The 72,089-nt window shown below is 36.4% G+C and overlaps 1 protein-coding gene, 1 long non-coding RNA gene and 1 pseudogene across 2 annotated transcripts; 2 read left to right on the top strand and 1 right to left on the bottom strand.

Annotated features, from left to right (window-relative positions):
• Positions 1-37,950: 37,950 nt before the first annotated feature.
• LOC143592007 (uncharacterized) lies at positions 37,951-38,691 on the bottom strand. Its single transcript, XR_013145830.1, has 3 exons — positions 38,530-38,691; positions 38,336-38,445; positions 37,951-38,095 (listed from the first exon to the last, which is right to left on the bottom strand). It is a non-coding gene; the product is annotated as an uncharacterized LOC143592007 (long non-coding RNA).
• A 1,823-nt stretch (positions 38,692-40,514) lies between these two features.
• LOC143592005 (DExH-box ATP-dependent RNA helicase DExH16, mitochondrial-like) lies at positions 40,515-48,706 on the top strand (annotated as a pseudogene).
• A 12,926-nt stretch (positions 48,707-61,632) lies between these two features.
• Positions 61,633-62,707, top strand: LOC143592006 (uncharacterized). The gene is made up of 3 exons (XM_077072032.1): positions 61,633-62,014; positions 62,109-62,549; positions 62,686-62,707. The coding sequence occupies exons 1-3, from the start codon at positions 61,636-61,638 to the stop codon at positions 62,691-62,693; spliced, it is 828 nt and encodes a 275-aa protein (XP_076928147.1). The 5' UTR covers positions 61,633-61,635; the 3' UTR covers positions 62,694-62,707.
• The last annotated feature ends 9,382 nt before the right edge of the window (positions 62,708-72,089 follow it).

Here is a 72,089-nt window from a genome sequence, read left to right as displayed (position 1 = left end):
TTGGAGACTCAGTAGCTTACTAGAATTGATCAGAATTAACAAAGCTTGCTAGTACAACTTTAAGTACATTAAAGTGTGCTAGATAGTGTCAATTTCAAATAGCTTGTTAGAGTTAGATTCCTAAGCAAAACAAAGTATGCTAGAAAATGTAAACTATCAAAGCATGCTAGTAATACCATATTCACACATAATCACTTATCAAGCCTGCCCGAAATAAGTTAAAGTTTGAATAAAACAGTAAGTCTACCCGAAAGTTTGTAAAACTTCAAAGCATGCTCGAAAATAGCAAACTTAGATCAAAACATCTAAGTGTGCCCGAGAAGGTTGATAATTATCAAACCTTACTCGATAATGCATATTCAAGTAAAATTTAACTCTGTTTGAACTTAAACTTTAATTTAAACAATTTTCACTTCAATTTTATAGTTTAAAGAGCAAATGGTGCATTTTGATATCAAATTTCAGTCATATATTCCTTTTAAAACATTTTAATTCTTTTCTGAAAAGATCTCAGCATGGGATCATATTGGCTAAGTAGCCTCACAATATTTCATTCTCAGCATCATTATGACATAATAGACAGGTTAACAGCAGGTCTAGACTTAGCATGAATTTCATTGCATTGGTGATATGCTTAAGGTTCAGTTTATAGCATAAGACATAAATGAATAACACTTATTGTGCTATGATGCTCCATATCTCTTCTCAAAGATTATTTGGCTTTCTCCAGATCACTCCTATTTGACTCCAACCCCCTGATATTTGGTCAAAATTTTTGTGTTTATGAAAGAACTTATTTAAATATTTTTGGATTTTCTTTTCAAACTTATAGAGGTTAAACGTTAAAATTACATGCCATCCGGACTTACAAGCCTTTCTTTCGAGACATGACAGGACTTACTTGTATGCCCCCAACTCTGTAGTTCTAGTATTAAACCCTCTTTGTTTGAAAAACTATAAAACTTTATAAACTTATCAACATTTGGTTGATTTATTATTCTTTTTAACATTTTTTCTTGTATTTTTGATACTTCTCATATTAGTTCTTTGTCATAGATAAAAGATACTTCATTTTTGTTGACCAAATACCAACGGGCTTGTGTATGTCTGGATAATTACTTTTCTGCCTATCATGTGGAGAGATGTATGTTGGAACCTGCATATTCAACAATGTATCTCCACATTAAATTTAGCTTTTTCCTTATGTTTATATCACCTCAGCTTTTACATCATCGTGGAAAGCAACCACACATGCTAATGAATGTGCTAAAAGACTTTTTTAGCTTATTAAATCCATATGATTAGAATAAATAGTCAATGTACTATCATTTTCCATAAGGTTGGATCAATTTTCATTGAAACCCTTTTAAGCTTCTATAAAGCTTGAACTGAATAATCTTATCATATCTCAGCACCATATTCAACTTGCTCTGTTTTATCAAAACTGTTTTGATCAAAAATTCTCTTGAAATTTTCATTTGAGCATATCATTTTGACACAAAAGCACATTTTGACTCAAAAACAAGTAACATATTCAAATCTTAATCACACATGACATTATTAAAACAAGCAGACTTCACACAGTGCACAGTCTAACATATCCTAACGACCTCATTAGATCAGACTAAACACATAAACAGAGTGTCAGATAAGCACATAAACAAATATATCTATGCAGAACACTTATCATGACAACAAAAACATAATAAAGTATCTTTTATCCTAAGCATCAATGATACATAAGCTACATAGATAGTCAATTAAGCACATAGCAAACATCATTCAATAACAAATTCAAACACCCAATAATCACTTGGATCCTCTATCAAAATAGTAAATTAGCACATAGAGGCACACAACATTCATTGAGACATTAAAACGATATACAGTTTGCACAACAAGCACACATCATGAATCAGACTTCATTAGAGTTGATCATTCCCATGGATTTCAAGAGAAAGTTGAACCTGGTTCTATCACATGGTTTTGTGAATAGGTCAGCCAAATTATCATTTGTATCAACTCTTTTTACTTAAATTAAACCTTTTTCATTACAATACCTTATAAAATGATGTCTGATTTCAATGTGCTTGGTCTTATAATGTTGTACAGGATTCTTAACAATAAAAGATGCAGCAGTGTTATCAATGTAAATAGGGGTGTTTAAGAAATTCGAACCATAATCCAGCATCTGATTCTGAATCCAGAGGACTTGTGCACAACAGGCAGATGCAACAATGTATTCAGCTTCTGCAGTTGAGATTGACATTGTTGTCTACTTCTTGCATTGCCATGACACCAATCTGTCCCCCAAAAATTGAAAACCTCCAGATGTAGACTTCCTGCTCAAATTGCATCCATCATAGTCACTATCTGTGTATGTAGTCAGATCAAAGGACTGGTTCTTTGTGTACCAAATTCCCAGATCTGGTCTTCCTTCAAGTATGTAAAGATCCTCTTCACTGCATTCATGTGAGAAACTTTAGGATTTGATTGAAATCTTGCACAGACACACACAGCAAACATGATATCAGACCTTGAAGCTGATAGATACATCAAATATCCAATTTTGCTCTGTATTCATGTTCATCCACTGGCTCCCCCTTTTCATCTACTATCATCGTTTCTTTTGGATCCGTAGGAGTTGATGCAGTTTTAATATCATTGCACTTGAATTTGTCTAGTATGTCCTGCACATACTTAGACTGGTATATGAAAATCCCATCAGCCTTTTGTTGAACTTGCAATCCAAGGAAGAAGTTCATTTCTCCCATTGAGCTCATCCTATATTTGGATTTCATTACCTCTTCAAACTCCATACACATCTGTTCATTGGTTGACCCAAATATAATGTCATCCACATAAACATGTAGTAAGAGCAAGTCTCTTCCTTTCTTTTTGTAAAAGAGGGTTTTGTCAATAGCTCCCCTTTGGAAATCATTTTCAAGTAGATGATTTGATAACTCATCATACCAAGCTCTTGGAGCTTGATGCAGTCCATACAAGGCTTTGTTTAACTTATACACCTTGTTAGGATACACATGATCCTCAAAACCCGGTGATTGAGTTACATACACCTCCTCTTCAATTTTTCCATTAAGGAATGCAGATTTGACTTCAAGTTGAAATACCATTATATTCTTTGAGGCAGCATAAGCCAAGACAATTGTTATTGCTTCAAGTCTTTCAACTGGTGCAAAGACTTCCTCAAAGTCAATCCCTTCTTCTTGTAGGCATCACAATGCAACAAGTCTAGCTTTGTTCTTAATCGCAATACCTCTTTCATCCCTTTTATTCCTGAAAACCCATTTGGTGCCTATTGCATATCTGTTTCTTGGCCTATCTACAAGTTCCCACACTTGTAGATCTGTTGGTGCACATTTTGTGGCCGTCGCTTGGCGAATAGTTTAGAATGTTTATGTTGTATGCTGTACACCTAGGTAGTGGTTCACGCCGAAAGTGATCCATTTGAAAGAGCATTTTCAAATGGATACTCATTCGATCGAACCAGTTTCTGATTCGATCGAATGAGTCTGCCATTCGATCGAATAGGACTCATTCGATCGAATGAGTCCTGACCGAATGGCAGCGGGTATAAATACCAGCTTTCAGTCGTGAACAGGAAAGGTTTTCGAGGTTTTTGCGTGCCCGGAGCCCAGGTGCTGTCCGGATGAGGGGGGAGGCCATGCTCGACCTCCCCCTGCCATAGATCGTGATTTCTCTGTTTAAACAAGCATGTAACCGTTCGCGTTTATCAATAAAGTGTTTGTTTTTATCTTTGATCTGTGATTGAAACCTTCCGTCCCGAACCTGCTCGGATCGTCACCGGTCCTACAATTGGTATCAGAGCCACGGTTACCGCTAGAAAGGTCTAACAACCGATCTAGCAAGCCGAGCTCTTGATTTTCTGCGTTCTGGACGTTAAACTGTTGGTGTGTTCTTCGTGTTCTTCGCGTTTTCTGGGCTGGCGTTGAAGGAGTCGAATCAGTACATTCGATCGAACGAGTTCCCCATTCGATCGAATAGGCCTATTCGATTGACTGATTCGATCGAATCAGTCTTCCAGCTCAAAAGTGTCAAATTCAAACGCAAGTTTTCCCGCCCAGACAGCCTGTTCATTCGATCGAACCAGATGTCTTCATTCGATCGAATCAGTTTGTATTCGATCGAACTGGTTTTCCCGCTCAAAGTGTCAAATTCAAATAGCTGATCGAACCAGTTCTTCATCCGATCGAATCTGTGCTTCATCCGATCGAATCTGTGGTTCATTCGATCGAACCAGTTCTCATTCGATCGAACATGTTCCAGACCAAAAAAAAAAAAAAAAAAAAAAAAAAAAAAAAAAAAAAAAAAAAAAAAAGAGTCTGGAACGCCTGCTTACACGAAAATTTGCCCAAGCCATTTTTATCAGTCGGGAAGTCTTCTGAAAAAGTTTGGCGAAAATAAAATTTTTTTCGACAAAATTTCCGGGAAATTTTCGGTTAATTGTCGGGTCAGTGATGAAGATTTTTCTGGACATCCTATACATGTTGATCACATTCCAGAAAAAGTTTGGTGACAGTGAAATTTTCACTGATATTTGCCGGCAAAGTCAGAGCGTTTAAATGTTTAACGGTTAAAGCGGCAAATTTGAAGATGAACAAAGCACAATCACCTGAAGGAATTATCGTTTTCAAGTTTAATGGATAACCCCTTGTTCATTGAGCTTCTACAGTGGTGATTGTTATAAGAACACAGAAGAACAGAGAAAAGTGATTACTGATGAGGTATGATGTTATTGTGGGGTAGTCAGGAGCATCTGACTATTTATGGGCCAACCAAGTTTAATTTATTGTCCGCATTCTGAAGATTCTGCTTTGTGGAGAGAATCTGAGTTTGAGTTATTGTGGGGTAGTCAGGAGCATCTGACTATTTATGGGCCAATCATGTTAAATATTTATTTTCCGCATGTGAGAATTCCGCTTTGTGGAGGGAATTCTGTTGAAAATTGGTGATTCGCAATCACCAAGTTAATGATGTGTCTTTGTCTCCGATGATGAATCTGCATACAAACTAATCTGTTTAGGGGGAGTAGCTGTGGATTGGAAGCCTCTGTCATTTGTCCAATACATGTTGGTGAAGTAACCGTGTGGGTGAAGATTCGCCGATAGTAAGTCGCGCAGCGGAAGCGTGCATGTATTGTCATGTCTATATATTGGGATACACGTCAACGTCTGAGGGGGAATTTCTACAGTTGGTTGTTTTAAACAGATTATTTAGTCTGAAGATGTCAGCAATGGAGAACACTTTGCATCATTAACCGAGAGTTCAGTCTAAGGGGGAATCTTGCTGCAATGATGGTATTCTTCAACGTGATTATCAAGATAAAGCAGAAGATTTGACTGAAGATTGCAAGAGGTGTCTACAGCAATTCGCAAGCAACGTCCAAGGGGGAATTTGTTGGTGCACATTTTGTGGCCGTCGCTTGGCGAATAGTTTAGAATGTTTATGTTGTATGCTGTACACCTAGGTAGTGGTTCACGCCGAAAGTGATCCATTTGAAAGAGCATTTTCAAATGGATACTCATTCGATCGAACCAGTTTCTGATTCGATCGAATGAGTCTGCCATTCGATCGAATAGGACTCATTCGATCGAATGAGTCCTGACCGAATGGCAGCGGGTATAAATACCAGCTTTCAGTCGTGAACAGGAAAGGTTTTCGAGGTTTTTGCGTGCCCGGAGCCCAGGTGCTGTCCGGATGAGGGGGGAGGCCATGCTCGACCTCCCCCTGCCATAGATCGTGATTTCTCTGTTTAAACAAGCATGTAACCGTTCGCGTTTATCAATAAAGTGTTTGTTTTTATCTTTGATCTGTGATTGAAACCTTCCGTCCCGAACCTGCTCGGATCGTTGACCGAATGGCAGCGGGTATAAATACCAGCTTTCAGTCGTGAACAGGAAAGGTTTTCGAGGTTTTTGCGTGCCCGGAGCCCAGGTGCTGTCCGGATGAGGGGGGAGGCCATGCTCGACCTCCCCCTGCCATAGATCGTGATTTCTCTGTTTAAACAAGCATGTAACCGTTCGCGTTTATCAATAAAGTGTTTGTTTTTATCTTTGATCTGTGATTGAAACCTTCCGTCCCGAACCTGCTCGGATCGTCACCGGTCCTACAAGATCTCTGAATGAGCCAACTCCTCTTGCATAGCTTCTACCCAACTGTTGTCTTTCAATGCTTGAACAATGTTCTTGGGTTCAATTTGGGATAGAAAGCAGGAGTACAAACAAATGTTTGCAGATTCAGATCGACTTCTTGTAACTCTTTCATTTATATCTCCAATGATGTTCTCAGAATGATGATTTTTCTCAACAAAAGAGGACTGTGATATCACTTCAATAGACAGATTTGAATCAAGATTTGTGTCATTGAGATCAGGTTCATCAATGATCAAATCAGTAGTGGCATCATGAAACACTTGTGCTTCTTCATTGTTCACTTGTGAGGTAGATGCACCATTGTTTCCCATATTCAGACTTAGAAATAAATCCTCAAACCTTGCTACTCTCTCAGCTTGAATTCCTTCTTGGTTGCTAGTTTCTTCCTCATTCAAAACATTACCATTTTGAATGTCTTGATCACCATGTTCTTGATCAGGTGATTGGTCATTTCCTTGCACTTGATTTTGGACTTGATCTTGAACTTGTTCACTTTCAATAGTTGAGGGGTCCCTTATGAAATTACATTCACTTCTTTTTCATGCAACCTTTGACCAAAGTTTCTCTAAGTCCATCTTCTTCTGAGTATTTTCTTCAATCACACTTATTTTGTAGAAGGAATCATCAGAATCTTCAGGATAAATCTTGAAAGACTTTATCAGTTTCTCAAGATCAAATAGCCATGCAGCACCATCAACAGTTTTGAATTGATTCTCATTGAAAATCACATCAGATGATTCAATCACACTCAAATGATCTTTCACATATACCCTATAGGCTTTTAAGTGTGTTGAGTAACCAACAAAGAAGCAATCCAAGGATTTTGCTTGAAATTTATTGAGATAATCCTTGGTGTTCAAAATAGAACATTTGCATCCAGATGGCTTGAGAAACTTGATGTAGGGTTTTCTTTTAAACAAAATCTCATATGAGGTCTTTTCTTGACTTTTGTTAAGAAGTACTCTGTAATGAACATAGCAGGCTGTATTAATGGTTTCTGCCCAAAAAGTGACAGGCAGATAAGCATATGCTACCATGGTTCTTTCAGCTTCTATGAGTGTTCTATTCCTTCTTTCCGCAACACCATCTTGTTCAGGAGTTCTTGGAGCATAGAATTGTTGAAGTATTCCTTTCTCATTGCAAAATTCCTCCATTACTTCATTCTTGAACTCTGTTCTATTATCACTTCTCATCACCTTTACCCTTGTATCTAGCTGGTTCTCAATCATGGTTACACAATTATTTATCAATTTTGCAGTCTCGTCTTTTGTACTTAGAAAATTAACCCAAGTATATCTTGAGAAATCATCAATGATCACAAGACAATATCTCTTCTTTCCAATACTTGGTACACTTACTGGACCAAACAGATCCATGTGAAGCATCTCAAGTACTTGATTAATTGAATCGATGAGTTTAGTCTTGTGTGAAGACCTATGCTGCTTACCCTTTTGACATGGGACACTATTTTCATCAAACTTGAATTCTCTATTGGGTAAACCAATGGCATGTTCACCTTTGACTAGCTTGTTCATATTCTTCAAGTTGACATGGCAAAGTTTCCTATGCCACAGCGTTGACTCATTCTCAGTAGCTTTAGACACAAAGCATGTGCCACCTCTTGAAATAGCATCTTTCATATTTAGTTCATAAAGATTATCATTCCTAGGTGCCATCATCGTAATCATATTTGGTGGGATTACAAATTCAGGTCTTAAAATGAAACAGTGTGAGTCATAAAAATCAACCTTATAACCTTTATCACACATTTGAGAGATGCTCAAAAGGTTATATTGTAATCCTTACACATAACAGACATTATCCAAAGTAACCTTTCCATTGGTCAAAATTCCTTTTTCCACCATTTTCATCACTTCCAAATGCAACAGGACCTTCAAACTTCTCTTCATAGTTAACAAGTAACCTTTTGTCACAAGTCATGTGCCTGGAACATCCACTGTCCAGGTATCATACTTCACTAAGTGGAGTGGACTGTTCCTACACAAATAAAGAGAGTTGTTAGTTGAGTGATGAAGTGCAAGTTGAATCAACTTGCAACTCATTCTTTTCAATCACAATTGTTGCATTGGATGTGTTAACAGTAGGTTTAGGATCTTCATGAACAACTTCACAGTCTTCATATTTGTCAGTTTCATAACCACTCTCAGTTGGACTTTTCACACCATGAATTAAGCTTTAACCATCTTGAACTGCATAATCCTTTGTGCTTGAGTAATCTCTCACATCAAAATTCCCTTTTACCTCAATTTCACTTCTTGGTTTCCATAGAAATCCTTGAGGTTAAAACCCATTCTTCAATAAGAACTTTTCATCACCAGTTAATTCTGTTGGTTTCTTTCTAGAAAAGACATCTTTGTTTCCTTTCTTTTCTTTGTTTGGTGATTTTTGAGAATCATCAAACTTAACTGATTTTGAGTCTGGATTAGGGATAACTCTAAAGGGTTGAAAGTTCTTCTTCACTCCAGTTTCTGATCTCTTGGGAAGGAAGTTTCTTAAGACTTGGTCAGTCACATACTTCTTTGGTTTTTCTACACTCTTTTCTCCCTTCTTACTAGTGTTTTTCTCTTTCTTCTCAATGTTGCTAACAGTTCCCTTCTCATACACTTTACCTTTCCCAACTATTCATCAAACTTCTGCTTGTAAAGATAAAAGTTTTGACCAAACTTTGTTCCATTGGGAAAATGAAAAGGTTTAAAGGTTAACTTATCAATGAAGGAATCAATATGATGACCATATTCATCATATTTTTACACCATACTTTTCCCTTGAAACATTCATGAGAACTTCCTGCTCTGAATCTCTCACTTGGTCTAGGTGGTTTGATCCCAAGTGTTTTCTGAGGTTTCAAAGCATCAAAATCAATTGAAAAGGGACAAACTCTTCACTTTTGACATCTTGACTTTCGGTCTTGCTTTTCACAAAAATATTTTTCTTCAAATTCATCGGTTCTTCATCCAAATTTCCCTTGTGTCTTGACTTCCTTTTCTCATACTCTTCCATGGTCTCAACTTCGCCAATGTCAAATACTTCATGGCTAGAGAAAACTGGATAAACTGGAATGAATTGATCATTTTTCAAAGTTTCTTCACTCTTCTTTTTGTTTTGAGCTTTTGACTTCCTCAAAATAGTTCTGCTTGGAGGTCTTACTTTGTTATAGCTCATTTTGGTCTTTCACAAATACCAAACCTCACATGCTCTCTCCTCATCTGTTCGTGTCTTTGCATTCTTGGTGTAATTTTTGGTAGAGGAGGGAGCTTGCTTGGTGAACTAGATACACTTTTCTTTTCATCATTTGATTCAACTTCAACTGAATCATCTTCACTTTGGTCACTGAAATCATCAATATTAAGGCATTCTTCATCAAAATAATCTTCTGACACTTGAATACCAATAGACTTTTCATCCTTAACTTCTTATCTAACCACAAACTCACCATCTTGGTTCACCTCTACCATCTTGTAGTTGTCAATAAACTCCTTGTCTTGGAAAACATCTCTAAATTGATTAAGATAGGTTTTTTATTCTCTTTATAAACTTTAGGAGAGTATTTGTTGTTGAATGGTGGAGGAACAACCTTGTACTTATCTTCTTATTTAATTTGATTCAAGATACCACAAATGTTACCTATAGAAACCAAGTTCTTTAGAAATTCATTCTCAACTTGTAACTTGGTATTCTTCACCTTCTCTTCAACAATCATTTTCTTCAAACCATCAATCTCAGTCACATACCTTGACTGAGATCTATAACTAATCACACAGTCATCTTCAAGACTTATTATCTTTTCTTCATAGATTATGCCACTTTCTTGATACCCATTAACTATGCTTTCTTTTCGAAAGCATTCACTCTCCAACTTGCCTACTTTCACATTCAATTCATCAATTGTGTCAAGTAAAACAGTTGTAGAGTTTGAAGGTACCTGTGAAGAAGAAGATTCAGCCTGATTTTCAATATTTGCCATCAATGCAACATTGGCCTTTGTGATGTCATCTGCATGATCACTCCAATCAAAATCCCCTTCTTGTTGTACAGCAAGAGCTACATTCCCTTGATTTCTAGGTTAATATTTGATTGTTTCTACTAGGGTTATTGGGAGTAGTTTGAAGGTTTTGGCTTCTTTGGTAACTCTGGTTCATTTGAGGCTGTTGGTAGTTGTTGTTAAACATGGTGTTGTTGTAGTTGTTGTTTCTTGGTTGGTTCTGCTGATATTGGTACTGATTTCTTGGCTGTTGATTCTGGTATTGGTTGGCTTGGAAGTTTCTGGGTTGATTGCATTCTCTTGCAAAGTGTCCAGGCTGCTGACAACTGTAACAAATTCCCTTTGACTTATCAAACCCGATTCTTTCATTTGGACCCGATACAAGAGATCTCCCAGTCCTATTAAACAGCCATTTGCTTCTTAGACCCAGCATTGCAACTTTCTACTTCAGGTCCATATCTTCAAAATCATCAGCATCAATTTGTTCCAAATCATCTTGAATAATACTTGTGTGGATCATGTTTTTGGCTACAAATGCATTGTAGGACTCTGTGAACATGGAGAATAATGCTTGAGTGTCACTTGCTTGACCATTGTTTCCACCAGAAAATGGTAAATGTCCACTTTCCATGGAGGCAGATTCATCATCTATGAGTTGGACATTTAACGTTGACTAGTTTCTTTAAGAACTTGAGCTTCCACCAACAAATGCTTTTGGTGTATCAACACCATGTACATTAGGTTCTTCAGTGATGGGGATCTGTTGTTGGTTTTTGGTGGAAAATTTACCCATAGGTGCAATTAGAGCATTTGACACCTGGAAATATGGCTTTTCCTCCTTAATCATTTCGTTCTCAATCATTTCTATCTCGAAAGCTTGAAGAAAGCAAATTACATCATAAACCTCGAGTTGTTCAAAATTTGGCTTTTGAATAATGAACTTGCTAGCCGTATACCACTCTTTTGGCATTGATGATAACAGATTATTGTTCAATTGATGATCAGTCATCACATAATCAGTGGTTCTCAGTTCATTAACTATGGCTAAAAATCTTTCAAGAATAGATTTCAATCTTTCTCCATCTTTATACTTAAATCTTTCAAGTTGTTGCTTGAGTCTCTACTTTTTGATATTCTTCAGCTTAGTGTTGCCCTCAAACATCTCAAGGATTGCATCATACATAGCCTTGGTTGTTGTATGATGTGCAACCTTGGTTAAAATTTCCCAAGACAGACCCAGCTTAATCATAGCTAGAGCCCTGTCATCCACTTTCCTCATTCTCTCAGTCACAGCTTGACTAGGATTTGCACCATCAGCCACATGTCGACCTATTTTTATGGAGTTCCACATATCAACATCATTATAACACACTGCGGCTTCAAACAATACCTTTCACTTGGTGAAATTTTCCTGTTCGCACAGTCTAGGAATTTTGTTAGTTGAAACTTACTGCTCTTCAAAACCAAACATTTTTGGTATCTTGAAAAATGATTTTAATCAGAAACAGAGAAAACTTAAAACAGAGTAAAAAATTGAGTTTTTTGAAAAAACAATCCGATCTGAGAGTCAAATCTTCAGATCTGATGTATCTGGTTCGATTGTAGCAAGATTAAGTAATAAAGATGCAAACTTTAATCAAAATGAGTAAAAGAAGACACCGTAAATTTGTAGATATATAAGGAAATGAAGAACAGAGCAGCTAACGTCATACTTCAATGAAACAGTAGTCTGCTTACGTCAGTTTTCTTCTTCGGATCTGCAAATGGTAACAAATTCTTCACCCAAACAGCAACGAACAAGCTCTGATACCACTTGTCGGTCCCAGAATTGATCGCTCACACTCACAATAATGTCATAACCCACACAATAAATGTGTCGACAGGAAGTTTAATGACATTTGCTATTTTGGGTAAGAACAAAGATTTGTTAATGGCGGAATCACTAACAAATACTATGTGTTGTAACAAACACAAGCAATAACTCAAAAGATTTTCATTCATAAAAAAATTCATACAAATGTAAATCGATTAGGGTTTCTTGTAAGGAATGTATTATCCGTACTATTCTAGGACAGCCGTCACACTCAATATCAGAAATATTTCTTTAGGTCTGAAAAGTGTAAAGTGGCGAATCCGTCCGTAGGAGGCGTGCCCTAGATCATTTTATTTATAGGCCAGCCTCCTGACAGCTGTCATTCATTCTAGAAACCCTAATGATTTGTACATAATCAAATTACATATTCAAAAACATTCTAAGTGTAAAAACAGGTCTTTCGGAAGACTTTTTGTCTTTTGTATTCTACGAGAAGACCTAGTAACCCTGAAGTGTGCTGGTGAACAGTTTTCCGGGTAGACTTTACTTAGAGTATTTTCCTTAGAAAATACTCACCTAGCATACTTCAATCTTCTTGACCATAGCAAACTTTGCTCGATATGGTCATACGAGCAAACTGTTCTTCATGAATCCCTTCAATCCTTTGTTGAAAGATAACTTATTAAGAAAACTCAAGTGTGCTAGTAACACTGTTTGAACTGTGTTGGTGGTACTGTAGCTTGCTCGGGGTTGAACCTTTCTAGAGAAAGTCCTTAGGATATTTCTTGATCACCTTTCTACAAGCTTGCTCGGACTACTGTTTAATTATGAAACCTTGCTAGATCCTCCAATTACTTGGCTTTAAAAGCTTGGTTTAGCCAAGAGTTTTCTAGTATCCAAACTATGCTTGGCTTGAAGTTTACCTTTGCTAGACAAAGTGAACCCTGCTCGGCTTTACACTTAAGAAGACTTCAAGAAGATTACTTTGCCCTATAGGCAAAATACCTTGCTGGGGCAAGTAAAACCCTGCTCGGATGTCCAAGTGTGCCCGATATTCATACTTAGCCATTTCTTAGGAGTGTTGAGAAGATTCCAATCTCTCTTAATTTTCCTTAAGTCATTTCAAGTCAAATCTTTGACTCAACACTTGTGTTGAAAGAAAACAGATTCTTTAAGAATGATGATCTTACTATATTAGAATTTATGCAAAAGATTGAGGAGAGGGAGTATGATTTAGGATACCAAAATTCTTTAACAGATAACCAAGATCCTACTCTTTATGGTGGTTCATTCCCGATGAGTAGCAATTCGGTTCCTATTTCTGCTTACTACTCACAGAATTCTCAAAAAATCCCACAAGTTGCTGGTAATTCTATGCCAAATTTTTGCTTCATGTCATCTGGTTCCAACAATTCTGATGGGTCAAGCACTCCATATGCTGGTGCTAGTTTCTTCTCCTTCTCAACCACAAGTCAACATGAAATAAGCAGAACAACATTTTTCTTTCTTATGTGCATTTATGAGTTCTTATGAACAACTGGTGGGGGGTGGTTAAGATTGGCACTAGTTAATTCACTAATGAAGATTATGACCAAATTGACCCTGATAATTTGGAAATGATGGATCTTAAATGGAATATGGCGATGACTATGAGTAATGTCAAAAGATTCATGTAGAAGACTGGGAAAGATCTGCCTACTCTAAACAAAAGAGTTGGTTTTGATAAATTAGAGGTTCATTACTATACTTTTTGAGACTTTGGACATCTTGCTAAAGAATGTGATAACCCAAAGAATGAGTACTCAGGACACCGTTGTCAAGATAGAAGTGATGGAAAAGAAGAATTCTGATTCCAAGGAAAAGACTTCAAGGTGAGTTAGTGAAACCGGGTGGATCACAAGCTTTATTAACTTATAAGGGTATCGACTGGAACCAAATTCTTCAAATGGTAACCAGGTGAACCTTGCAATGTTCGAGTATGTTAAAAATTTCAAGATGCTTGGGTGATGGATTAACTGCTGATAATAATGCTTCAGAAACTGAGGTTGATTCTGATGTATCTAGCCACGAGCCTCAAAGTTCTTTTGCTTTCATGGCTAAGATCGAAGAGGTTAGTCCTAACCCTACCTGTGTTGAAAATTTTAATGTAAAAAATGAAAATATGATTGAAACTGAAAGATCATCATGTTCTCATTGTGATGAATTTAAGTCAATTTTTGACTTAATTTGTATTCACAATGAGTGTATGTATGTATGTATGTATGTATGTATGTATGTATGTATGTGTGTGTGTGTGTGTGTGTGTGTGTGTGTGTGTGTGTATGTATGTATGTATGTATGTATGTATGTATGTATGTATGTATGTATGTATGTATGTATGTATGTATGTTTGCATGTATGTACCAGTAAGCTTTGTTCCTTGCTTTCTTTGAGGAATTTGCTAGCTGTGTACCATTCACCTGACAAGGAAGAAAGCAACTTCTTGTTCTGGTTAAAATCAGTGATAGAAAGGTCAGCTATTCTGATTTCATTTACTATTGCTACAAACCTTTGCAACACATATTTCAATCTTTCACCTTCTCTGAACTTGAATCTGTCAAGTTGTTGCTTCAATATGTCTTTCCTGATATCCTTCAACTCAGTGTTTCTTTCAAACATCTCTACCACAACATCATACATTGCTTTTGCAGCAGTTGATGATTCACACTTGTCAAGAGTTCCAATGACAGACCCAACTTTAACATAGAAAGTGCCTTTTCATCCTTTTTCCTCATCTGTCTCTCAACAGCTTGGTTGTTATTTGCACCATCAGTTGGAACATATGGACCATTGTTGGCGGAGTTCTACATTTCAGTATCATTCTAACAAGCAGCAGCTTTAAAAAGAACTTTCCACTTGATGTAGTTTTCTTGATCTAACAGTCTTAATATCTTTTATATAGACACCTCTTGGTCTCCATTTTTTTTAGAAATGTTTTCGGTATTTTTGAATAAATTTTGAAAAGAAGATTACTTAAAAAATTCCAACAAACTTTGAAAAATGACCATATCTGAGGATAAAATCTTTAAATTTGATAATAACAGATGGATAATACCAACATCTAGACTCAAAACAAACAATAATTAAAGTAGATCTGAGATTAGAATACTTTTAAACCTTAGATGATTTTAGATATGAAAAATTAAGAACAGAGCGGTTGACGTCACTGCTCAAGGAAATAGTGCTCAGTTGGCGTCATCATCTTCTTCTTCAAAATTGTTAGTGCACGGTTTTGGTGTCCGTAGCGATCGAATAAGTTATAGATAGTCTAGGTTGTTTATTTAATGTAAAATGGCCCATTCGCTACGGTTTGTATAGAGAATGAGGTTCATTCGTTATTACCTAGACTAGTTCGTTAAGTTATAGGCCTCATTCGTTATGAAGGCATAACGAATGATGGCTAGTTCGTTAAGTTATTACCATTCGTTATGGTATCATAATGAATGGAGTCTCATTCGTTATAAATACATAACGAATGAGGCTAACTTAATGAATTGTGTCTAATTCGTTATGGAGGCATAACAAATTAGGCTTAAGTTAACGAATGGGATTGTGCAACCTATATAAAGGCTGCTCCCGTTCATAATTAAGTGAGATCACACATATGAGAGATGTGAGAGATCCTAAATCTAAGTTAATTTCTCTCCATAAGTTATTATTATTCCACACCGTAATGTATTCATCCATTATCTATCAATAAAGTATGTATTTAACGTAAAGTAACGATCTCGTGTTTATCGTAAGATCGATGTATCGACGCGGCTAGATCCTTATAAGGTTTTAACAAAAATCAGCTAATATTCTGTATAAAGCTTTACAATGAGTTTTCTCAGCAACAAATAGGTCTTCACAAGAGCAAAAAGTAGCTCTTATACCACTTGTCAGTATTGATTAATCACTATTTAACCTTGTAACCAACAACTATATGTTAACAAGACGGTTACAAAAATGCTAGTGTGAAAACCCAATGAACACTAAAGGCGAAATCAATAGTATTTAGGTTTTTGCTTAAAGAACACAAATGACAAAACACACAAGACACTCAAAAGAATTCCATTATAATAATTGAAATACAAGGAAAATCTCTAGGGTTTCTAGGTGGAATGTCAGGTGGAAGACTACTTTCCGTACTAGGATATTCTATTTGCTAAGAATGTGTAATCAGTCGTCAAATCACTCACTTATAAATGCGACCTAAACTTTCCTTAATGTCACACCCTCAAAATCCACTAACGGAGTTTTACCGTCAGAGGGTGTGAACTAACAGGATCGGAAGCATTAGTTATAATCAAACCATAAAAACGTTTAAATGAAATTAAGTGCGGAAGCGTAAAAACCACAAGACAAAAGTTGCGTCACGCAGGACGACTTAAAAACCCAAGTAATAATAGTTAAAAACATGTTTGCATATCAGAATGTTCAAAAACCATGCATGATCCTATACCGCGCGCCCGCCTCGGCTACCTGAGAATAACATACTAAAATTGTCAACACGAGGTTGGTGAGTTCACAAGTTTATATAAAATAAAGTGTTTAGCGTTTTGCGTTCAGCGTTTTGCGTTCAGCGTTTTGCGTTACCAGATTGTGTTAAATCAATTATATATCGATAGGTAGCTAGCCTATACAACAAGTATTACTAAGTGTTCGACATCGAAGCTGACTGTTTATCAAGTGCCTTGCCACCAGGTCATCCAGACCATGGTACGTGTTAGCCAAAATTACACCTGCTCGACCTCCAGTCGAGTTTAGCGTTGGGTGGGGTTTGTCAAACCCAGTAGTACTACTCAACAGTGACTCGCTATTATCCAAATATTAACCGGTTCGATGTGTAGGACTTCAATTGTTTCGTTTGCCACTTAGCCTTTACAAGTGATATATAATTTACTAACAAAATCTTAAATGCGTTTTTCGGAGTATGTTATCTCCCCCAAGTGAAAAGCGTTTAAAACAGTTTAAAGGGGTAAGTGAAACTCACTGTTTGCGAAGAATTCCCAAAATAAATCACCAAGTGATGCGCGTCACAGAAAAACTCTCTCTAGCGTTCTAAAACAATAAAGAGATTTTTTTCTAAGTGTCGGAACTATTATCGAGTCTCTAGACTCGGCACATAATACCTATGGACACAATATGTTTCGTGTTTCGTTTGTGAATCGTGCGTGACTTAACAAGTACAATTGTGATACGATACATGTGTGAACAATTATTTACGTGTCATGTATTAATAATGTACATCACTAGCAACTATTCCCCGCAGGGGCAATTTGGTCAAAACACAACAATTATATAGCAAGTATTCCCCGCAGGGGCAATTTGGTCAAAACATAACAATTATATAGCAAGTATTCCCCGCAGGGGCAATTTGGTCAAAACATAACAATTAACTAGCAATTATCATGTTTCATACATTTTCACAAAATTCAGCAGCTAGTTTCACCGAGACAGAAATTCTACTTGAAAGATTGTACTATTCCACCGATCATAGCATCTCAATTAATTTACCAAAAATCATCACAAAAGCATGAATGTATTAGGTTTCCAGAACATATTTTGTTTTAATTTTATTCCACATAGGTTTCTCACAATGATCAAAACATTACAGCAAACTCATAACAGTCAAATTCATGCGCAACAGAATGTTATTTGAAATTCCCGTTAAATGAAAAATCCAAAAAATGCAAGACCAATTGGGTTAGGTTCTTAACTCAACAAGTTAACTTCCAGAAGTGGAACCAACCCATTTGGCCTTGTAGTTCACGAGATATAATATTTACAAAACAACCTAACAGCAGGTCTAACAACTCAGCTTTGCACAATGTTTTTGTAAAATCATAAAGGTTAACTTTTACACGTCCAAAAATTGCAAATTTATATTCTTTAGAAACTAGACTCAACCTAGTTTACTGTAGTATCAATATTCTCAACCAATTTTCACATTTATACCCCGATACAGTCAATTGAACATCAACAACACAATCTGTCCAGAAACTGTTTGCAACAAAATTCAACATATTAATCATCTATAGACCATAATCCGTTCATATGACACTCTAGACACCATAACCACTATCCATGCACATCAATTACACCATATATACATGGTTAGGGTTTTATTTGATCTCAAAATCAAAGACACAACAATTAACATGTAACAATATCAATCCTAGTTATCAAATCATCATCAATACATCATCAACTCAAACAAAAATCATATGAACACAATATATGAAATTTTCGGAATCTAGGGTTTGTAATTAACCCATTAAAAATTGAAATTAAGTATAAAGGATGCATAGGATAGTCGTTTATACCTTCCTAGCACCTTAATCTTCAATCAAACTTGAACAATCTTGATTGTATGTGTGTGTATGAGGGCCGATCGCAAGGGAGAAACAAGGGGGGGGGGGGCTGCCGTCGACTTATGTGAGGGAAAGAGGGAGGAGAGTTAGGGTTTTATAATATTATTAATAATAATCATGTTACATCTAGGTCCCTCCACTTTCAAATGTTATTTTTCTAGCTTAATTAACTAGTTCTAGCACATTGAGTTAACGTTTATAACAATGTTATCACATAACACATAAGTCTAACACATAATTATCACATAATTATTGTTTTGACGTTTTTCGTTTATTCATCAATTGTTTGCGTCAATTCGTTTGCGTTTCGGTGCAATTCCCGAAAGGCTACACATGTAGTAAGTGTTAAGCGTCATTTAAACCCTAGTTTAAATGTAATGAGGTGTGTGTTATAGATTCAATGATCTTAAGTTTGAATTGACGGAGTTGAGTTAACGGAGTTAACCTGAAATTGACGATTGTCACACTTAAATTGGCACACTTAGAAGAACTCCATAGGATAACCTTGCTCAATGTAAGATACCTTGCTTGAATAAGTTCTAGGCTTGCTTGATGCACCAAGTTTGCTCGTATTCCATACTTAGCCATTTCTTGAGGAGGTTGAGAAGATTCCAGTATTCTTTAATCAATTCTTGATCCGAATATATCATACACACATTCTTTCTTTAGCAATTGAGGTAACATTCATAAATTCTTCCACTTTCATTTAACATGCATATCCATATATTTCTATATATTTACATGAACTTAATCACGAACCATACCGTTACAGAGCCTGCTTGAGCGACACATGACTTTCTTGAGCTGACATCTTCTTTCTTTTCTTATTAAGTCTCATTCTCTGTTTGATTTTAAGCATGTAGGATGCTTATTTCTCTCGAACTTATACTCTAATACCAACTTGTAAGGCCCCCATCCCGGTACCCTACATTGGCGTTGGATTTACTCATAAATACAGTTCTATATATCATAGTGAATTTAAACTTTTCACGAAATATAAAAAACTTCAAACATTCATTAAAAAATATTTGAATCTTGTCTTTAAACTTTCAAATTATCTTAACATAAAACATCATCACTTTTCTTCATTAGATGCCAGTCAGCTCAGTCCATGCCAAGTGTCCCACTCGAGCCAGCTCCTTCATCCTATTTGCATGCATGGATACAAAAATTCAGTTACGCTGAGTGAGTTTTAGTTAATTAGGCAACATACATTACACTCACATACTTACTTATACATATCCGTAGATATATATTACATACTTAACTTGCTTATTTCATACATACATACATACATACATACATACATACATACGTACATTCATACATACATACATACATACATACATATATACATTCACACTTGCATTCTTTCGTACTTCCATACTTTCTTGTTTTAACTTACTTATACATACATAATTATCTCTACTATTTAAATAGTCTTTTGCCCTATAATCTTCACGGATATTATTAGGGCCTGCAACCCTTAAACCTTCGCAGAATTTAGAAGAGTTTGCAACCCTTCAACCTTCGCAGATATTATTAGGGTCAGAAACCCTTTAAGCATACAACCATACAACCATACATACATTACCATACAATCATGCATACCATAAATACTTTTAGTTATATATATATATATATATATTCATATACATCTATGTACATACTCTTAACCTTTTCTATATCATTTATAAACATTCATATAGCATACACTTACCAATAAAGATAAGCGTATTAAATAAACACATAGGAGTATGCACACAGCCACGAAAACATAACAAGAAAATGGGGCTAGAAACACACATGTGTCCTACTTCTATCGGAATTGATGGTAACGCCTCTCTTCAAATGAGCACGGCTAACTGTGCAACACATACGAGTTAACCACTACTTTTGTATTCTTACGTGTCTGTTCTAGCCTCTATCTTTCTTTGTAATTCGTTCTCAGTTTAATCATTACCTTTATGTATTAATTTATCATTTATTCTTTTCATATACACCGTAGAAGTTAATACACGTTGTATACGTACTTAACAACCGTATATCTTTCTTTTATCCGAAAATCCACTTATCCAGCATATATGTATCCAGCACATAAGTAAATATACGTCGAAAACCTAGGTACATCTATGCCCACATGCTTCCATACATATACGCCCGTATATGCATAATATATATCCACCGTATAAGTGTGGAACTTATGCGCCCGCATATGCATAACACATATCCGTCGTATATGTGACATATGCTCCCATCATTTATAAGCCTGGCACATATCCGCCGGATATGTGCAAGTCAACTCCTCTTTAACCCGTTTTTAGGGTTTTCAGCCATTCTGGCACTGTTAGCCGCCGTTAACCACCACGGTTGGCCGAATTTTGATTTTTTATGCCCTAGGTAGCTTCGGGTGGTCCAAATCCAAGCAAAGGTGTAACACCCCGTAACCGCAGCGGAAACGTAAACGGGATGCAACAGACACGTCTGATATCAACAGCATTGCTTATAAAGAAAACACCACTACATTAATTTACATCATTTTACATTGTTCCGAGTTTAGTTCCCGTCTAGGCGATAGCACATAAGTTTTACCAACATTACATTATCATATTTAATACGAAATGATCACTAAACTTCCACAATAGCACGCATCATCAAGCATGTAGCACTTATTCCAGTTTGGGAGTACCTAGAAAGCATGTAAAGAAAACGGGTCAACTACGAATAGTTGGTGAGTTTCACTAATTTAAATAAACATTGACAATCATTGTGATAAATCATATATTAGCGATGTAATTATGCTGAGCCCACAAGCGAAACCTCTGTCTGGGGACACTGTTAACCAAGTACAGTACCCATTCCGGGGGCAATGTTAACCCAGAAACACGTCTAGGGACATCTGGGGACACTGTATAATACTCATTCCGGGGGCAATGTTAACCCAGAAACACTTCTAGGGACACCCGGGGACACTGTTAACCCAGTATTATACTCATTCCGTACGATTCCCATACAATCAGATATTCATAAATACACGCAAATCCATGTGTTCATTATGTATTTAAACATTTCAATAATAACATGCTTTCCGCCACGGGAAAATATTTAAAAACAATTCAGAAAAAGGGGCTCGTGAAACTCACCTTATCGTAGGCAATTAGGTATCACAGTACACCAGCTATTAGTCCGGATATGTAATACGATCCCTAAGTTCGTTACTATACAATCACTATTAACATAACTTTAACCGTGTTAACCGGTACATCTGGGAACACCGTTAACCCAGTACTATAACCGTTCCGGGGGCAATGTTAACCCAGAAACACTTCTCTGGACTCAGATTGTGATATCGTTTAGAGCTAACTGGTCAAAATTACTATTAGTTATTTTTCCCGTTTTGCGTGCCTAGCACGGTTATCCGTTTTTACGTTTCAAAAATGAGTTTGATCACACACGACCAGAAAATAGTTGTTGATTGATAATTTAGTTAAAGTTGTGAAATTAGAGCTCGGTTTAGACGCCCCGATTGGCCGCGGGACCCGTTTCCGTCTTTAATGCACCCGAAACTATTAAATCGGGTAAAAATTACTCAAATCATCCGAATTATTTTCGGATGATTCATGTTTACTTATTTAACTCAATTATATGAAAATAGTTCATTTTTAGGGTTGTTGTACACCAGTCAGCTCGCTTATGCGAACTTTACCGGTTTACGCGTTTTAAGCTTTACAAGTTTGTTTTTATTTTCTTTTTAGCACAAATAATTATCCGTTTAGACTCGGATCTTGAAATTTTGCACAAATCACTTTTTGACAGTGGGGAATTTTATAAAAATATTTCCAGAATTAATTTTTATATTTAAAATTTATTTATCTATTTTTAACACCATTTAAACACTAAATATGTCGTAAATACCAAACGATCTTAGAAAAATCCCAAATTTTTCCTGGATGACCCCTGCCATCTCCATAGTCCCCTGTAATTTTTCCAGAACCAAAATCTCATTTTACATGCCATTTTCACTAAAACCGAGCTAGAAAACCCTAGAACTCGATTAACCGAAAAGCCTACTTAGACTTCTCCAACTGACCTCAAATTTTGTGTGTGACTTTTACATGTTATAAAAAGCTTATCTGGAATTTTCCAGAATTTTTCATGATATTTAACTATTTTTCACCATTTTTGGCCAAAACCAAGCATTAAATTCACCAAATATTCATCATTTGTCCAAAAATTACCAAAACTTCACAGAACTCATATTTTCAAATATCTAACACCTCTGTAAAATTTCATGACCTAACTCACACGTATCACAATCTGTCCCAAAACACAACAACATACAAAAACCGAACTACCTTGAGTTTCTAGCTTCAAATCGCAAGAATCTCGCTTTCTAGCCTTTTCTATCAACTAGATATAACACCTACAAGCACAATAACACCACACCAAGCAAGTTACACCCACAATCAAGCCATTTCTTTCATGGTTTCGGTTATGCTTTAAAAATAAAGATTTAACCGTAAAAATTCGTTTTTGGTTCGTTTAACTCCTTTCTTGGACCAAGATCCCTTGTATAACCCGTATACATCACTTGATCATGCAAGAATCGGTTTTCATCTTTGAAACCTCATTTTCTTGCAAACAAACTCAAGAAACGAAGATGAACACGTATATAACACGATTTTTACCTCGGTTTTCTTGCTCAATTTCCGGATTTTTGGATGTTAAAGTGGGAAGAATTGAAGGATGTTGAGGGATTTGACGAGAAAAAAGAAAATAAGGATGGAAATGGGACATTAAGTCCGATCAGCATTAAGGGAGGGGTGGGGTGGGACCCACCTCTCCATTTTTAACCACATATTCAGATTTCTGTAATCTGGATAATGTTTTGGATAATCTGGTTCAGTTCGTTTTTTGGTTAAACATTTAATTCGGCTTAAAACGAGGCTAAAACGGTCGTTTTTCGGCTTAAAAATGAAGTTTATATAAAACCGATTTAAAAACTTAAACCATGACTTTCATGGACTTAAAACATCATATTATTAATAATTGCGCATCTTTTTCGGCTTGATCGATCGTCTCTTGCTCGGTTTGGTATTAAAGTTTTCGTTTAACGTACCGACGTACCATTAAATCGAAATTCTTTTCCTGTGCTTTAATTCACTTATCCCGAAGCTTTAATACTTCGTAAACATCACTAAATATCATATATCCCGTCTATAAGGTAATCCTCGATTCGTTCGGGCTTCAATAACCGTTAATCGGTTAATCGTATTTCCAATGCGATTAACTGTATAATCGAGTATAATTCGTACTATGAATCATACATACTCGTATAAACAAATTATAATTCACATATTCATTATTAAATAACACATAAATAGTATATACCGGTTAGGGTATACCTGATTTCGCCGGAATCGTTACATAAGGTGACCCTTAAGCTAGATCTATATTTAAACGGCTCATTCAGCATCCCGGGGCTGCGGTTTTGGGTTCTATAATATTGGGTCTACTGAGATAAATGATTCCTACCAAGTTTCATGCAAAACCGACTTCGTTTACCCGTCCTTTTCACAAACCGAACACAGCTCGTTTTACCTTAAACGAACCAACTAACCCATTTACTAGCAAGTTTATTACATTATCAATAATCGTGACCCGTTCTATCAACCTACCAATTTTCATGCAAATCGGTGCATGAAAAGATCAAAACCATACCTTTAAGGATTATGTTCGAAATCACTCGAATAGATCAAAACCATATCAAACGAACTCAGAATTGAGTCATTCAAGCGGCCATGGAACCGTCTCTCCCCGATATACGAACCCATCACCTCTCCGTCGTCGGAATTCACCACTACAGTTGTCGAAAATCCAAAACAGTCGACGGAAATCTTCATTTTTCGCTGTTACGTTTTCCTTTAAAAAATCTAGACTTCCGACCTCTGAACACTAAGCAAAAATTGGAGACCGATCCGACGGTTAGAAATCTGAGAATCGTTGGGTCTTTGTGAGTTGTTTTATCAAAAAACGAGAATTGGGTTACGGATGAGGTTGGAGGCCAAGATGGTTATAATGAGATGGTGTCTACATTTATAGGAAGACGTAGGGTTTCATGTTTAACTTTTCATCTAATGACACTGTAGGTTCCCAGCCGGATCTACACAGGAGTATCTCGTAACACGAGGGTGCGGAATCCCCACGTAATACGATACGAGCGTAAGATATAAGATACGTTGAACCGATAAGCAAACACACGTTACAATACTAATAACCACGTTTGTATTGCAACACTTCAACACGTGATATCAATGATCACTTACACGTTCTGGAAAAAACTTAACCAAAACAAAGCCGAAGTGAGGATATATAATCCTCGACAACTTCTCCTAACAGACTAGGCGAAGTTGTCATAACTTCGCTTGCCACCAAGTTCGCCTACATCCCAGGCGAACTTGTGTCAATCAATATTCAAAATCAAAACAAAAAATCTAACACGATTACAGACACATACAAAAGACTAGATACTGAACTACTGACATTATGCACCAACAGACTCCCCCTTGGCAGTAGCTTCATATCTCTATCTTCATTCTCGTGTCTGATAATCCCAAAAATCTCGTGTCACCCGTCTTCAAGCATGAACGCCATGTCTAACACAAACAGAGACCACCCTCTGGTACTTCTTGGCTTCATCTTTCCATGCAGGAATATAGAATATCTTCTTATCGTTGAGCACCTGCAAGTTAGCTTGAGACAAATTTACCAAGTGCATGGGATCATACACTCTCAGAATTTCCTGTTCATCTTCATCTTTCATAACCGCTTCAGCTGTTTGGCTATCAGCATACTACCACTTGAGATTCTTTAAGACATCCTTGGGCATTATCTTCATCGGCACTTCTTTTAAACACCGAACCGGCTTATATTTCATCACCATCCAAGGTTTACCATCAGCTCGCATTCCTCTTTCCTTATCTTCAACTAGCTTCCCTTTCTGAGGCTTTAACAACTCAAACTTCTTCTCTTTCACACTTTCTTTCCACACAATCTTCCCAATTATTCTGGCCATATTTTCATCACTCCTATTAATTAACCCCAATTTAGCCAAATCCTTCACCTCACACTCAGGCAAGGTATTGAGAGATCTCAACATCCTCTTAAAGTACTGAATCCCATCAAAGCGTTTAATCACAAATAACTTCAACTGCTCATCATACAGCCAGCAAATAATACCCTTCTTTGACTCAGTATACCCTTTGATATTGTAACTCTTTTTGAACATTGTTGGAACCGCTGGCTTCTTTGTCTTAACAAACCACTGAGCGTAGCCTTCTTTCCATCTCGGCTGTTCTTGCCACTCAGACTCATCAGACACATCCATATCTTGACTCACATTCACTTTGTCAACGTCTGGAATATCATGTTCTACACTGTCATCCACAATTTCACCTTCCTCTATCTCACTATCAATCACAATCTGTTCTCCTATCTTTTCAATCTTCTCAACAGTTTACACATCATCATCGCCCACATCATCATCATCAACCATTTCCTCATCATCCACAACCACGACGTCTTCACCACCTGATCCACCTGCCGTACCAGTTGACTCCCCCTGAGATGTGGAAGTCCCAAGAGTTTGTTCAGTTCTTGGCAACTCACCACCTGCACCTTTCGATGCATTGGATCATCGTCTCTATCATGACTCTTCTTTGTTCTGAACTCGTCGCCCTTGCAGCTCGTCTCCCCCTGAGATGCTAAGAACTGTTTTAAAGCATCAAAAAGTTTACCGTGCTCAACAAGGAGGGACGATTGGATCTGATTTTCTGCTACAAGGCGCTGGATGGCTTGATTTTCTGCTACCGTGCTCAAAAAGTTTTCCCAACGAAGTGTTTGCTCCGATAGTTCTATTGAGATCTAGAAGATTAAATGGGTTACGAACACCTTAGAAACATGAAGTTTATCGGGTGTTAAAAGGGTTGCATGAACTAAGTTACGAATCGGACCAAAGAGGCTACTGATTAACACCATTAATATGAATTACAGGTTAAACCGATCCTACACACCTTTAACAACGGACAAGAAATAGATAAAAGGAGTTCGATTCAAGGATTAAGTTCGCCGAGGTCGGTGTTTGGTTATAAGTTCGCTGGGCTTTGAAAGTTTGTTAAGAGTTTGACCAGTTGACCCCTTATATAGGTTTGAGAGTACTCAGGCGAAGTTAAGGTTAACTTCGCTTACCCTTAACTTCGCCCCTGAAAAACTTCGCTCCTAAACCTTTCCAGTAAGTTCGCCTAACTTAATTTACAAAACAGGACCTTATAAATTTGATCAAAATGCAACTGTCATTTAAGAACCAAGTAACCAAGTTTTAAACCACAAAACAAAATATGCAATGAAAATTTTAGTAATTAAATAAACGGGATCAAATTTCAGTCTTGACGAGAACCTGCATGTTTTAGAAAAGATCCAAACAGGAATCATACTAATTAAGTGGCTGTCACATAGATCCATGTTCAGCGGTATTATGACATAAAGAAACAGGTTGTAAGCAGGTATAAAACTTAGTATGGTTTTCATCGCTTCTGTGATACGGATTAGGTTCAATTAAGCTCAAAATTTAGATGGACATCACATGAGAGATTGTGATGCCTCCTATCTATTCTCAAAGCGTATTTGGCTTTCCCAGAGTCACCCCGAGTTGACTTCGACCCGTAGTGTTTGATTAAACAGTAAGCACACATAGATCTTTAGAGTCTTCTTCCCGTTATCTTTCTTGCCTCTCGATTGATATTTAAAATAACATAAGCTTCAGAAGGCTTAACAACATTTTTTTTAATAAAGACTTAAATACAGCTTCAAATTATAGACAACTGCAAGTCCCGAATCTGGATCACTGCAGGTACTTGACCCTATCTTCTCGGGAACCAGAACACTCATGGGCTCGTGTATGACTAGGTAATCACTTTTCTGCCTATCATTCGGAAAGATGTATATGGAGACATGCACAACTCAGAATGATTCTCCACATTAAATCGAGGAGATTTAGTTTGTATCACTTCTACTTTTACGCACCATATAAAGCTACCATAACTTACAATGGCTGTTCTAGAGTCTTTTAGGCCTAATAACTTCACTAGTTAAGCACACAGAATTAGTTTTTCTATCACTTTCCAAGGTTGGATCAATTTTCTTTTAAACATTGTATTAAAATTTCTTACGAAGTTATAGACTTGAAAAATTATATCATCTCCCTAAAAAAAATTTAAAATTCTATCGCCTCGATCAAGGCAAAGTCTTCAGGTAAACGGCTATCCTGAAGATCCAATGGATCAACTGGACCGACCACATACGAGTATGTGTCCTTCTAACTAAGTATGAACGACTGTTTTTCAGCGAAAGAATAAAAACCCATCATAAACCGCCCCGGTCACTTTCAGTATTTTGGTTAATGGCTATCCTCATAATCTACTAGTAGAAGTAAGGACCAAACATATCCAAAGATGTGTCCTTCAAACTGAAGCAACCGACATAATTCTAAGCGATAGTGATGTTTTTTTTTACTAGTAAAAACGAAAAACAAGGTTACTCGGGATTGATCATCCCGTTCAGCTCAATAAGATTTTGAAAACGGGATCGATCAAACGCTTTAGTAAAAAGATCGGCGAAATTATCCAAAGAATCAACATTTTCAAGCACAATTAATTTCTTCTCAGCACAATCCCGTATAAAATGATGACAAATTTCAATATGTTTAGTTTTGCTGTGTTTGACGGGATTGTTAGTTACTGAGATTGCAACAGAGTTATCAATACAAATAGGAGTTTGAGTGAAATTCAGACCGTAATCGCGCAATTGCTGTTGTATCCAAAGAACCTGGGAGCAGCAGTTCGATACTGCCATGTACTCTGCTTCGCAGGTGGAAATGGCTACAGAGGTCTGCTTTTTGCACTGCCACGACACCAATCTTCCTCCCAGAAACTGACATCCACCGGTTGTTGACTTCCTGTTCTGATTGCAACCTCCATAGTCAGAATCTGTGTAAGCTACCAAATCCAGTTCTCCCCCTTTCGTGTACCACAATCCCAACTTAGGCTTGCCTTTAAGATACCGCAATATTCTCTTCACTCCCTTCATGTGAGATTCCTTCGGGCTTGCCTAAAAACGAGCACAAAGACAAACTGCAAACATAATATTAGGTCTAGATGCAGTTAAATACATTAAAGAACCTATGATTGCTCAATATTGGGTGGGATCCACGTCTTCATCACTGTCAGAATCACCACCCAGTTTGTGGTTGACGCAAACTGGAGTATCAAATGGGGTGCTATCGTCCATCTTGAAGCGTTTGAGCACATCATAGACGTATTTCGTTTGATGAATAAACATCCCATCTTTCTTCTGATCTACCTGCAATCCCAAAAAGAAAGTTAGTTCACCCATGGCGCTCATTTCAAACCTCTTTTTCATGACTGCTTCAAATTCCTGACACATGGTGACTTTTGATGCAGCAAAGATGATGTCACCCACATAGACTTGAATGAGTAGAAAATCTCCCCCTTTTCTCTTGACAAACAGCGTGCTATCGATCTTTCCTCTTTCGAACCCATTCTCAAGCAAGTAATCGGACAAGGTTGCGTACCAGGCACGAGGGGCCTGATAAATCTGTTGTAGGGTTTGATAAATCTGTTGTAGCCCATATAGAGCTTTACTCAGTTTGTACACATGATCAGGAAAATCAGGGTCAGGAAATCCTGGAGGTTGTTCAACATACACCACCTCATCGACTTTACCAATAAGAAAGGCACTTTTCACATCTAACTGGAACACTTTCATCTCTTCGTGTGCAACAAATGCCAAAAATAGTCGAATTGCCTCCAATCTTGCCACAGGAGCAAACACTTCGTTGTAGTCGATTCCTTCTTGCTGATTGAACCCTTTTACTACCAGCCTTGCCTTGTTCCGTATGATTATCCCTTTCTCATCTCTCTTACATTTAAAAACCCACTTTGTACCAATAGCATTTACATTCTTTGGTTTTTCAACTAATTTCCATACTTCCATCTTCTCGAACTGTGCTAACTCTTCTTGCATGGCTTCGACCCACGAGCTATCCTTTAGAGCCATTTGATAATTCTTCGGTTCAATCTTGCTGATGAAGCAGGTGTACAAGCATTCATTTATGATCCCCGTGTCATTAATGCTTGAGTAAACACATGTGTGTTCATCCAAACTCCTTCTTGTTTGAACACCGTCAGACAGATTACCTATCACGTTCTCCAAAGGGTGATTTTTGTGAATTCCAGTAGTCTGAACCGGACTGACTTCCAGATTGTTTTCTAAATTCGAAGAGAGTTCATCAATGGGTGATTGATGTTGAGAGTGAAATGGATTGTAGAATTCTTCTTCAGTAGAGGCAGCAGGAGTATCAACTGCACTTGACGAGGAAGGTTGACTTTCATCATATCGCGGACGTTGCACAATATTTTCCTCCTCGTCATACAGAATCTGTGAAGCAAGTTTCTCATCAACTTCTGCAAAATCCAAGTAAGGCACATTAAAAGATTTGAATAGTTTATCATAGTCGAAAGCTTCAGCGGGTCCCGTGCTAGGCCTTGGTGATTTGTAAATCGTAATGTCAGTGTTACATACCACCTCAACCTTGCTGTTCAATAAATTAAAGACTCTTCTGTTGGGTGTCCCAACAACATATCCGACTAAAATACCTTCGTCGGCTTTCTCACCAAATTTTGAGTTTGTCTTTAATATCGAACATGGGGACCCGAAAGGTTTGAGACCATTCAAGTTTGGATTTCTGCCATGCATGAGTTCATAACAAGTTTTATTTAATCTTTTAACAGTTAAAACACGATTAAGGATATAACAGGCTGTGGCAACATCTTCAGCCCAGAACACCACGGGAAGTTTAGCATCTGCCAGCATGGTTCTGGCTCCTTCGATTAGCGTTCTATTCTTCCTCTCAGCTACCCCATTTTGTTGCGGAGTATACGGGGCGCTGTACTGATGTTCTATCCCTTTCTGTAAGCAGAACATCTCCATCTGGTAGTTCTTGAATTCTGTACCATTATCACTCCTGATGTGCTTAACCTTTCTCCCAACAATATTTTCAACCTTGGTAATCAAGTTAATTACCAACTGAACTGTCTCATCCTTTGTCTTCAGAAAGTATACCCAAGAGTATCGAGAGTAATCGTCGGTTACAACCAAGCAATATGACGTTCCACCTAGACTCTTTACATTCACGGGACCAAAGAGATCCATGTGAAGTAGGTCTAGGGTACTGACAATTGAGTTAACCTTATTGGAGTGATGAGGTTTCTTGTGTTGCTTTCCTTTCTTGCACGACAAGCATTGATCTTCAAAGTTAAAATTTTTCAAGGGAACTCCAAGCACCAGCCCATTCTTGACAATGTAATTCATTTTGCGAAGATGTATATGTCCCGTTCTTCAATGCCATAACTCTGACTCGTACTCAGTTGCCTTTGACAGAAGACATGACTCTTCTGTTGTCATCTCAGTTGACTTCATATCCATCACATACGTGTTCTTTTCTCTTGGAGTTTTCATCACCACCTAGGCCTCTGGTATCTTGAAACCAGGATAAAGAACGATTGCCTCGTTTTTAGTGAAATGCACAGTGTATTCTTTATCACAAATCTGAGATACACTCAGCAAGTTATGCTTCAACTCTTCCACAAAATTCACCTTCTCTAACTTCATTCTTCCATTAGTCACAGTTCCAATACCACTGATTCTACCTCCACTCTCTCCAGCGAAACTAACCCTTCCTCCTTGAACAGATTTCCAGTCACGTAATAATTTCTTGTTACCAGTCATGTGCCAGGAACAGCCACTGTCAACAACCCACAGATTGTTTACAGCTTTGTTTGACTGTTCCTGCACAATTAAAGAAATAGATTAAAATCTGGGGACCCAAGACCAGCACCGGCATCCAGTACTTTGGTTGCCTAAAGTCAGTTTGAGGATGGTTTATGTAATTTCTGAAAGGAAACCTTCTCGAGATTTGACTATGAGTCCATCCGAGCCTTAGTGAATTTACTGAATTACAATTGTTGGTTTGGTAGTTAACTGGGGAAAAATGAGACCGATTTCTTTGAAATCTTGGATTAGTCCAATGTCTGAAATTTGGTGAGTTCGCATTCTTACCAGTGTCATAATTAATATTCCTTTTATTCTCAGCTTTCGGAGGCCTCATACCTCTAAATTTTCTCTGATTTAGAGGACAATCAGCAATAAGGTGTCCTACTTGATTGCATCTGAAACAACTTCTGTGTTCAACTTTCGTCTCAACAGTTGTTGCAGATGTTGAGGTTGCATTACTACCCGTTTGTCTAACATATGGTGGGACAAACGGATTTAGGGAAGAATTCTTTTCATCAGGCTTATATTCCTCCCCACGTTTTAGTAACACTACCTCTTCTTTTATCTCGCCCGATTCGGATGACTTGTCCGAATTTGATGAGACAGAGCTAGGGACAGAAATCTCAACCTTAGAAATTGACTTACTCGTTTCGCTCTTATTAACTTCAGGTTCTTTAGTCGAAATTTTGACTGGAACTGTCTGACTAATCTCAACATTAGCATATTGCTGATTACTAGGATTATAAGTATAGTTATTGTTATAAGGTGGTGGAACTTCAGATAATCCAATTCCCCCTTTGTTAACTGGGGAACGTTGAACACTTATGATGTGATCAAGCATTGCTGAAGAATTTCTAAATTGTTCAATTTTTCTGTTTAGTTCCACCACTTTTACCTGGTAATCAGATATCTGTTTATCTTTTTCAGCAATTAGTTTGGTTTTTTCTTCTAACACTTCATAACTAAGATCAATTACTTGTATTTTATCAGCTAGACTGGCTTTAAGACTTCTGATATCCTTCTCACTAGCTTTTATTTTTACCGAGTAACTGTTTTCTCTAGTTTTAGTGTAGTGATGATCTTCTTTTAACGTTTTAAATTGTGCGTCCAAACTAACAAACTGATCAGTTACTGTTTTCAATTGTTCAGACATATTTTCACATTGTATACAATGAAGTTCAGAACTTACCTCAGAGAGCTGATCGTTCACTTCTGCCATATATGCTTGATTTTCTCCCGTCTCCCTCTCACTTCCTCCCGTTTCGATGTTTACCAAATTAGCCTGTTCGAACACTTCCTCAACTTGTATATTCCAGTTGTATCCACCATTATGTCTAGATACCATAGCCCTATTCTCACTACCTCCCCCATTCTGTTGTGCAGGCCTGTTCTGACTTCGTTCGACTCTCTCATTTGTACATTCCTTAGCAAAGTGACCATTCTGTTGATAGTTGTAACATCGAACCTTTGATTTATCAAACCCTGGTCTTTCTCCAACAAACTTTTCTACCTGTTTTCTTCATGAATCTCTTTACCCTTCTTACTATCATAGCCATCTGCCACTGCAGATCCATCTCCTCCAAATCATCAGCATCGATCTGATCATAGTCTTCATCCAAAGTTGCAGGGTCGACCATTTTACCTTTGATGTAGTTCTCATAAGATGTAATGAAGGATGCATATAGAGCAAACTGTTGTTCAGCTGATTTAACACTCATGGGCATCTGTGAGTAATTGTAGCTTGGAACATTTGACGAGAAATTTCCAGTTGTGGCTTGAGGTTTTGAAGGATTACTACCTCCTCCTACGAAACATACGTCACCATCCATATTGAGAATCACATGACCATTACGAGTTGAGTTTGAGTTTGATTCTCCCTTTGAGTAGTAGGCAGAGGATTCTGATTTTGAACTTGAACTTGGAGTGACTTTCGCACCATACATTCCCGGATCCTGAACCTGATCAGTTGGTGTCTCCTTCCGAACCATGTTAAGTTCAAAATTTCGTAACTTATTGACTGCTGTTTCCAAATCAATATTGGCAAAGTCTTTATCCTCTCTCATCAAAACCGTGTACATTTCCCATTTCGGTGGAAGAGCATCAAGCAGTTTCTCTACTATCTCATCTTCTTTATATTCAATGGAGTAATTACTAAGTTCGGTCATCAAGTGATAATATCTTGTGATGATATCGTCAAGTGATTCATTTTTCAAATACTTGAATACAGAGAATTGAGTTTTTAGCAGCTTTGTCTTGGAAACACGTATCCCCACATTACCTTCATATCTATTTTCTAGTGCTTCCCATAGCTCTCTAGCAGTTTTGTACTTCTTGAAGGTATGAATAATCTCTTGTGGAAGAGCCATTGTTATTGCTGCATGAGCTTTACTTTCTGCCTCATACATTTTCTTTTCCTCCTCTTCCATCTTACTGTACTTCTTAATTTGATCACGACCTTCAAACAAGGATGTTGGTGGAATGTATCTGTCTTGAATGCAAACCCACATCTTAGCATCTTGATACTTCACATACTGTTCAAACCGATCTTTCCATGCAACGAAATCGGTACCCTTAAGCATTTTTGGAGCTTTAGTTGCTGAACCGGCTTAAACCTCCATTTTGACCAGTTCTGTAAAGTTTATTGAAGTCATAGTTGAGAGGAACACAACTTGAAATACAAAGAAAGTATATTTTTTTTTTATTTTTGTAAACAGTTCTCAGGTAGCGAAGTTATTATAACTTCGCTTGAGGATAAGTTCGCTTGAACTCAACTTCGCTTATACTCAACTTCGCCTGACAACTTAACTTCGCTTAACTTCCTAACTTCGCTGTTGACAACTTCGCCTTCTCTATAACTTCGCTTAAACCTTATAAGTTCGCTTAAACCCTACGTATTGTGACGGCAACTTCGCCTGATGAACACAAGGTTTTTGCAGGTTTTAATTGGACGTATTGCGAGGTATGCGAAGGTGTATTGGGTTTATATTTGATGGTGGGATATGGGCAAGACACAAAAACTAGGTATTTCAACATAAACTCGTTCTGCGAATAGTCGAACGGAACGATCTTACCACCCGTGTGATAATCCCGAACCACACAATCACAAGCAAATGCTTTGATACCAATTGTAGGTTCCCAGCCGGATCTACACAGGAGTATCTCGTAACACGAGGGTGCGGAATCCCCACGTAATACAATACGGGCGTAAGATATAAGATACGTTGAACCGATAAGCAAACACATGTTACAATACTAATAAACACGTTTGTATTGCAACACTTCAACACGTGATATCAATGATCACTTACACGTTCTGGAAAAAACTTAACCAAAACAAAGCCGAAGTGAGGATATATAATCCTCGACAACTTCGCCTAACAGACTAGGCGAAGTTGTCATAACTTCGCTTGCCACCAAGTTCGCCTACATCCCAGGTGAACTTGTGTAAATCAATATTCAAAATCAAAACAAACAATCTAACACGATTACAGACACATACAAAACACTAGATACTGAACTACTGACATTATGCACCAACAGACACTTAACCCTCTAAAACTTTATATAATTTCGTTTATCTTCTATAATTCAATTACATTCCGATTTATTTTAAATACCAACGAAACTTGGCATGTTACACGTTTTGATGATAACACGTGTTCCGGGCCATAATGACTTCATTTACGCATTCTAAAACGGTCCAAACATGATCATTCGTCTCATCTCATTCCAAACATCTTGCTTACGTTCAAGTTTACATTTTTCTTACATAGTAAGGTCTGATTTGCCTTAGTATCGAATCCTAGGGCAACCCCACCTAAAACTTAACCTTTACATCTAAAACGTATCTTTTAGGGTTTAGATTTGGTTAAAATATGTACCATCACGAGATCTTAGACGGATTTCTTTTTGTTTGATGTTGCTTCGAACACGAAATCCAACATTTCTTCAACTCAGATCTAGGTCCGAAATGATAAGAGTGTTTTGTGTGTGTTTTTTAGTGTGTTATGAAAGCTAGGAGATGGAAATGAGGGTTTAAGGGTGTTTATATACCCTTAGGCCCAGGGATCTAAGACCCATCACTGTCCCTTATTCCAATTGTCCAACCCCACACCCTGTTATTTTTATTTAACTTAACTAAATAATAACGCACCATTAAGTAAACGAATTTTTGTTATTTATTATTATAAAAAGTAGGATGTTACACTTCACTGTTTATCGTTAATTTTTTTTTAATATTTATTTTTAAACTTAAAATTATTTTTACATATTAAAAATAGGTTAACTAATTTACAAAGCTATTACATTTTTAAAAACATGTAAACTTTTATTTATATATATATATATATATATCCTTATAGCTAAATTTATTTTTTCATACTTAAAAATCATATTTAAAAATATGTTAACTTGTTTACAAATTTGTTGCATATTTAAAAACATGTTACTTCTTTAAACATATGTAAACATATTTAAAAATACGTTAACTTATTTACAAAGTTGTTACATGTTTGAAAACATGCAAACTTATTTAAATAAATAAATAAATGTGTATATATATACTATATTAAAATACATATAGGAAGTGCAAAATAGTCATTTGACCAAACTCTTAAAAATAAGAGTTTTACAACACTTATAACATAGTGTACAAGCCATAAAGCCTTGAATCCCCTTTCAAAACTCCCACCTCCTTTTCAAACCCTAATCCAATTCAAAATTCAAACCAAACATCCGTCTCTCTTTATGTATCTCTGTATCTCATCTGAGGCGAAAATTCAAATGCACTCTCTTTCTAGATAAAAGGCAAAGCAGATCTAGAGAAGAAATTGATAGTTTAATTGTAAGTCCGGAGGTTGACGAAAATTGGTAAAATACCGGCGAGGTAAGCAATCGCGATGGTGGTTCTGGCAGTACATGGTGATATAATTAATAGTATCCAGGCGATGAGGCTGAGAGTTAAGTAGGCACTTTGCAAGTCATCCCTCTCTGGTAATCTTTTGTTGTCTATGTATCATCCTTTTGTTGGAAGTCCTGAAAAGTTTATTTCTAGGGTTTCATGTACCAAGAGAGTTTATAATTCACACTGCTTCAGAATTTTAAAAATGAGGTTAGGGCATGTAATTCATTCCTAATTGCTAGTGAAGGAAAGCTAATTATTTAACACCAAAAATACTTTCTGTGACCCTAGCTAATCGCTCGTTAATAGCGGAATAGGTAATTTACATCTACTTGTAGTGTTTTAGATTTCATTTATAACCGGATAACTTTCAAAATCATATAGAGATCATTTTTGAAATATTTCCCATACCGTGAAATCTATAATTGGACAAGACAAATGTTTTCAAAGAATGAGAGCATCTGAAATGTAAAATTCGAAGTATGAAATTTGATGGTGAAACTAGACTAAGTGAATCCGTGTATTGGTGTCGAACAGACATAAATGTTGGGATGAAACGTCGCAACTTGGTAGAGGAGTTAGCGTATAACCGCCTTGGTTACCTTGGGTACCAATTTTACTTTGGTAGTTGTCCCAACAGCTACCGAATTTCCTCAACCCCTACCGACTATCAAAGTCACTACCAATCTTTAGAGTCACTACCTGATTTCAAATTTCCTACCGAACGACATTAAATTTCAATGATCTTTTCTGATTTAGTACCATTTCAAACAGCCTTTTCCCTTCCATGCCAGGGACGTTGTCACTAGGACTGCACAAGTGGCCAACCCCTTGTTGCCTCTACTCCTTTCAACTGCCAAATAACATACAGAGGTTTCTCAATACCGAAGTCACAATAGTCTTGGGCAGGTGTGCACGCAACAACTCCTAACTTGAAATAATATATATTGTGAATTTTAATTTGATCTACAAGTAAATCCAATATACCATGGACCAAGTCAATGATGTTTGGTTTATAAAACAATTGATCACATATTGAAGTGTAGCACCCTAAATTTAAAAACAAATTTAATACATGATTTAGTGCAAAAAATGGTCTAGAAATCAGAGGACTGTTCATGAAAGAAAGCGACAGATACGTTGATATTGAAGGGTTGATAGGTCTAAACAAACCACTATTGATTGCGAGTTGGGTTATAGTCTGATGAGCGGAGAAAAGTATATAACCAGAGGGCTAACAGGTCTGGAAATCGGAGACTGTTCACAAAAGAAAATAAATAAGAAGACAAGACCAGGTTACAGATTAAACCGAAAAGTGATGTCTGCGAATCGTGCAATTTCTAACTGTAGATGACTAATGTGGCTGCAATCTAGTTCCATAAACACAAAAAAAGAACCAAACTGATAAAAAAATATGATCTATTTCACTTTAAATTTTGCTATACCATACAAAACCACTCAAGTTTAATTATTTTTTATTGCCCAGGAATTGATATAGGATAATGAATTGCAAAAAAAAAAAAGAAAGAAAAAAGAGGATCAAAACATGTGCAATTGATCAACATATTTCTTCTTATTAGATTTGATTGATACAAACTAATCAAAAGTGTTATATATACAATTTAGATCAATTACATTAATCCGACTACTAAAACTAATTACAACTGAAACCTAAGTTTACTAACCGGAATTTAAATTAATCGGGATTAAACCCAAACATGAAAATAATTGTCTCGAAATCTATATATCAACACTAAAACTAGCTTTATAAGTTATCCGTTTCCATTTCACTGAGAAGATTGAGCACTTATCAGATTCATTGAGTATCCGGATGTCACAAAACTAGCGCTCTCCACAGGATTTCTTTGAGGAACCGCATGTCTAAATCAAGAAAAAAAGAGTTAGAGAAGTGTGTGTGTTTGCCATTGTAAAAAGAAAAGAAAAAACTTACCATAGACTTTGATTTCCTTTCTCCACCCTTTGGAACCTGCTTACTACTACTAGCTCCTCCCAACTGCTGTAAAAAGCAATGAGTATGTTATAGAATTTGCTCAGTTATATTATGATTTATTTAAAAGCAATAGTACCATTTCGAATAAATAAACTTTTATTTTGGCTCACCTCCTAGTCACCGTATCAATATTGAGAAATCTGTCTAGGACAGAATTGACATTAGTCAACGCACTCCTCCTTTTCCTCTTCCTTAATTCCCCGTCAATTCCCAAATCAATCTACAAATTAACAAAGCTACACAATCTAGCATTTTGGAAGAAGATGGATCTTAGTAGTTAAAAATATTCAACATTTATTGTTACCTTAGGAACAATTTCATCGCTGCCGAACTCCAGCGTTGGGGTTGGATCCAAGTTTAGGTGAGGATACAAGAATCTAAGTACAGTTGATTGAAATTTCTGGAATGAAAGAAATGAAAATGTCAGATAATCATAACCACTAATTGCGTAGTTTGATAGAAAGAACAACTGCTTACCAACGTGTCACTATGATTTTCAGACATTGATGACATGTCCTCGATGATATTTTTAAACCCCATTTTCAAGGGGATTGTATCAGCTCCCGCACCTGCACAAAAAGAAAATTAACTCTTTCTCAAATAGTATTTGATAAAAAAAAGCTTCACATGAAAAAAGAAACTATTACCGCTTGCAGTTTGTCGTTGATTATACATATATATATATATGTGTGTGTGTGTTTTCTTAGCAGAAATAAATGATAAAAGGCAGATCAATAAGAATCACGGTCGATTTTACCTAAAAGTTATAAAAAAATTGTGGTTATTAAAATAGGATAAAAAAAATTTTCCTAAGCAGTTACTTTGACATCCAAAAAATCAGTTCCAAAAATTGACTTCGAGTTTTAGACTCAATCTCAATACCTGTTATATATATATATATATATATATATATATATATATATATATATATATATATATCTTGCTCAAAGTTTCAAATTATCTTCAAAAATGAAATTGATCTAAGTGGTTAAGATTAATAAAATGATTAATTTATTAACAGTTACCTAACGAGATGTCTTCTGAAATCCTATGAACAGTCACCGATCGCTTTTCGAAATACTGCAAGATGATACAGATCATTCTTCAATACCAATTCTAATTGAATAAAAGTGATTAAAAGAATTTAAAATCAAGTTATACCAATTTTGCGAGATCATCCGGAGGCCTGTTTTCATCAAACATTCCGATGGCTGCAGTGGTGTGTTGAATATCTATTACCCGACGAAGAAAATAATAAAGATCAGTAGGGTTTTATAATAGTTAGTGGTGTTAAGCTACAAATATATGATATCTTTGCATTTAATTGAAATATTCTGATTCATTTTTCATTATAACCCCTTCCTTTTACTCCTATTTGTATATTTCAACATATCTATCCGTTCATATTTTAAAGAAATTAATGCTATGTTCTTTTTCTTTTATTGCGTAACTATCTTTTAATATGCATAGACGAGCAAGAACACATATGTTAATTATCTAAAAACTACTTTATATATGCTTACAAACTTTGTAACTTTTCCGTATCTATGAACTAGTGAAGCTATTAAACCTCAACGACTAAACTTGTCGGATTTGAGTTTATATATGTGGCAACGATCTAGCTCAAGATTTGTCTCATCATTTGGCAACTTTATCTATGATGATTAATTTCGATTCTAACATTGTCGGATTTGAGTTTATATATGAGCTAATTACTAGTGTTTTCTAATTAAAATTAATTAATATATTCGTAAGAGTATCATTTGAAGTAAGATTGCACTACTAGAAAAATATATGAATCTTACTGACTGATGAATCAAATGGATTATTAATACAAAAGTTATTCATAAAGTCGTCTAAACAACAACCATATCCAATAAATCCTGTATGTAAGGTCTAAAGTCCGGAGAGGATATGATGTAGGCAAACCTTTTCTCTATAGAGTACTGTTTTCAAAGAAACCCCAGCACTAGTATAAATTGTTTACAACCCATGGGCCCTAAAAATCAAATAATCAATAAACTAAGTCACATCATTCTGCAATTTCCGATCAAAGCCATCCATAACAAGACAAAGATCTTAGATATTCATAAAATATTTCAAACAAAGTTCTCTCGAGGATTCCAAAAAAAAATGCATGCAGAACGCGTTGCATACGATTTAACAGTCCTGATCAAAAGGCAACTGTACTTGAAAATGTGAAGTTGTTGTTCTTTCAATTTGGATCCAAATTTATGATTGTACTTATATGTGTTTGTGTATTTTGCATGTGGACTTATTTGATTGTCAATGGGAGAGAATGGGTTTAAGTGCAAGTATGAAGGTGACCGTGAGCTTAAGGCTTATGGGCTGAAGGTTTTTGAAATGGGAAAGTAATTAAGTGTAAAATGGTTTATAGAAGAAAGAAACGTTAGTGAAGATTTATAGGAGATCTGCCATTTGAAATGGTAGATCACATATAATATATAGGCCTTGTCAGTTCTTATTATCTGATGAGATGAGTTGGACATTCAGCATGTGATATGTCATTTCAAATGACGGATCTGGTACATATTTTATGTGTTCCGCTATTTGAAAAAGCGGATGTCAGTTTGTCAGATCCGCCAGTTTGAGTTTGGCTGGCGGTTCACCATTCCCAATCTAGCTTATCCCTATATGTCAAGATATTTTGACAGATATCCGTCATTTGAAATGACAGGTGTTCTGTTGACATCTGTCATTTTAAATGACAGATGTAAATAGTGACACGTGAATAGTGACAACCTTATTGACTTTTGATGTGAGAAGTACTCTTTTTGAATTTGAATATTAACTCTTTTTTTGTTTTTAAAAAGTAATTTATTTAAATAATAATTAGTTATATGATTATTATAATTAAATAGTAGTGTGAATAATTATATTAGTTTTTAAATATTAATAATAGTAATTAATTATATATTGTAATACGTTTTTAATTTTAAGATGAGAAATAAGGCTAGTCGCGTTGGTAATCTAAATTAGCCGCTCAAAATAAATATATGAAATGACAACTTGCGATAGAATTTTTAATAATAAAAGTAAAATTATATTAGTCATTTTAACAATCAATATTGATAATACCAATCATGTTATTTAATATAAAAATATTAATAAAAAAAACAAAAATAAACATTAATATATTAAAAGAATAAGCTGTCATATCCGGGTCAGATCTATTAGTATGGTTAGTGTTCACATTTGCCATTTGAAATAGCGGATGTCCAGATCACACTTGTCATTTCAAATGACAGAACTCAGTATTATCAAAAAATCACTTGTAAAAAATATGATAATACTTAACTAAATTACATTTACTAGTACAAATATAGTATTGATTTTAGAAATTAAATATCAATAATACTAATCATATTTTTAATATAAAAAAACTAATAAATAACATAAAAACAAATTAATATAATAAGTAAAATGAAAGCTTATAAGAATAAATTGTCAAAACTTGGTCAAATCTGTGGTATGGTAGTACAAGTATTGTTCACACTTGTCATTTGAAATGACGGATAATCAACTGACATGTGCCACTTCAAATGATAGATGTCTATCAAATGGTATTTTTTTAATAATTAAAATCAAAATTAAAATTAATAACATATTAGTATTTTTAATGATGCACATTATTTAATAACAATTAATTAAAATATTTTATAAATAATGATTACTTAAAAAGTGAAATAAAATTAAAAAATATTAGAAAAAGTGAGACTGACAAAGTATTCATACTTGTCATTTGAATATGTGGATGTTAATAAGACACTTGCAATTTCAAATGACAGATGTTTGTCAAATGGTATTTTTTAATAATTAACATTAAAATTAAAAATATATTACAATATATAATTAATTGTTATTATTAATATTTGAATACTGATATAATAATTCACACTATTATATAATATTAATAATTATTATTATATCTAATTATTATTTAAATAAATTACATTTTAAAAAGGAAAAAGCGTTAATATTCAATTTCAAAAAGAGTACTTCTCACATCAAAAGTCAGGCAGGGCTCTCACTATTCATATGTGTCATTTTAAATGATGGATATCTGTTAAAATATCTTTTGACATATAGGGACTACATTGGGAATGGTGAGCGCGGATGTGAGAAACTGACATCCGTCATTTCAAATGATGGAACACAGAAAATATGTATCAAATCCGCCATTTGAAATGGCGAATTCACCTGTTGAATGTGCAACTCGACAATGCTTGTTATTATATGTGATCCGCCATTTCAAATGGCGGATCTCCTATAAACCTTCACTAACATTTCTCTTATAAACCGTTTTACACTAAATTATTTTCCCATTTCAAAAAAAATCCCTGGATTTGGTTTATGTGTGTTTGTATTGGATAAAAGCGAGTTTAGATTTCCTTAGCGCGCTCCATGTTCTTCCGGTCTCCATCAGATCTTTATCAAGAGCACATTGTATGATCAACCTTCGTTTTGAACAGTCCATTCTGCTCATATATCTTTCTTTGTCTTCTACACGTTTTTTCGTGTAATTCATTTGTTATCAAATTTGTGTACAGCAGTTAGTTTTGAGAGTACTTTGAGTCTATCAAAAAATTATGGATTGTTGAAATTAAAATAAAGGCCGCGTACAGAAAAGATCATAATCAAAATCAATCAAGAACATTATTAATACAAGAGGTACATGGATTGCATAATCGATAAAATAATTGTAGAAACGAAAGCCATGTGACGAATCCAATGCTACTATTATTACAAGTTCTGGCACACAAGAAGAATGTGCAGAAATAAAAAAAGGTTGGACGAAATCACAATATTGATGCGAACCATGAAAGTTAAAATTCTCAATATTTAACATACAGCACCAACCAAAAAGAAGCAAATGAAAATGTTAACCAAAGGGAATCACACAAAGATACCAAATATCATTCAACATCCGAATCAATTACATCATGAATTTGATAAACTAAATCTAACAAATTCCACTGATCGATCCAAATGCAAACACTTTCTTCTAGTGTAATCAAAGGACCCTTGACTCTAATGCTGACTTTTCACTTTTTCTGGAACAAGAATGTTTTTCCGCGTGAATCATACCTACACTCAATGTACCGAAATCCTAATAATAAAAAAGAAACAAGTATTATGATTGATGAAAGGCAAACTAAAATAAATAATAATCTATAACAATTAATTATATATTGTAATATATTTTTAATTTTAATGTTAATTATTAAAAATACCCTTTGACAAACATCTGTCATTTGAAATTGCAAGTGTCTTCTTAACATCCGCATATTCAAATGACAAGTATGAATACTTTGTCAGTCTCACTTTTTTTAATATTTTTTTAATTTTATTTCACTTTTTAAGTAATCATTATTTATAAAATATTTTAATTAATTGTTATTAAATAATGTGTATCATTAAAAATACTAATATGTTATTAATTTTAATGTTGATTTTAATTATTAAAAAATACCATTTGACCGACAGCCATCATTTGAAGTGGCACGTGTTAGTTGATATCCGTCATTTCAAATGACAAGTGTAAACAATACTTGTACTGCCATACTACAGATTTGACCAAGTTTTAACAATTTATTCTTTTAAGCTTTCATTTTACTTATTATATTAATTTGTTTTTATGTTATTTATTAGTTTTTTTATATTAAAAAATATGATTAGTATTATTGATATTTAATTTCTAAAATCAATACTATATTTGTACTAGTAAATGTAATTTAGTTAAGTATTACCATATTTTTTACAAGTGATTTTTTGATAATACTGAGTTCTGTCAATTTGAAATGACAAGTGTGATCTGGACATCCGTCATTTCAAATGACAAATGTGAACACTAACCGTACTAACAGATCTGACCCGGATATGACAGCTTATTCTTTTAATATATTAATGTTGTTTTTTGTTTTTTTTATTAGTATTTTTATATTAAATAACATGATTGGTATTATCAATATTGATTGTTAAAATGACTAATATAATTTTACTTTTATTATTAAAAATTCTATCGCAAATTGTCATTTCATATATTTATTTTGAGCGGCTAATTTAGATTACCAACGCGACTAGCCTTATTTCTCATCTTAAAATTAAAAACGTATTACAATATATAATTAATTATTATTATTAATATTTAAAAACTAATATAATTATTCACACTATTATTTAATTATAATAATTATATAACTAATTATTATTTAAATAAATTACATTTTAAAAACAAAAAAGAGATAATATTTAAATTCAAAAAGAGTACTTCTCACATCAAAAGTCAATAAGGTTGTCACTGTTCACGTGTCACTATTTACATCTTGTCATTTAAAATGACAGTTGTCAAGAGAACACCTGTCATTTCAAATGACGGATATCTGTCAAAATATCTTTTGACATACAGGGATAAGCTAGATTGGGAATGGTGAACCGCCAGTCAAACTCAAACTGGCGGATCTGACAAACTGATATCTGTTTTTTCAAATAGCGAAACACATAAAATATGTACCAGATCCGTCATTTGAAATGACATATCACATGCTGAATGTCCAACTCATCTCATCAGATAATAAGAACTGGCAAGGCCTATATATTATATGTGATCTCCCATTTCAAATGGCAGATCTCCTATAAATCTTCACTAACGTTTCTTTCTTCTATAAACCATTTTACACTTAATTATTTTCCCATTTCAAAAACCTTCGGCCCATAAGCCTTAAGCTCACGGTCACCTTCATACTTGCACTTAAACCCATTATCTCCCATTAACCATCAGATAAGTCCACATACAAAATACACAAACACATATAAGTACAATCATAAATTTGGATCCAAATTGAAAGAACAACTTCACATTTTCAAGTACAGATGCCTTTTGATCAGGACTGTTAAATCGTATGCAACGCGTTCTGCATGCATTTTTTTTTGGAATCCTCGAGAGAACTTTGTTTGAAATATTTTATGAATATCTAAGATCTTTGTCTTGTTATGGATGGCTTTGTTTTTGGAATCCTCGAGAGAACTTTGTTTTTTCTTTTATATTACTGGCCCTACGTGTGTTTGTAGTTTTTAGTGATCTCGCAAGAGTGTAGAGGCGTTTTCTCCATTCAAAGTGCCAGAGGCGTTTTCTCGCAAGAGTGTAGTTTGTAGTGATCTCGCAAAAATGTTTTTAGATATGCACCAGACATCGAGTTGGACACCTTACCGGCCCAATGGCCGGACCAGATTTTGACCCATATGACACTATAAGTTATATATATATATATATATATATATAATTATTTTTTTTTAAATCCGTTATTTAAAAAATACTTTTAAAACAAAAGAAAGTAAATAATAATTCTATATAAACAAAGTATTAACAAATAATACTAAAATAAAAATAATAAATATGCAGAATAATAAGAAAACTAGATATAATCAACATCAAATGCAAAGTGCAGTATGTGTTTTAAATTTTGGTATTTTTGTATTTCTAATGATAAACGGCGAACAACATTCATGGAGTAATAAATAAACAAATCAAAATCAGATTTTCAAAAAAACCCAACTCTTCGCCCTAAATCGATCCTAACTCACGAATTCGTTCTCTGATTGCGAACTGGATGAAGCTTGATTGGGTGTTTGAAGCTATGGTTCCTTCAATTACGAGTTCGAAGCTTTATCAATCGCTATTGTTCATCAGTAGTCTTCTTCTGCTTGTTCGTCTAGCAACCTCCATTTCCCCTAATATCTTCATTCTCTACAGGTTTGTGTGCTTCTTCCTCCACTCTAAATGTCTGATTATCAATTAATTCGAGATGAATTGGTACTGTATTTGTTAATTAATGTTTGATTATTATTCATTAACTCGCTTTATGCCTTCCATATGCAGTTTTTGAGTTTGGTGTTTATTGTGGACCGTTGAGATTGTTAGCATTGGAAGTTGCAAAACGATTAAATAAAGCAAACGTTCCATGTGATTTAATTACCGGGCAAGAAAAGAGATTGTTGATGGCGCGAGGCATAAAACTGTCACAATTGAGATGGCTGATGCCAGCTTTAATTATGTGTGTGACGTTATTGATGAAATTCAGGTTTGTATTAAACTTTTAGTATTAGAAGGAATACTAAGTAATTGTTTATGTATGTTACTACACAAACTGATAGAACCTCAAAATTAGATTCTTTGATTAAACTGAAACAAGTACAGATAGTGCCCAATTTCGAGAATGGGTGATCTCCGAATAACAAAGGTTTAGAACCCAAATCTGATAAACATAAAACATACCCTTCAAAAACCCCCCTAAAACAATATTAATAGAGATAATAACTGGCCCATAACTGACCCTAAATTTTTGCTACTCATTTAGTCACTACCCTAAGATTCTGATAATTGCTTTGACCCAGCTTTGGGGTCGTATCACAAACACTATCTTATATATATATATATATATATATATATATATATATATATATATATATATATATATATATATATATATATTTCTTTATATATGTAGATGATAGGGTGCAGGTCACATGGCTTTTCATTTACATGTGCTCTTTTAGGGATCCAGCTGATGAGCTTCACTTGAGTCGAGATGCCGCTGCGGTCCCGCTAAATCAGAAAATTTTTAAGTGTGAAGGGTGATAATAGTGAGTGATGTTTGTGAATTATATGTTTCGTTTTAGCACTCGTATATCTATATTGTTCTATACGTACAATATTATGATCGACTTTCACCATTAGTGTCATCTAAATGCATCTCAGATCTTTTTCAGATATTAGAATAGGTGATTGTATTGCTACTTTTTCACGCCATAAAATATGCAAACTAAAGGTGTGACCTGAATCTTAATGTATGAATAATATTATTGGAGGAGTGCTAGTGAAGTGATCGGTGAAAACATGTTTGTTATATATTTATTAGAAAAAAATTGAAGATGATGGATGACATTTTTTTTTAGTAGTTTATGACCCGTTGCCTCCAGAGACATGAACAAGGCATCTTTTTGTTCACAATTATTATTTTGCTTCTACTTTTCATGAAGCTTCTGACTTCTGTGGTAATGAGGTTATGATCCTTTCATTAATTTATATAATTATGTTGCATTATGTGTTTCTAAATTTGAACTGATATGTTTTGTAAAACTACAGGCAACAATGTTCAATGATGAAAGTAGCAAGTTTGATGTTCTTGTAGGAAGTGATACCATTGGCATGGGCCTTAATCTTAACATTTCCAGAATTATATTTTCAGAAATGAAGAAATTTGATGGACTAGAAATGCGATAACCTTCTATACCAGAAATTAAAACATCTCTGGGAACTGTTACTACTTTATAACACATACATATAATGCACCTATTAAATTTGACATTTTTATGTTAAATTTATATTCATATTCTAGGCAGATCTGGTAGATACGGATCTAAATTTCCAGTTGGTGAAGTAACTTGCTTGGATGATAAAAAGACCTACCCTTAATTCATTTCTCACTAAGTTGCCATCTCCAGTTCTAGAGGTAATGTTTTTTAATTTCTGTTTATTCAATTTTGATTATTTTTTATAGTTATTTTATTGTATGATAAAGTATTTTGTTTATGATGTAGAGTGCTGGATTATTTCCCACTTTTGATCTCCTATACATGTATTCTTGTTCACACCTCAATTGTGGTCTTTGCCAAATTATGGTTGATTATTGCTTATTTATCAAAGAGTTTATTATTGTATTGTTGTTTTCCAGTGCGATATTCGGTTCAATTTGTTAATTGCAGTCTTTGATTATCTTTTGTCAGGAAAAATTTGTGGAGTATGCAAAGTTATTAGAATATTGCTAATTGTGAAGAAATGTTGGTATGCTCTTCATACTGTTTTGAGATTCATACTATTTTAATGCTAGTTTTGCTACATTTTCTAGATAATATAATTATTTTATATTATTATGACTAACCAAGATGACTTTTGAGTTTTGACCCATTTTGACTAGTCATGGATAATAAAAACTTTTAATCCATTTGACCCATTTGACTCTTAGACTAAATCTATTTATAAAAATTATTTAGTGAAGCCCGAAGAACATAGAACCATATGAGCCGATTCCAGAAGAAGACGATTCAGGAGCGAAGGTTGTGATAGAGGAGGACGGAAACGGAATTTTGTCAAGTTAATCCACTTTCACTAATGAACAAGTTAGGGTTAAGTCAGAGCATACTGTTCAAGAGGAGAGAGGTGAGTTTTTTTTCCTTTAAATGATTAAAAATATTTATACTTGATTATGATGGCAAAATAGGTGAATTAAAATTGGTTTGGATAAAAAAAGGGTATTTGTCTAGTTGGGTCAGGTCGGGTCGTTTTGAGCTTTTTCCTCATCCCTAATAGGGTCCATATTGTTTGCAAATTGAAAATTCTTTGTTTTTTTTGTTAGGTACATCGCATGAATATTGAAGATTGTGAAAGAGGTCGTTCATGAATGCAATGAAGTTTTCAATTTTTACTCAGATATTTATTAGTTTTCGTTTTTACATGTTTGATATTTAGACTTAACTTGAGACTTATTAGACATTTGGTATATACTTGGAATATGATCAAACTTTTAAATGTGGTGAGGACGTTTTGTATAGGCAGATAAGAAAGTGTCACTAAGTCCAAAGTTAGTAGTGGCAAACAAAAAAAAAGTGTCATTAAGAGCCCATAATAGTGGCGAAAATAGTGCCAGTAAAAGTCTAGAAAGTAGTGGCAAACGAAAAAAAGTGCCACTAAAGCCCATAAGTTTGCGGCATACAAAAAAAGTGCCACTACCCATAAGTTTCTAGTGGCATACGATAAAAGTGCCACTAAAAACCCAGAAAGGCAGTGGCAAACCAAAAAAGTGCCACTAAAGTCCAAAAGTTTTAGTGGCAGACGAAAAAAGTGTCACTAAAACGCAAAAAGGTTTTAGTATCAAACGAAAAAAAATGCCACTAAAACTCTAAAAGTTTGTAGTGGCAGACGAAAATAGTGTCACTAAAAGGCTTTAGTGGTAGCGCTTCTAGTGGCACTTTTTTTTGTGTCACTCATTCCAACAAGGTTCTTTAGTGGCACTTATTTGGTTTCTTGTGACACTTTTTGTGTGCCATTAAATGGCTTTTTATTTGTAGTGTCTCTTTGTTAAATACGAATTAATCATACTTTATATTTCCTACGTTTGCATCCTTCAAGAGCACCGTTGCTTAAACAAAATTCCTGAAGTAGGAGCCACATGTTAATGCATACCTATATCAAGTTAGATATTATAAATGTTTTAAGGAAATAAAAGTGACATCGCTTTTAAATTTAACAAACAATTTGCTACCAACTGAGGCATTGGATCGAAACCAGGAGGTAGATATCCACTCAAGATCGGCTGCTTTTGGTATATAGTTGAAGCAACCTTACCAGCATTAACATTATGCTCTGTCAGCTGCAATATCGAAAGTAAATATAGAATTACTGGTATAAATAAAACATTAATAACTTAAAAAAAAAAAAGTGGCACAAACCTTTTTTCTAGTGATATCAATAAACCTTGCTTTTGGTATATAACTTAACCTTGACTTCGACACCGACTTCCGATTTTTTTTGCCTTGGAACCGGAATGTTTTTCCGGTACAAAACCTAATAAACCGATTAAAAATATTAGAACGAATACCAGGTGCATCGAATCAATCCCGAAAATTTCCTTCGACATTTAGACTCGATCTTAATAAATGTTATACTCTTAGTTACACACAATTTCATTTTATAGAGTAGGGGTGTGCGAATAAACGGCAAGATGATGTTACAAACTTTGTCTATAGATATTATATTGCAGTTCGAATAATCAGCTCAAAATTTAAATAAATAACGTTATTTTCAATTGATCGAGAACAGTCACCTGAAATCCTATGAACAGTCACCGATCGTTCTTCAATATTCTGCAAAATGATACCAATTATAAGTTAGCATGTCATCATGATCAGGAAAAAAATAGAAAAACAATTTTGATTAAAAGAATATAAAATAATATACCACATAAGCCGCCGATTTTGCGAGATCATCTGCAGGTATGTTTTGATCAAACATGGATGACAAAGATATAGGTTGTCTGATTGTCTGTTGAATATTGGTGAAAAAAACAGTAACACAGATAGGGTTTTATAATAGTAAAGTGTTAGGCTACAAAGATATATATGATATCTTTGCGTTTAATTGCAATATTCTCATTCTTTTTCATTCTAACCCCTCTATTTTACTCCTATTTATTTTTTTCTACATATCTATCCGTTCATATTTTAAAACAATTAATGCTATATTCTTTTCTTTTTTAGCGTAGCTATCTTTCAGGATGCACGGGCGAGCAAGAACGTATAAGTTAATTTTATGTTCTTGCATAGTGATGCGAACCCTTGTTTAAAGGATGACATATATAATTAAGTAAACGTGTGGCTCTAAAAACAACTTGAACGTATATATGAATTAGTGAAGCTATTAAATCTCAACGACTAAAATTGTCGGTTTTTTGGTGTATATATGTGGCAACGATCTAGTTAAAGATTTGCCTCATCATTTGGCAACTTTTTCTATGGTGATTAATCTTGATTTAGAAAAGTTCTAATAATTACACATACTCCGGATACCTCTCTAATTTTCATATAATTTGTTCTCGATAACTTTCTAAGAGTAACATTCATTGATATCACCTAGTGTTTTTAACAAAGTTGACCAAGTAATTTGCGTAAGTGGCAAATTTCACATGTGTGCTTACTCGGTGTATAATAACATTAAGTTGTGTGTGACGCTCACTCCATTTCAATGTCTGCTAGAACATGTGGTCGATTAATGCTATAATTAACAGAATCAAAATATGCAAGTCACTGAATATAAAAATCCATTTAGGAATCTATCCGCGTAATGTAGTACCAATTTATTTGTATTAATTATGTATGATCTATTGTCACATTTCTCTCAAGTTTTGCACTAAGAAGTCATTCTCGAATGGGAGATATGAGGGATGACCCTGACTTGCCAGGGTTCGAGTACTGATCTCACCCGATTTTACTGGCTTCTCGTTGTCGTGTTGTTTGGCGGGTGTGGGGGTCAGGTTTTATCTGGTGAATCCCTCAACAGATGGAACGCTAGGGGCTCCGTCCGTCCGGACTAGTGGCCGGCTAGGGCTACCTTTAGCCAATGGGGGCCGCGTACGGGGTCCCAGCGTTACTTAGTTGGCCGTTCAAAAAAATAATTCTCGAATGAATATACAAGTCATATATATTCATTCATTGGCTTTTTGATTCTATCCTATAGAAATCGAATAAAAAACCTTAACCTAGTTTCGCCTCTGCCTTGCACACCAAGTTTTGCGCCAACCCGTTCCATAATTAATTAAGTCATGTTCTTGTTTTGTTTTGCACCCGTTTCTCCGAATTTGATCTAGGATAACAAGATTTGAGATCAAGGAGTCAGCACGTTTCCTTATTTGATCTGAAAACAAGATTAGTTATGCGGGATTTTATAATTAATTTAATTTTATGATTTTTATAATTCTTAACTCCTTATCAGTTATTTTCATTATTCCTATCACATGTAATTCTTTTCAGGGTGATCCCATCTGGTCCGGCTGATTTGATATAAAAAATACAAAAGACGAATCATTAATTATCGTTGAATTGGACAAACCTCCCGGTTTTTGGGTTTTATGCAAAAATAAATAAATAAATGCTCTTATGAAAGGATTATTAATGAATATTTGTTAACCGTCGATTCGGTTAACATGGTCAGTTCCAAAATTTGACCTTAAAACCAAACCATAAGCACTCAACCATTAAAAGCGAAAAATATATACTTGTTTTAACCTTCCAGAAAGAACCAGGTGTCACCATGCTAGAGATACCAATGGGTCAGGTTTGAGACGGGTTTAGATAGCCCCAACCACGTGCCTAAATATAAGGTTTGAGACGGGTTTAGACAGCGGTTGAATACATCATTATGTTCGGTACATGCGAAACCGTGCGCCTGATAGAACCCGGAAATCGAATTGATGAAATAGTGGATAGTTGGCCTGATTCCAGATAGGTTAGATCTCCAAAATAAAATAAAATATTTTTTATAGTAATTGATAAAACATGGATATGAGAAACAAAGGAAATATACAGCTATTTATTCTAGTAATTGATGAAACAGTGAATAATTGGCCTTATTCGAGATAGCCTTGATGGGTATGTTGTTTGAGTCAACTGCCTTACCTCTTCCCATCCTCCTAAGTGCAGTATGCAATTCTTCCGGTGTGATCCGTCAACAATAGCAATTATTCGGGTGTTGTCGTTGAAAGGTTTCTTCTGGCATCTTCTTCTTGGTAAACCCTCCCATTGTTAAAAAAAAGGTTGTAGAAGTATGTTTGCCATCATAGCTTGATGTCATGCTCCTTAACCAGTGCATGCCCATTCATACCCTTTATAAACTTCACATGCCCTAGATCTTGCCTTCTACGCTCCCTGGCTTTGGAATCTTAAGCATAGCATGTTCCCCCTCTTTTGTTTCTAAACGTTCATACATTCGTTTCTAGGCCACGTTCTTTGCTTCCAATACTGCTTTCTTCGCCTCTTTCCTGGCAGTTTTGTAAGTTTCCCTCAATCCCACTCGTTCCTCCTCATTCGTGCACCTCATAAGCTCCCTAAAACTTCCATGCTTGTCCCTTATGTAACTTTTAATTAGTTTAAAATAACATTTGTGTATGTTTAATAAATTAATATAATATACAAGACATAACTAATTTTAAAGATATACACCTAGGTAAATGTGCATAAACAAAAGTTTATTTATTTATTTTTCTATTAGTTATTATCTTAGAACCCGTGTACACATAATGAAAATATAAATATATATAATTATTTTATGTATATCTTTTACACTATAAAATGAGGATTTTATAATTCTTCAATTTGAGTATCCTATTACTATATACTTTTTTTCATTATAAAAAATAACATGTTACGTGATTACCGGTATGTTTCTCACTGAATTACGTGGGCATCTCTCTAGTGTGCATGTGTGTTTATACACCCACATTCATTTGGATATATAAGCCTTGTAATCATGCATATAGTACATATATGCGCTTCTTTGTCCCTAAGGGGACATTCTGCAGTAAACTGGTATGTTCACCAACCAGGTAGTTATGGGATTTAATCACGTGTAGTGAAGATGCAATGATTTTAGGAGTAGAGTATGTGTAAAGTAGAGAGTGTGTTCACGAGTAAAATATAAAATAGAAAATATGTGCCTCTTCAACAAAAAATTGTCAATATTTTCTTTCGTAGTATATGTGATGACATAGTAAAAAGAAGTGCGGTGGTTAAATGGTTACACTCTTGTAGTCAGTGGCGGATCCAGAAATGTTTGCCAATGGGTGCCAATAAAGGTTAGCCAATGAGTCTAGTTAAACTAAAACGGGTCGACCCAAGATGGGTCAGGTCAAACCAAAATGAAGTGGGTAAAAAAGTTACATCAAATATATGCATAGAAATTGAAGCAACAAATTTCATTAAAGATAATAAACAAAATACATATTAAAATTAACCTTTATGTGATTTTATCTTTTGGAAACAGTTAATTATAGCTTCATTCATAACACCTGCAAGTGTTTTTTTTTTCATTTTATTAATAGTTTAGAATTATTAATCATTAAAATGAAACTCTGAATAAATTCATATTTCGGTCTAATTAGAAAAAATTACAAATTTTGTTCCTTTGAATTACATAGATTATGGAATGAGTCCTTTATCAAAAATAGTTTCACTCTTTGTCCTTTATTTGAATGTTTGCAATGGTTTTTGTCCTTTAAGCTAACGCCCGTTAACTTTTCCCGTTAAACAGCCCCATATCCATAAAACATGATGGACATAATAGTCATTTCCCCTGCCCTTATCTTTCCTCATCCTCACCTATTCAACTTCAACACACTTAAAATAATTAACACCCTCAATAATTTAGAAACCCTAATCACACATCATCTTCTCTCTCTCTAATCACACACTCCATTCTCTCTGTCTCATAATACTCTGGACTCCACGACTCCACTTCCATGGCGGATTCAGCCAAGTATACACCCATTAGTAGTAGTAATAATAATAATAATAAGACATAATTACAAATTTTGTCCTTTAAAATAAGACGAATTACGGTTCGTGTCCTTTTCTAAGTTTCCTTGCAGGCGGTGTACTTTAAACTTTTTTTTCCTACAAGTTTTGTCCTTTACGCTAACTGGGTTAGAAAAACTCAGTTAAATACCCTCACGTGAGACGCATGTGAGGGCATTTTTGTCATTTCGTATGTACCTGCAAACTTCATCATCCACCACACCAAAATCAAATCAAAACCCAGATTCAATCTCCATCCAATCATCAAACCCATCTCTCAATTCCCCCAAATCCCCAATTTCTAGGGTTTTTCAAATCTAAATCCTCAAATCTCCAATTCATCCTCCAATTCGATCCAATTCCTCAAATTCAATTAGCCTCGTCAGAGAGGAGGTGGTTTCCGGCGGTGGTGGCGATGGCCGTGAAATGGTGGTGCCTGAACAAACACGTGTGAGAGAAGAAGTTGATCAACAACAACAACATATAATGGCTATGCCAGATAGACCGTATAGGAAATTTATTCGGTTATGTGAACGCCAACGACTGGATCTTAACAGACAAGTACAAGGTGCTCAAAGAACCATTAGAAAGAACCAGTTGAAATCTCTTTTTCAGTGGCGTAAGAAGCTTCTAGAATCTCACTAGGCTATTCGTGATGCACGGACTTCACGTAACAAGGGTGTTGCTAAGTATCATGAGAAGATGTTGAGGGAATTCTGGAATGAAGATGATGATCTAAGTAAAAGAATGGAAGCTTTGAAGAATAATGATGTTGAGAGGTATAGAGAGATTCTTCTAGAGCAACAAAATAATGTTCCCAGTGAGGCTGCCGAGAGATACGAGGTTTTATCCTCGTTTTTATCTTAGACTGAAGATTATCTTAACAAACTTGGTGGCAAACTTACGGCTGCCAAGAATCAACAGGAGGCTGACGAGGCTAATTGAATTTGAGGAATTGGATCGAATTGGAGGATGAATTGGAGATTTGAGGATTTAGATTTGAAAAACCCTAGAAATTGGGGATTTGGGGGAATTGAGAGATGGGTTTGATGATTGGATGGAGATTGAATCTGGGTTTTGATTTGATTTTGGTGTGGTGGATGATGAAGTTTGCAGGTACATACGAAATGACAAAAATGCCCTCACATGCGTCTCACGTGAGGGTATTTAACTGAGTTTTTCTAACCCAGTTAGCGTAAAGGACAAAACTTGTAGGAAAAAAAAGTTTAAAGTACACCGCCTGCAAGGAAACTTAGAAAAGGACACGAACCGTAATTCGTCTTATTTTAAAGGACAAAATTTGTAATTCTGTCTAATAATAATAATGGAACAACTGAAGCTTCAGATTTCAAGTTCCCCAAATTATTCACCTTCAGAACTGAAAAAAGGCTTTTGCCTACGTATTCATTGCTATCTTCATCGCTTTCACTGTGTTTTTAGCTTTCAATCCTTCACAAAACCCTTCGTCTCCATGGTTTTCCAATATCTTTAATGGGTCAAGCTTCAAAATCCCAAGTTCTAAAGCAAATAGTACAGATGGGTCTGTTGGATCTCAGTTTTCTTCCGTTTATTCTTACTTTTTTAACAGCAATTCAACCCAATTGAACCCGAATTTAAACGGTATTGGTACTGGATCAGCCTCCGTTCTCGCCGCTTCTACGGCGGCCCTATCTTCATCAAACACTAATCCATCCGTTCAGGGATAACCCATCCACAAACTACAACCCACATCCTCCGCCACCACCACGGACCACCGCTCTCTCTCCGCCGGATAATCCTCCGAATTTGAACACTAATATCATGGGTTTGAATACCCTTAAGGTTCTTAATTTATGGTTTAATCAGGTATGGGAGAAGATGAGATTTTGGTGGTTCAGTTTAATGGCTGCTAGAATTTGGGGAAAAAGAGGGATAGTAGAAAGTACATAGAGATCTAGTGTGTGTGGGGGTAAGGATTTAAAATTTTGTTTTTGTTTTTGTTTTTGTTTTTGTTTTTGTTTTTGTTTAATATTTTTGTAAATAAATAGATAAATTGACCAAAATGCCCTTATGTGCATGACACATGGAGAGATTTAACGAAAAAGGTGGATGGCCGTTAGTGTAAAGGACTAAAAGCGAGACGAAAATGCATATAAAGGATAAAGAGTGAAACTCATTTTCAAAAAGGACCAATTCCATAATTTTGCTAATTTAAAATGACAAAATTTGTAATTTTTTCGTCTAATTATTATAACAGTCATATTAGACTCAATCACAAAAACAATCTGGACGACATATACTTGATCAGATGTGAAAACTTGTTCTTCTCTTACTCCTTTACAACAAGATTCCAAATTTCCAATTTATGATGTGGTTAGACAATTAAGCAATTTGGGCTTAATTGTTAATTTTCAAAACAAAATAAAATTTATACTTGAAAAGTTGAGCTAAAAAGGTTGAGTTTGGGGCACTGAACATAACAAGTACGGGTACATGGATCGTTGTACTTAATATATTAGAAGTTTATAACATAAACTAGAGATTTGAGTGGGTGCCTACGTTCCCCCTAACCCAACACTGAATCCGCCCTTGCTTGTAGTTCGACTAATTATTTATAGAATTTATTTAAATTCATGTAGTTTCTATAATATCAATTAATAACTTTTGCTAAATTATTTGGTTCATTTTTTTATTTATGGTACTCTTATACTTATTTCGCCTATTGGGCAAGTGCATTTGGGCTAATTGTATCAATATGTTGAATAAAACATTGCATTTTAAATGACGAAAGATCAAATCTTGTACAGTAACAAATAATTTAAAACAACCATAAAAAAAGAACTTTATGTGAAGGACTTAATAACCAAGTTTGGACCAAGTTTGTTAAGCAGTTATATATATATGTGTGTGTGTGTGTGTGAGACAGTATGAATAATAATATATAGCTAACAATATCATTTAAATTACACACTTTTACAATATTACATCATATTAAATTATTTTATTACATGACTTTTATTACACCACAAATTGGGTAGACTTCTGGGACAAAACCTTATAAATTGAGTGCCACTTCCCACAATCATTATCAGTTTTTAAGAAAACATCCTCTAGAATCTCTCTTTTCCCAAGGTGTTTGTCAATATTCCTCAAAGGAAAACATCAACATCATATCAACACACGAACCCTTTCTTCTTCTCCTATTTCAATTTACGTAAATGGTTGTCTCGTTCACTATTTCAAAGAAGGGAAAGAGATGCAGACCTCAACCGGTAGAGGAGGTTAACACCAATGAACAAGATCAAGATTTTCTTAATTGATAATGGAGAACCTTCAACTCAAGGCCAGAACCCGAATCAAGATCAGAACCAATACCAGACCCAGAACGAGAACCAGGCGTGTTTTCTCATTATCGTGGCAGATGGAAAAAAGATACCTACATTGGTGTTCGGCGAGCAGCTAGATGGGATATCCGACCTACTGTCTTATCATGTGCAGTATGCAGCTTGGCGTACTATACAATGTCAACTTATCCATCAAGAAAAGAAATGAGTTTACTGTATCCTACTATCCTGTAAAATGGCCTCAATCAGAATGGCAGTGTTTAAAGGTGAGTTATTATTCTGTTCATATTTTAAGACACTAGTTTATAGGGGTGTAAACAGGCTGATCAAGCTACTTGAGATCGGTTCAAGCTCAAACAAGCTCGAGCCTAATTAGCTTGTTTAATAAACGAGCCTGAGCTCGAGCCGGCTATATATACTTGGCTAGGCGCCGCTCGTGAGCCTAAACAATCATATTTTATAAAAAATTAATAGTTTTATATAAATATACATAATTATGATATTGTATTATATTTAAAGTTATAATTGTATTTGAAAGGAAAATTGGTTTTAAATAATTTCAATTATGCGCTATTGGCAAATATATGTCCGAACTAAAGGTGTATTTTTTTCCAACGGTCCGCTAGGCATGCCATGTAAGCAACAAACTAACGGAGTTAACTATCCATTAGTCGTGGACTGTATACATGTATATGAATAAAGTAATTAATAGATAAAAACAAGTTGAGCTTGAGCTCTAATAAGCTGAAGGATAAAAAAAGAAGCTGATTGTGTTTTTTGAATTAGCTTCGTCACCTAAATTTGACGAAGCTAACAAATCGCTGCCAAAAACCCCCGACTAAACTTAATTCAGTTTAGGGGAGTAAGTAGAATAACAATTAACTTGAATATTCAGTGGTTAACCTACGGTTTTTGGCGCCAATCACCATGTTAACCACCAAATCTTAATGTATTTATGTGTTCCTATGTACTCAATATTAATCACCAAGATATTTGATTAAACTCTATCCTTTAATTGTGTTATGTTACTTTACAAATTGTTGTATAATCGCACCGTTAAATTTGATCGTGTTTTTATCAATCACTGGATGTTATAAATGAAAGAATTCGTAGATTATCTTCCGTGGCCCCTAACAGTCTATTAACTCCTTAATAGCAATGAAAAATATAAAAAGCAGATAAGTTACTCGTTCGATTTTACTTAAAAAATATAAACATATTTCTGGTTACCAAACGGGATATTATAATTACTCAAAAGTTATAAATTTTTAATCTTGCTCAAAATTTTATCTTTATCTTCAAAAATTAAATAAAAAACCTTATTTTCAATAGATCAAAGTGATGAATAAAAAGCTGAATTTATTAACAGTTACCTGAAGAGATGTCTTCTGAAATCCTATGAACAGTCACCGATCGTTCATCAAAACCCTGCAAGATGATACAGAATCTAAGTTAGCATGTCATGGTCATGAAAAAAAAAGCAGTTTCTAATCACAACTTTGAACAATAACAAGATAAAAATTGATCTGACAATGAGAATAACATGCTAGGGTTTTATAATGTATAGTGTTACGCTAGAAAGATTAGATATCTTTGCATTTAATTGTAATATTCACATTATTTTTTTCAATCTAGTCCCTCCCTTTACTTCTATTTGTTTATTTATACATATCTATATGTTCATGTATATTTTAAAAGAGTTAATTTTGTGCTCTCCCAAGTCCTACTAAAGAATACACAAATGAGATACATTAAATATACATATGTTGTTAATTTATTCCAACATATATTTTTGTGTAACATCACGACTTTTAATGGTTGGTATACCAACGATACCATTGATCGACACAATAATCTCTGATGCTTGTATGTTTCAATAAAACTTGTTATTAATCAGATTGTAAAAAAGAAAAAAAAAGTTAGTTTATTTTTTAGCAAGATATATACAATTTCTGTTGTATTCAATTTCTACTTCATCTTGTTTGATTTTGTATACGTAGATTTGATTGTGTGTGTGTGTCTAATACGATCATGTCTCCACACAAGATCAAATAGATCATGTTTCTAACAATGGTAACCGGATCTTATCAATTGTACTAGGTTACTTCAAGTCACATTATGTTTTAAAAAGTTATTTTGATGTTAATGATGTGAACGGTTTACATTTCTTGTTTTTGAACTTTATTTTTAATGATGTGGATTTACAAAAGATTCTTGTGTACCCAAAATAGATGCCTTTGATGATGATGAGCCATTGGACAATAATGAAACTGATATTTGGTGTCGGTGTTTGCAGCTTTAACACATACCTACATTTTTATGAACATATTAGAGCATCTACAACAGGCTTCGGTTCCCTAGGTCTGGATCCAGGTGGCAATATACAAACTTGGAGGACACAAACTTTCTTGTTGTGGAGTAAAGCCCATGAAGACAAGTTTGTCTCTACAAACTTGCAAAGGGCTAGGTGAGCTGGTGGCGTCTATTATCTCTCCTCACTCACATACACACATATATTATATATATATATATATATATATATATATACACGCACACACACATTTTAATATTTTTAATAGGGTTTGTGGAAATTTGTTGTTGTGGAATTGATAATGGTGATTGCTTGAGTGAATTGATCGTCTGAGTGTGTTCGCGAAGTTCGAGGAGATGTTCTGATACTTTATATATGGTCTCTATAGGTCCTAAGCATGGATCAAACAACAAACAACTAGAGTTCTTGGATCACTAATCGAGATCTCAGATCTTGTTTGGTTTGATTTATTTCCAGAAGTAGAAAGTAGAGAGGGAAAATTCTCGGTCAGTGCATTTCACAGAGGACGAGTTTAAAGCATTGCAGGTTCAAGTTAGAGAAATGAATTTGCTTCGAGAAAGTAATGTACAGCTTAGAGAAGAAAATCGTCACAATTTTGAAGAATGCCAGAAACTACGTCAGTTAAACCATAATGCTAAAATTGAAGTCGAGAAGTTAAACGGTTTGCTTGTTGAAAGGCAAAACGAGGTGGAAGCTTGTAAAAGAGAAATAGAGGTGCAAAAGAAAGACATGAAAGATCGAGAAGCGAGAGTCAAAGGGCTGCATGGATCCTGAAGATTTTGGTCGAATGCAAACAGAATTTCAACATATAAATGTGAAATTATCAGAGAAAGATGTACAGTTGGAGGAGATTAAGAAACTTGTTTCTGAAAAACAAGATATGATAATACAGTTGGAACAGGATCTTGAAAGAAGCAAAGTGGAATTAGAGGCAAGAGAGTCGAAGATAAACAATGTTGTGCAAACCGAGAGTTCACTGAAAGCAGAAAAGATGTTGAAACGTAAGTGTGACACACACTTTGGTGAAAGAAAAGGAAGAATCTAGAACTTTCTAAAGAGTTGGTTGATTCTAACCAGGTGAAAAGAAGCAATGTAGACAGTTTGGGTGAGCGGATTCAAATGCTTGAAAAAACTGTTGAAAAGTTAAGACAAGAGTCTAGAGAAAAAGATACACGAATACAGATGTTGGAGAAAGTTGTTGAACGGTTAAGAGAAGATGTCAAAAAGGGTAAAGAAGAAGTCAAAAGTGAAAAAGCAAAGAATCAAAAAACTGATATGGAAAAATTAAAAATGGCACAAGACTTGGAGAAACACGCTTAAAAACATATCAGATGAAACTCGAGGGTGACTCGTTTGATGACCTGGCTGCTGATTGTTTTCGTGTTTTAAACACGTTGAAAATCAACTATCCAATGTGTTTGGAGTTATCATTCCTACAGATACACCGTCAGTTGACTCGAGTGCACCATCACGTGCCGCCACTAACGAGGCGGTTACTACTACCATAGCATCGGTAGTACTGCCAGCTCAAGTTGCATCAAAACCAAAAGTTGAACCTCGAAAACTTGCACGGAATTTAATCCGTCCTCTTATTACAGCTCAAGATGCAGATATGCCAGATGCTGATAGTAATGCCCAGTCCTCTGTACGGAAACGCCCTTCAGATGAACCAGAAGGCTCAAATGCAAGTGACGTCGCTGACGTGGCTCCACCTCAAGTTAAGAAGCTCAGAGGTTTGGAACAAGCACATGAGGGCGCTGATGTACCTGAAACTGTCTCTGAAGAGTCTCCGGTCAATGTGGAAGATGCAAGTCAAACTATAAAAGATGATACTGGAAGAGGTGAGGGGGTTGATTCTGGTGACGTGCATGCGGTTGATGATCAAACTGATAATATTGGTGACGAGAATGTGACGAAAACTGAAACCGAGGTTTCTGAGGACCACCCTAAGATTCCTGAGGTTAAGGACTCGCAATTGCAGCCAGTAACAGGTAATTAATCTTACGATAGTATCGTATATAAATCATATATTTACACTTTGTATACTCCTATTACGAAACTTATGTTATTAACTGTCTAATACAGGTGAAGGTGGAAGTGATCATGATGATGGAGAAATGGGTTCGTCAGATGAAGACGGAATTACTGAAGAACCCGAGTTAACTATGGAGGACAATGAAGACAAAAATGAGGAAGAAGGTGAAACTGAGGTAGAAGAGACTGCTTCCGAGACTTCAACAGATAAGTTCAAGGATGATGGGAATGATGAATCAGGATCCATGGTTGTAGAGTCTGTTGATGTTGTTAGTGGCGTTTCCGCATCAGCGGGGCCCACAGAAGTAAAACCAGAGGAACCGGTTGTTGATACGGGTTTTCCCACCACTGATAGAGCAAGGAGGTCTCTGAAAAGGCCGTTTCGAGGGCAATATTCATCGCCTGTCACTAGGAGTCGTGGAAGGAGTCCACGTGGTCGAGCCCGTGGTGGACGCACTGGCCGTGGTCGTGGCCAGACACCTGGTTCTCAAGGTATGTGAAATTTGTTTCTATTATCTTTTTGCAATGTCATTAGATCTTTATATTTTTATAGTGGAGTAAACTATAATTTTCGCAATTATCTTTTTGGTAAGTAAAAGTATGTAACGACTGCTTATAAAACCTGTAGGAATGTGATGCACGCTGTGGCCCCACGCCTGATGTTGACTCATGTGATTTATCCATTGTCAGGTACGTAATTTGTATATATATACTTGTGTTTATATACTCTGTTTCATTTCTGTTAAATAGTTGCATAACTTTATTAAGCATATTGAATGCAGAAGGGTGGGGCAATACATATATGAAAGTAAAATACTAAAATTTTGTAATAAAGCTAAAGAAGTTGATTCTAGTCTTTTGGATAGAGGTATGTTTTGGAGATTTTTCCATCCAGGCATTTTGTTTCATATACATTTTTTAATCATATATATTTAATATATATATATGTGTGTGTGTTTTGTTGAATGTGGAAATTAGCAGGTGGAGTTGTTACAAACTTGAATCTAAAGTTTTGGACCGGCAAGGATTTCTGCTAATTTCAAAGTCAGTCATCTGCATGCATATAACTTTCTGAGTACATCTACTGTTTTGTTTTGACGCCTCGATGACTAGTTTTTGGTATGAATCATGGCGGTTTTGGTGGGAGCTGAAGTATATGGAATTAATTGGCACGTTAATTTTTCTATTTGGTAACGCTTGCATTTAAAACTTGTTACTTGCTAGTTACATATTCTTGAAGTTTTGGGTAATTTGTTGATAGATCGAGTTCCTCGGCATATTTGATCATAGCTAGCGGTATCTTGATCGAGAAGATTATGTGCATATTGGCTGTCATGTTTTTGGCAATATGACAGGTGGCTAGTAAATGACCAGGCTATTATTATGTGTTAGTGTTGACTCTTTTTTTTTTTTTTGCTTGGTTTTTAGCAAATATCCGCTAACCAAGCTTGGCAAAACGGATGGGTTGGGTAATGGGTCAAAATGGGTTTGATTTAGAACCCGTTGATTTAAAATAAGTCCAATTTTATCGGGTCAAAACATGTTTTACTAAAAGAAAGTCCCCAAAAAGTTTACCGTAGACTACGGTAGCAAAATCTGTTGAATAACATTGTGTTAATTGTTTTAGAAGATTTGGCCGCTGGGTTGGACAGTCTCCGACTCTGGATAATCGATGTTGAATAATCGATTTTTTCATGTAAGAATATTCGACCCAAGTATCAAGAACGAGCAAGTAATTATGAAATTAAAAGTGGTAAATCAAGGGAGACAATTAAACTAAATTTATATGTTATCCAGTTATATACAAATTGATTATTTATATATTGGAAAATTTAATAATTTACAGTTCTGTAATTTTAGTTAGCGGATAATTTGAGGAATTTAAAACATTTTGGCGAAATTAAAATTGTGGGTTAAAGATTTAAACTATTTATTCTTATAAAAGAATACGTTCATAATTTGTAGTTTTAATTAGTTAACATATTTTGTAATCTACCATATATATGGTAACCATTCGTTCATTGAATTATTTACATGAACCTGTTTTAAGTAATGCATCTATCTCGAGGTGCACAAAATACCCGATTCCAGACTTGACTCGGAACCGGTTCCTTCTCGTACCGTACCTGCGGGCACGACCTAGTATTAGATATTTTCCAGAGCTGTATCGGATGTTATGGCCCGGTAGGGTCGGGTTTTGACCGGGTATTTCCGGTTCCGGTTTCGATGGGCCCAGTTCTCTCCATCACTTGTTAACTTTTCATTATCAAACCTTAATTTAATTTCTCTCATCTACATATTCTCCGTCCGTTGATGCTGGTCTGTCCTCTCCATACTGGTTAACTTATGATTACCACCCACCATCGTCAACCTCTCTTCTCATGCATCAACTAGCAACGTCACCTACATCAACCGCCCCTTTTACATAAGACAAATATCTATGTTCATATTTGTTCGTTTTAAAAAATTAACATGTTCCTGTTCGTTTATGTTTATTCGTTAAAAATCTAAAAAGCTTACACATCTCAATTGAAAGAGCCCAAACATTAAAATATATAATGAATGTAACAAACTAGTTTATACATATTACATCAAAACAAAACTACGTTAAAAAAATAAACAAATTATTACAAAATCTAAAATAGCAATAAAATAATTAAAAATAAATCCCAAATATACCAACACATGAGCTCAAACTAGTAAAGCTATAATTCATTGTGATCATACAACTAACAATGATATAACATCATTAATTAATTATGTTTTCTAATAAAAATAATAAATGTTTTTTAAATGTATTTTATAAATAGACTAGGTTAGCTACCCGTGTAGCACACGGGTTAAATAAATAAATTTATTCAAATGATAACACAATGTAAAATACAACAAATATCTTCGACAAATATAAATATATAATATATGGTAAAATGAATAACACAATAAACAATATGGAAATAAAAAGTTGTTACAAAATTCATAAATTTCAAATATTTCTTTATACATAATATTTGTAGTTTTATTTGTAACCTTATTTTCTATATCAAAACTTAATAGTTTCACAATGTTTCTGTTTTTAACTCTAGATAATGCAATAAATAACTGACCATAAGCTAAAATAAATTGTCTAAGAAACAAACCAACAATCTATAATGATTGACATTAGTTTTTATTAATCTTAATTGCAATAATGAATAAATAAATAATGTGATAATTTCATTCTTTGAAATTAATTATTTTAGCTAAAGGTGTAGGATTTTTTTTAAGAATAGAAGATGAGTTCCAATATTACTTTTCGATATGATTTCAGCTTCTGTAGCACGGTTATCATATTGTATTTTCATATTTAGTTTAGTTTCATTGCATATACCAATTTTCTAGTTAATATTTTAAGCAACATCACTTCAACATCAGCTTTTATGACTAACCTAAACCTTAGATTTTGAGTCATTTAAAACATCAGGAAACTAATCGAAGAAACGTGGATCTACTCACTGGTAGCAGATCTACTTTCCTCGGGTGTGATTATACTATTTCACCGATGGTTCTTCTGGGTCTGTGTTCTTCCACCTACAAAATGAACAGCGCCGTTACTTACCCCTCAGAAAGGGACAGAGGGGTCCTCTTTGGGGTAACCCTCCGGCGTGAGAATCAGTATATTTGTGGAGAAGATAATAATGTGTGTAAGAGAATCTCAAGAGTATTGCTGAATAGCTTAATACCCTCTGATTGTGAGACTGTCTGTTTGTATGTAACTGCTTTGTGAGTGAAAGTAATTCAATATGATTGAATGTGTTATCACTGCTTGTAACTGTCAATGATTGAGTATGAATGTGTCATCAAAGTGGAGTTGATGCTGTATTTATAGTGCTAGGGTTACCACCGGTTGGGCTCAACCTCGTTGGCTTCCTCCAATCGCACTGCGCCACGTGTCCTCTGGGACACCTGGCGCTTTCTCGTTGGTTGTAATCACGTGGTAACACATGTGTCATGCTGAGTTGTCGACCTTTCATTTGGCAGCTATCAACATCAGCATATTCTTTCTCCTTAAAAAGATGCCTTCTGGAAGGTTGTCTGACGTGCACAATCAAGGTTGCCTAATCCTGATTTGGATAAGGACGAGGTTGATTATGCGCACGTGTGATATGCGCCCATCCTGAGGATGCGCGAGGTCTTCTCTTTATTCTCACGCGCAGATATTTCATGCGCAGATGTGATATGCACGAGCATGTGATATGCGCCGCGCGCTGATGCGCTGCGCGCATATGTGATGCGCGAGCATATGTGTGCCTGGGCAGATGCGATATACACGGGCATGTGATATGCGCCGCGCGCTGATGCGCCGCGCGCATATGTGATGCGCGAGCATATGTGTGCCTGGGCATATGATGCCTGTGCATGTTTTGTATGCGCCATGCGCATAGGTTTTGGCTTTGTGCCTTCATAATGTCTTTATCTTGTGGGTTGACCCGCCTTGCTCGGTGTTGAGGCGGGTACATACCTCTTCAAGCCCCCCCCAGTCTAATGTGTGTCTTATCTCGTGCGAGCGCAGTAAGATGGATATTAGACTTACTGATTTTTGTCTTTTAATGGGGTTTTGTCGTTTTCCTGGTTGCTTCCATCGTTGCGCGAAGTTCTATCCATTTGGTTGAAAACGAAGGGTCCAAACACGGGGTTAGTTGGTGGTGACGTGCGCCGTAAACGTGTCAGACGTTTCGTGTGCTCGAGGTGCTACAGTTGCCTTTCACGTCCCCTCACACAGCTGTCTTGAACACGTGTCGCGCTCGCATTGGTTAGCACCTGCGAGTGGGGGCGCGTCTCTGCTCCGTGGCAGGTCCGTTACGTTTTTATGTCCCCTCAACAGTGTTAGGGACACGTGCCGCGCCCTCGTTGGCTTACACCTGCGAGTGGGGGCGCGTGAAATCCCATCAGTTACCACTTTTCTCTCTCCTGGGCCTATAAAAGCAGGCCCTTAGGAAATTTTTATCTTCATCTTCATTGTTTCAAATTTTCTATTTTCTGCCTTTCATATTCTAAATTGAGTATATTCATCTTTTCGATTTTTCGATTATCTGCTGGTGCAGTTGTATGTCTGATAGTTCAGACTCGTCTAGCCCCTCAATCACCTCTGTTGCCTCTTGAAGACGCCGTGTGAAGTCTGTGGTGATGTCGACATTGAAGCAAAAGGGGAAAGGGAAGAGGGTTGTTGAGACCACATCGGAGGAAGTAGGGAGGACCAAGGCCACCAAAAGGTGGAATGAAATCCTCTGCAAATTGAAGCAGGCCGATCTCGACAACCTCATCGCCTCTCAGGGCTTTCCCACCCTGTTTGGCTGCATGTTGCCTAGGTCCGGGCAAACGGCGGCGGACCCGCCTGCCGGCTATATATCCCTATATAGCCACTTTTTCACCCACTGCAACCTTCGTCTCCCGATGACAAGGTTTGTGGGTGCACTGCTGAAGTTCTATGGGATTCATATATCCCAAGTCCATCCGTTTGGACTCGTGCGCGTGACTCACTTTGAGTTCATGTGCAAATCCCAGCGCGAGGAACCCACTCCTCGGCGCTTTCAATATTTTTACAAGCCCAAGATCCAGGACAATTGGATCTCTTTCATTCCTCGCAGTCAGAAAGTGAAGTGCTCCACTGTTTCATTCAAGAGCCTTCATGACTGGTCTGAGAGGTTCTTTTACATAAGGGCTGGTGTGATCCCCATCCGTATGACCATGCGCTCTATCTCTTCTGCGCCTGCGGATGAGGGTGTCCTCAAGAACCCAACTGGCGCCTGGGTTAAGAAACTGACCGCCGAACCATCCCCCGCGAAGAAAATTTGCGAGGAGGCGCTGGTGGGGGTCGGCATGAGTAAGCTATGGGCCGACAGCGCGCTTGAGCCCGTTATCCAAGTCGACGGGTTGTGTAAGTTTATTTCATTGCTTTATTTATTTTTTCTGCGCGAACATAATTCTTTTGCTGATATCACTTGACTTGTTTTTGCGCAGTCACCAAGGATTATGTCCTTGCCGCTTATGATGAACAAGTGGAGGGTGGCTCCGTCGCGCTTGGCGCTGGGGAAGTTGGTTTCCCAGATCGCTTCGATGACATGTTCATCCCAGTGGATCTGGAATTTGACTTTGACAGTGACGCGCCTGGTAAGCCTTCGCACTTATGCTCATTCCTTTAGAATACCCAAGTTTATTAACAGTTCTGTTGGTTGTTTTTGCAGATGCGCTTGAAAACTACGAGCTGGAGCTCGCGGAAGAGGAGGAGGAGGAAGAGGAGGCGCCCCTACTAAAGCGCAAAGCTAAGGGGAAATCTGGCGCAGGGGCCAGTAAGAAACAGAAGAAAAATGACACCCCTGTTGCTCATCCCCATGCTCAAACGAAGGGACCTAAGGAAACCCAGGTGTTTACCACCAAGGTTTCTTTAGCTTCCCTGCCTGTGAAAGTGGGCAGACCTCCTGTCCACTTGAGGTATGGTGGCGTCACCTCCTCCGTTCGCGCGGCTGAAGAGAGAAGCAGTGCCGCGCCTGCAACAGGTATACTTTGTTTATCTTCATCTGGCTGAATTGTTATTAAACCTTTGCTCCTTTGAATGTTTGCAGAACCGGCGACGGTAGCAGATCAGCCACAGGCGCCACAAGGTGCTGAGGCTGCGCCGGGGACTGCTTCGGAGTCCCCTGTTCTACCCTCTGAAAAGGGTAGAATGAACTTTATGGCGATGTTCGCCGCGCGAACAGAATTGCGCCAAGGTATGTTTTGCACACTTGTCTTCTTTATTTTTCTTTTGGATTCAGTCATAAACCATTTTTCCTTGTTGATTTGTTCATAGGAGTTGTAGCTGGCGTACAAGTTGCTGGCGACACTCCTGGCGCCGTTGGCGGCGCCGCTGGTTCTGGTCCCGCTCCTGCTAGTGCTGATTCTCCCCTTATTGGGGTTACAAAGGAGCAGGAAGCCGTATTGCGCGCCGAACTGGCGGCGTCGAGACCTCCCTCGCCTCCTCCTACGCGCAGCCCTCTCCGCGAGGCTGGTTTGGAGCCCCCCAGGTCGCAGGAGAAGAGGCCTATTCAAGAAGATGAGGAGGATGAGGGGGCTCAAGCTGAGGACTCCTTGGGAGACCGCGCCAGCCCTGCGATGCCACAAGCCTTCGCAGCGCATACTTCTGGTGGGGCTGGCGCTGACTTTTCTGCTTCATCCCCGCATGTATGTTTTAATTTGTTGCTCCGCTGCGCGTACCTCCATATAAGTATGTTTATGACTTAGAACATTTCTTGTGTTTTGTAGGAAGGTGACCACGTTTATCGCCCGAGATGGAATATTAATGAAGACAGTTCCTTCCAATCCATGGGCGTATGCGAGGACTTCTGGGCTCATGCCGTGCCTCCTACTGAAAGGAGGTATCAGGAGGAGCGCACCCGCGCTGACTTGCTCAACGATCACATTTTCGCTGGGTCAGCTTTCTTTGCTGCCTCCCAAGAGCTTCATCGCGATTATATTAAAGTACGCGATGCTCTTGTGGCAGCCCAGCAAGAGGCTAAGGTGGCCGCCTGGAACCTTTCTGATGCTCGCGCACGAGCTGAGAAACTCCAGGCGGAGCTCAGCGAAAACCGAGCAAGTGCCAACACCGCCTATATTAAGCGCGGGCATGAGCTCCAAGCTGCGCGGGAGAAGCAGCAGTTGGCGGAGGCCGAAGTTGCCAAGTACGCGCGTAGAGTGCGTGTCTTGGAACAGCAGGCTGAGGCGCGTGACCAAGCTATCGTCCAGAGTATCACTGAAAAATCATCACTGGAGAGCGAGGTTGCGCGCCTGAAGAGGGAGTTGGCGGCCGCGCAGGCCGATAGAGATGAGGCCTTGGCGACGGCAGCGTCCAGCCAGGAGGCACTTGGTGCTGCGCAGGCGGAGAAAGAAAAAATTTTGGCGGCAGCAGCGTCTGATAAGGAGGAGCTAAAAAAGACCAAGGAAACTGTTGAGTTATTAAACTCACAGGTTCCTGCCCTCGAGACGTCTGTTGCTGGCCTCGCGCAGGATCGCCAATGGCTGGTGTCACAGGGCATGACTCGTTGCGCTTTGGCGATGAAATATTCCGCCGAGTTTCAGGCCCTTGTGATGGACTGCAATGCTGCCGCGCGCCTGGTGGGTCGCGCTGAAGGGTTTACGGATGGGTATGAATATGGCATGTTGAAGAAGAACCCATCCGAGTACCCTTACAAGAGCGACGCGGCCTGCGCGGACATGGCCGCGGTGGGGGAGAAGTACATGAATACTCCCATCCCCATCCTTATGCAAGTACCTTGACCCTAATGAGTTTTACTTGATTAATTTTCCAAGTGTTTTGTACTCAATACTTTTCTATTGATTTTGCAGATAGCTGCGCTTGCTGACCAGCCCGACCTCGGCGCGCTAAAGAAGTTGCTCGATGAATGCGAGAGGGCTGGTGGCGATGATGGTGGCGCGGGGGATGTTGCCCCTGCCAGCGGCTCTGGCGCTGCGAATAAATCTGCTCCTGACACCGTCGTGATAGAAGACTCCAATGAGGAGGAAGAACTTGACTATGGTCAGTTCGGAGATGAGGAGCAGGCCGCGTCAGATGCTGCGGGAGATGATGAAGGTGATGAAGTGGCTGACGTCGACGTGGAGACTTGAGAAGCCCTTCATGTTTTTATTTTTATTTGTAATTTGTAACTCATCATACTTGTAAATTTCAATCCAATGGAATGAAACTTGTTTTCTCTTTTTCACATCTTGCGCATTTCCATTCATCTCTTCATGTTTGCTTGTATAGATATAAGATATGCTTGCACGTTAAAATAAGAACAAGGTTGTAAGGAAATTATTCACTTAACCTCTGTTCTATTTTGTTTGTGGTTTCGCAGTATCTTGTTTATGCTGACATGCGCGCTAACTTTTCATTATTTCTTTTTTGCGCGTCGTTGTCGCGCGGTATTTATATGGAAGTATGAGTTTAGCCATTACATGTCAGCGTGTGTTACTCGGATATCCACTATGATTCCGCGCGCGACCTCGACCTGAGACCTTAACATGATATGGCATGTACTTTGCCTTAGTTGTGTTTAAGGATTTTTATGATCAGGCTGCGCGGGATGTAAGATGGATGTTTGTGAGTGTTTTGAGCTAAGGCTCTTTGTTTTGGGCTAAGGCCCTGACGTTTTTAGAGTTAAGACTCATTAACGTGTTTGAGCTAAGGCTCGTAAGTTTGGGCTAAGGCCCTGGCGTTTTAGAGTTAAGACTCGTTAACGCGTTTGAGCTAAGGCTCGCGCATGTATGTTTTACTTCGCTTTATTTTGCTTTGAAGTCAATATAGTGTTGTCATATTGTTCCAAATTAATAAAGGAAGTGTGAAACATGTATGCAAAGGTAATAGAACAAATATTGAAAGATAGCGCGAATCATCATTCATGATGGCTTAAAAGCCTTGATTACATATTTGAACATTTACATGAAGCATTTTCTAAGCTGTGCTGCGTTCCACGCGCGCGGTATCTTTTTGCCATTCAAATCTTTTAAAGTGTACGCGCCTTTCCCCAAATCTTCTGAAATTTGATAAGGTCCCTCCCAATTGGGGGACATTTTTCCTGGGGGTATCGCGCGGCTAGCTTCATTGTTTCGAAGGACAAAATCATTTTTCTTGAAGTGGCATTCTTTAACGCGCTGATTATAATATTTTTCCAGCTTTTTCTTGTATTTGGCTTCATTGATGATAGCCGCTTCTCTGCGCCCTTCAAGCAAGTTGAGGTCCAATCTTCTTTCGCGCTCGTTATCAGTCTTGCTCATCATGAGTACCCTATGGGATGGGCATCCAATTTCTGCTGGGATCATAGCCTCTGTCCCATACGTTAGGCTGAACGGGGATTCGCCATTGCTAGTTTTGCTTAATGTCCTGTGCGCCCACAGGACATTTGGTAACTCTTCGACCCAAGAATGGGATTCTCCCTCCAATCTTTTCTTCAGCCCATTTAACAAACTTTGATTCGCGCGCTCCACTTGGCCATTCCCTTGAGGGTGGTAGACCGAAGTGAA

The sequence above is a fragment of the Bidens hawaiensis genome, unplaced genomic scaffold (genome assembly GCF_021521415.1).
Source record: "Bidens hawaiensis isolate Kalapana, Puna unplaced genomic scaffold, B.hawaiensis_p1.1 tig00040262_1, whole genome shotgun sequence".
NCBI lineage: Eukaryota > Viridiplantae > Streptophyta > Magnoliopsida > Asterales > Asteraceae > Bidens > Bidens hawaiensis.
This window is presented reverse-complemented; position numbering and strand designations above follow the sequence as displayed.

What these genes read in the sequence shown, in the direction of transcription:
- LOC143592006 (XM_077072032.1), top strand. Translation starts at nt 61,636, where the DNA reads ATGCCAGATGCTGATAGTAATGCCCAGTCCTCTGTACGGAAACGCCCT. An exon ending in GCAATTGCAGCCAGTAACAG is followed by an intron (nt 62,015 to 62,108) that starts GTAATTAATCTT and finishes TGTCTAATACAG; the next exon opens with GTGAAGGTGGAAGTGATCAT.